The sequence below is a fragment of the Arachis hypogaea genome, chromosome 15 (genome assembly GCF_003086295.3).
Source record: "Arachis hypogaea cultivar Tifrunner chromosome 15, arahy.Tifrunner.gnm2.J5K5, whole genome shotgun sequence".
Classification (NCBI taxonomy): domain Eukaryota; kingdom Viridiplantae; phylum Streptophyta; class Magnoliopsida; order Fabales; family Fabaceae; genus Arachis; species Arachis hypogaea.
Window position 1 is genome coordinate 151068309 of NC_092050.1, and position 70261 is coordinate 151138569.

The following is a 70261-nucleotide window of genomic DNA, read 5'->3' on the forward strand; positions in this document are numbered from 1 at the left end:
CATTTAACCGATAATATGTTGCTCGAACTAGTGCCAACACAGGTAGATTACGGGCACCCTTCAACACTGAGTTAATGCACTCGACAAGGTTCGTCGTCATATGGCCCCAACGATGTCCCTCGTCGAATGCCAATACCCAATGTCTAAGCCCAATGGCATCGCACCACCTGGCATATGCCTCACCTCGCTCTTCCAACCTCTTATAGTTGATGTTATACTCCTCCACCGTTCTTGAATACCCAATATTGACCACAAGCTTCTGCAAGTGAGGGACTTTGAATGCGCGTAGAAAGTTGCTGCCGATGTGCCTTATACAAAACATCCACCATGCTCTTGGAGGTTGCCAGTCACTTCCGGAACGATTTACCGCTGCCCGAATTGACTCATGCCGGTCCGAGATCATACCCACACCATCTTTTCTAACAACATGCATTCGCAGATTCCTTAGAAAGAAGTGCCACGCATCAGCTGTCTCCCCCTCCACTAAAGCAAAAGCAATAGGCACAATGTTCTGGTTCCCATCTTGTGCAACAGCTACCAGAAGTGTACCTTTGTACTTTCCATATAGGTGTGTTCCGTCAACCTGTACTAGGGGTTTGCAATGCCTGAATGCCCTAACGCATGGATTGAAACTCCAAAATACGCGATGAAGTATTTTTACCCCTTGAGCCTCTTCATTCCCATTGTAGAGTGGGCGTGTTTCTATCTGCACAACTGACCCAGGAATCTTCTGAACCATAACCGAGAGCCACCACGGCAAGGCTTGGTAACTCTCCTCCCAATCACCGAAAACATTCGCTATGGACTTCTGTTTTGCCAACCAAGCCTTTCGGTAACTGATGGTATAGTTGAACCTTGACTGGACTTCGGCTATTATAGTTTTCACCTTTATGGACGGGTCAGTCTCGACCAATGGCCTTATAGCCTCAGCAACTGTGTCCGAGTCCAACTTGGAATGATCCTGTGAAATCACTCCAGTTGTGCACGTGTGCCTACCGTTGTATCTGCGTATCTCCCAACAACCTTTTTTCCGTATCAAGCTGGCTCGGATAAGCCAGTCGCACCCACGCCCGTACATCTTGCACTTTGCATAGAACGTTTGTGGCTCAGACTCATACACTTCGTAGTCAACTCCTCTAGCGATAGTGTAACTTCTAATTGCTGCCACGACCGACTTTCTAGAACTGTATTCCACTCCAATCCGGAACTCTCCGTCCTCGGGATCAGGAATGCCTACAGAAAGTGCCCATCATCGTTTACTAATCAATCCAAAGTATATATTAAAGATAACATATTATTTGGTCATCACGTACCTATGTTTGAATATTCCGGAAACTCCGGTGCATGCATGGCGTCGAGATCCAACTCACGCATAAAAGGTGGCACGTTCATCGGTTGACTAATCGATGGGTGAACCACTACATTATGAGCTGCTTTCTCAACTCCCACATCACCATCCTCGTCTTCGTCGCCGGCTTCATAAGTAGCTTCGAAGTCCTCTTCGCTGTCACTATTCATTCCCTCGTACACTGCTGCTCTATCATCCTCCACCTCTAATTCATTTTGAATCCCTTCCGCCTCTACGGTTTCAAACTCAACATACAGCTCAATATGTGGCTGTCGCATCTGCGTCTGCCGGTGAATTTGAAACATATTATGCATAGTCACTTCGTCAGTAATTGGCATGGTATCAAACTGTATTAGACCACCAAAAACTACAACCGGATTCCGGTACAGAATTCTGCTCACTCTCATTAACGTTCCGTTCTCCATGCTTTGGCAGAGACCATTCTGAAGTTCCATAAACGTCATGGTGCATGGAACCACAAACGAAAACGGATTCTGGCTCACAAACCTCACTCCCTCATGAGTATTACGTATTATCTCACCGTCGCGATACACTACCAAGTTTGTAGTACCCTCCATTACACCAAAAACACACTCAAAGAACACTCACACACTTCCTCAGAATGAAAATGAAGCTGTGCACTGCCTTATATAGAGGCTAGCATTCACTACGCCCCCACGTTTTGATTGCCTCAGGCGAATCACGTACTGCCACGTGTCATCACGCCCCCACGTGCCACGTCATCACGCCCCCACGTGATGCACCCCACCACGCCCCCACGTGCTTGCGTGGCCAAATCCTGGTGCGCCACATCATCATCACGCCCCCACGTGATGCCAGCGTGGCTAGTTCTTCCTCCGCCTCATCATCATCACGCCCCCACGTGATGAGGTAGCACGCCTCTGCGTTTTGCCACCGTGTCTCACTCATCCGGCGCCACGTCATCTCACCTGCCACTCCACGCAGCCACCACGCCCCTGCGTGTTAAAGATAGGTCCACCATCGCGTAAATCACACTATTCCTCTATTACTAAGCAAAACACTAATCTAATTCCCATATACAAATTATTGAGCCGATCTACATTGTCAAGCATTAAAATTAAACTACTATACACATAGAGAGACAAATCAAGTAAGCCAAGTGGTTATATACAAGAATAAAAAAAATTATTTTGAGTATCCTCATTTTATATTATATTAATTAAAATGTTACATGTTACTTAAAAAAATTGCATGCATTTATGTTTTAAATCTGACCATTAATGTAAAATTTAACTAATAATTACTCTCACTTAGCTTGAACAATTCTCTTCTTAGAAAATGAAAGATTATCATTATTAATTACAATTCAATCATATTGTGTGATGAAAATATTTTAAAACGCATCGTTAGTTCCCATCATGCATATGGTAATCTATGGGTTTGATGAGACCCTTTCCTTCTTTAATACCGTTACGCAACTCAAAACACCAACCCAAGAGCTAAAAACAAGTGACTTTTCTTTATTCTAGAATTGATAAATAAATTATCATCACGAGACATTTCAAGCATGGATGAGTTGTGATTTTGTCTTTTAGTTTTTCTTGGTCCTCTGGCCCCTCTTATTAATTCGTTTTCTTGTCTACTTGAGTGATTTGTATATCATCGGCAGCCATGCAATTAACATCTTAGGAACATAATTATGTACATTTTGTACTCTCTCTACAATAATAAGGCATTAGAATACTCGTTATCAATCGCAATGAGAAAGATTAGACTACTCATGCATAAGTTTGATGTGACCTAATATATTTGTCGGATAAGTAAATATTAATTAATTCATATGCAATGCAAAAGTTAGTGGCAAAATGTGATTGGCACCCTTGCAAACACATATTTGATCTTTGCGATATTTTTTCAATTATTGATGTTAGGATGTAGAGGTGATAACACTACCCAAATCTACATATATTTAACTTCGAAAATGTTTGGTAATTAAAGAAAATCAACAAAAAACAATCATAACTTGTCTTATTTAACATTCATTAATTATTGCGACAATTAATTAATGTTAAATAAGGTAAGTTCTGGCTATTTTTTTTTGTATACCTAGCATTACCCATTTAACTCGGTGCAGAAGAGAATTGTTGATAAGGTAAGATGGGATTATATTTAGGAAATATTTGTCTTTTATCTATGTCTCAGTATATATATAATTAATTAGTGAACAAAAAATATACAATTATATAATCTTGTATTGTATCAAACAAAAGTAATCGATGTAAATTGTAATCACTTCATAGCTCAAAAATCATATAAACATAAGCATATAAACTCTTCGTATTATTACCAGATTACTAGATTGCATCTTAACTTTGTATAGATTTTAAGTATTTTCAAAAAGTCAATAAATTATAATGATATTATATGTTAATTATTAATTAATAGCTTTGTTAATAAAGATTACACGAATAAGAAGAAACAATGGTAAAGGAATACCTAGTTTTTCTTTTGAGAATGACAAAGGAAACTTCAAAACAAGTAGCATCGTCTTCTTCCACACACCCTTAGTCATTTGATAATCACCTTCATATCGTTAGATAATTTTTTAAATAATAGTTAATTTTATTATTTGACAATATATAATTTTTTTTTTTTTTACCAAAGATATGAGATTTGAACCCGCAACCTCTTAATTGAGTATGGGGAGATTATGACATTTGAGCTATTACTCATTGGCGACCATATATAATTAATTATAAATAAAAAATGTGTTTTAATGGTATTAAGAAGATATGCATAGGTATATATTGATCATGAAACCCATAAAAAAATAAAAAAAGGAAAAAGGAAATGACAAAAGACACCTTGACTCTATACTATAAGTTGCCGTCATCGTCCACAATGCTTCTTCCCCCACTCCTCTCTCTCCATTCTCTCACCCATTTTCTGGAACAAACAAAATCCTTCTCAATCCTCATTCATTCCTTCACACAACCACAATCCTCTCATTGCTTTTAAAAAACAAAAAAACAAAAACTCTTAATGGACCAGCCTAGATTCGTGATCCCGGCAACGGAGGCCCAACTCCTGGCCCAATCCTCCGGCCTCCCCTCCGTCAACGAGGTCCTCCCAACCATCGTCCCTACAGCCCAATCCCTAGCCCGTCCTCCGATCTCGAAATTCCATGTCGCCGCCGTAGGACTCGGAAAATCCGGCCGCATCTTCATCGGCGTCAACCTCGAGTTCCCTGGGCTCCCCTTCCACCACACCATCCACGCCGAGCAGTTCCTCGTCGCCAACCTCCTCCTCAACTCGGAGCCCTCCCTCGTCTCATTCGCCGTCTCCGCCGCGCCGTGCGGACACTGCCGCCAGTTCCTCCAGGAGCTTCCAAACGCCACCGACCTCAAAATCGTAATCACAAACCAAAGAAACCCAAACTTCTCCCCTCTCTCCCAATTCCTCAACCACCGCTTCGGTCCCCGCGATCTTCTCCCTGATTCCGTTCCATTACTCTTGGAGCCTCACAACCATGGCTTGTCGCTGCCAAACAAATTCAACTCAAACGATTTCGATCTGAAACTTGCGTTTGCGGCTTTGGAAGCCGCGAATGCATCTCACGCGCCGTACAGCGCGTCGCCTTCGGGCGCGGCGGTTATGGATTGCGAGGGGAAGGTGTATAGAGGATCTTATATTGAGTCAGCGGCGTATAATCCGAGCCTGGGGCCGCTTCAGGCTGCTATTGTGGCTTACGTGGCGGGTGGAGGCGGCGATTACGAGAGGATAGTGGCAGCGGTTTTGGTGGAGAAAGATGGCGCGGTGGTGAAACAGGAACACACGGCGAGGTTGCTCCTTCGGGCTATCTCGCCCAAGTGCGACTTCAAGGCATTGATTTGTAGTCCCAAAAATGAAGACTGAATTCTCAAATTTGCCCCGTTGCAATAATAATATTGGATAATTATGGAGAGTAAAAATTTTTTTTTTCCCAAAAAAAGAAAATAAAAATTGAAGATATTAGCGTAATTCTATATACGGGCCTGCTACACATACAAGTATCCAAGCATCCAAGTTGGCCCAGCCCAAATCGAAGACACGCGCATAAGGAAGCATAACATGGCGCGTCAAAATCACGCGCTCAACACAAACGGTTACGTATGGCAGACTCTTCCACTTCCTCCACTTCTTCCACTTCTCAAAACGCTTCGAAACCAAGGAAACGCTCCCAATTTCGAGCAAAAATCAAAGTTCAAAATATACAAATCGTTGTTCGAAACCTCCATCAAAACAACATCAAACTCTCCGTGAAGAATCTGAAGAGAAAACGAAGCAAATACACTCAACGTAAGTTCATCAAGAAAACCTCCCAATTTTAGTTTTCTTCTACGTCGTTCTTCTCTAGGGTTTACTGTGCTATTATTCTTGCTTCTTTGTCACACTGTTCTAAGTTCTACGTCATTCTTCTAAGTTCTACGTCGTTCTACATTCTTGTTCTAAGTTCTCTTGCTACTGTTGTTGATTTTTGGGGCTTTATTCCGTAGATTGGGGGTTGTATACTGTTTGAACTTGTAATGTGACTTGATATTGATGCATGTTTGAGTGATATCTCACTGATATATATGAATGTATCTGAATAATTTCAATGGGTGTATCTCACTGTTATCAATGGGTGTATCTGATTCTTACATATGGGTGTATCTTACTCTTATCAATGGGTGTATCTGACTCATATATGCGTGTATCTTACTGATATCTGAATTAATTTGATATTGAAGCATGTTTGAGTGATAACTGACTGATATATATGGATTTATATGAATAATATCTATGGGTGTATCTCCCTGTTAACAATGAGTGTATCGGATTCTTACATATGGGTGTATCTTACTGTTATTAGACCTTGTAATGTTGCTTGATATTGAAACATGTTTGACTGATATCTGACTGATATATATGAATGTATCTGAATAATTTTAATGGGTGTATCTCACTGTTATCAATGGGTGTATCTGATTCTTACATATGGGTGTATCTTACTGTTACTAATGGGAGTATATTTGTGTGTATTTTTTGTTTCAGACAAAATGGCAGCAAGAAACCAAACGAAAGACCTTAAGTGTGCCACACATCTCCTGAGTGATAAGTTCAGAAACATGGCTGAGGAGAAGAAGGCAATTGTCAGGGATCTCGGATTTGGTGGGTTGATGCACGTCCCACCTCTAAGGGTGGATCACCAACTCTTAAGGGAACTGGCAAACAACTTCAAACTTGGGGAGAACAAACTGAAGACAGGATATGGTTCTTTCCAAATAACACCAAAGACAATAGGTGATGCACTTGGCATCAATGCAACAGGTAACTAGCTCAAAATTATAGGTGTATATTAAGTTCATGCTTGGGTGTATTTAAGGTTGATGCTTGGGTGTTTTTGAACCGATTTTGATACTTTGTTGTTTTCTTTTTTGTAGGAAATCTGTTTCCTGAGAAAGTTGAGTATAAGCAACTTTATAAGCAACTTTCTGATGATGACAAAATAATTTATAGAAGATTCCAGGGTAAGACCCTCAAAAGTCTTACCGATGAAATGATGGAAATCGGCGTTGGCAGCGAAGAGGAACGCCTGATGTTCAAGAGGATATTCATCCTCTACATACAGATGGCGTTCCTTTTGCCAACGACGATAAACAAAATATCGCCCGTGCACCTCGCCCCAATTTTTAAGATGGACGGCATATCGGAGAGAAACTGGGGGGCGCATGTTTTGACCTTCTTGATCAAAGGCATCACAGACTACCAGGATAAGAAGAAGAAGGCAATTGATGGCTGCCTCTTTGCCCTCATGATAATATACTTTCATCTTTCTGAAAACAAAGGCAAGAAGAGGGCCGAAAGACCACCAAAGCCTTGGATTGCCAACTGGACTAAGGAGAAGTTGGTGGAAAGAATGACTGCAGAAAAAGAAGAAATTTTGGTAAGTAAACATAATATGTTGCTTGTATTTTATTTACCTGAATGCTGTTAGCTAAAATATCTCATGTTTCAGGGGATTGTGAAGATGGCGGAGACAAGAGCAAGAGAAAAAATGAAAGAAAAAGAAAAAAAAGAAAAAAAACAAGAAATCAAAAAAACAAAAAAAAGGAAGGCGAGTCCAACATCGTCTTCGGAGACAGAAACAGCTACTGACAGTGACACTTCTACCTCTGAGTCTGAGAGTCAACAAGACTCGGAGGATTCAGCAAGAAAACACCCCATCAAAAAGGGGAAAAAGTAAGTACCATACTTGGGTGTAATTTCTTTTTCGAGTTGGGTGTATCTTGTTGATCACGTTGGGTGTATTTTAATATGTTCTAAATAATCACTGTTTGCCTTCCAGAATGGACTCCAGAAAAAGAAAGCAGAGGCAAGAGGAGCCAGATTCTGATTCAGAATCTGAATCTAAACAAAGTGATGAGTAATGTCCTGAAATTATCACTCCTTTCTTTTGGCTTCATTATAAAGATTTCGTGTATTAACTGAAGTGTCTGTTATTAACTTATAGGAGTGAAGAATCATCACCTGCAGAGAAGGAGAAGGAAAAGAAAAAAACAAAAACAACACCAAAAAAGTAAGCACTTCTTTGCATAATATTCTGTGATAAAATTAATTTTTTATTTCTGATTGGTACTCTTTTTTTTCCACCCAGAACACAACCAAAAAAGAAAAAAGTTCTCGTGGAGGATTCACCTCCTAAAGAAGACCAATACTTTGACGGGTACAGTACCTCGTAAGCTATATTACCGTCTATCGTCGTAATTATTTTTGTTAACATCTTCCTTTATGAATGTAGTGAGACATATGAAATATCAAGTGACGAACTGGATGAATGGCTAGGGCAAAACGTTGATAAATCTGCTGCAGAGGGGTATGTCTTGATGGGCTGTCTATTTCATATTTTATTGTGTTTTGCATGCTAATAATTGTTTCTTGTTTTGCAGGGAGAACCAACCTGACCTGCGATCGACAGAAGGTCGCTATGTGTCGTCTGAAACGTAAGAAGCTTTATTATTTAATAAAATCTTGTTATCATGAATTGGGTGTGTCTTGTGGTACCATTTGGGTGTATTGAGTGGATCAAGTTGGGTGTATGTTGTCTAATAAGTTGGAATATTAACTTTGTTGTGTTGCTTGGATCAAATCTGTCTTAGAATACCGGCTGTGAACTTGGGAACTGATGCTCCTTCCTCTCAAGGAAACACAGAACAGAGTAGTGTAAACCAGCCGTCACAGAGCATGTAATTTCTCTTTCAAATAACCGTTACTTTTGTTCTTCTATTACCCTTCTACTTCTAATTCTGTATATATTTTTTTTAGAAAAAAAAGCCCTTTATTATTTTATTCAAGAAAAAAAAGGCAGGAAAAAAAAAGCAAAAACTGCAAGTATGTAAGTTCTCAAAAAAACAAAGCCTGTCTTCTTTTTGAATTGTTCGGGTGTATTTCTTGAATTTATTTGGGTGTATTTTAGGTTGAGTCCGTCTGATTCGAATATGATGGTTGTGAGGGAACAGACACCGTCCAAAGCGCTTGCAATGTGAGTTTTACAATAATATTCAACCTTATAACCTTATTATTTTCAAAGGCGTTGTTAACCTTTCATTTTTCTTCTTGTTTAGAGTCCCAATTCAGGTTTTTGTGCCGGCATCCCAAACAACCACAGAGACAGATTTTGAACCAACCCCTATGCTACAGATTGAAGGGACTACAGAAACGTAAGAAATAGTATTGAGTGTATATTTGTTTGGAGTTTGGGTGTATATTAGCTAACAGTTTGGGTGTATATTGTTCCTGATTAGTTTCTTTTACGCCGTGATTAATTTTTTGTAACTGTGCAGCACTCCTGAAACCCCCAAACAACTTCAAGAGACCACACCCACGGTTCCCCCAGCTCCAACTAAAGTGTAAGTTCATCAGACTAAAATCAATCTTTGCTTATCATCTGTATATTCTTATTCTTATTCTTATTCTTATACATGATGACGCAGTCATCCAGACGCAGAAGACGCTGCTGCCCTGTTGATGATGGCACGGACAGCTTCCTATGTTCCGAAAACAGATCCAGGGGTGCCATCATTCAGCCTTGGATTGACTGATTCAAGCCAGGAGGGGGCGTCAACGCAGGAGACAGAAAGGGAAAAATCTCCAGAAGCTGCGAATTTGATAGAACAATTGGACAGTTTGGTCCAAAGAATAGCAAGCAGCGCGACGAAGGGAAAAAACACAAGTCCACAAATTCAGAGGGAGACTGGGGGAGAAAGTTCTGCAAAGTTTGAAACTCCTCGGGGATTATATCAGATTACGGATGATATGAAACAAAAGTGCTACATCTGGGGGACGAGACTGAAGGAAGATGCAGATGGCAATACTAACGAGTATGAGGAGATGTCCACTCTGATTGGCCAAGGAGAATACATTTTGATGAGAATGCACCTTGCTTCCCTCCAGGCAAAAAGTGATATAGAATCTCAGGTAATATTAGAATAAGATTACTGTTTTTACACCAAAGTCAATTACAATGCTTATTAATGTAAAATTGATTTCGGCATATATTTCTAGATTGTATCTGCCATCTGCCTCATCCTCAACAACAAAAATGAAAAGAGATTTCAAGAACAAATATACTGTCTCCCCCCCGATATTGTGGTAAGTGTTACTTCTACGATCTTCGGGTGTATTTTCTGTATTGATTTGGGTGTATTTGTCACGTTCCATTGGGTGTAAGTTTAGTATTTCATTTCTCGTTTCCCATTCTTGCAGTGCATGGCGCTTTCGGATCACCCAAACGGGGAATTCGTATCACCAAAAACGAAAAAGGAATTCAGGGTGGAAGCCTACCCGAGTTTCATTCCCTTCATAGATAGAAAAAAATTGACTTCGCACCCATATGTAAGTTTTCGTTTGCTAAATTTGTTACTACGCTTATTTACTTATTTGCAAAATAAAATAACACACTGTTCATGTGTGGGAATCCTTCAGATTTTTGCCCCTGTCTGCTACGCCGGGCATTGGTGGTTATGGCTGATAAATACAAGAAAGCGGAAATGTCAAATACTTGACCCGCTACACAAAATAGCTCCCACTGATGAGAGAAAGACCATTAATAAATTCACTGTAAGTTGCCTCTGTCTTCTTTACTTTAATAGATAGGTCTATTTCGTTAGTTGTGATGGGTGTATATTGTCCATTCAGTTGGGTGTATCTTGTCCATTCATTCGGGTGTATTACTGATTTGTTTTCGTATTTAAGGGATACGTATTTTCAAGATTGATAACATATGCCGGCGGGGGACCTCTTCAGAAAGGGGAGAGGGAGAAGGAAATTAAATCACCATATGTTAAAATATCAGGCCAAAAAATAAGGTATAAATTTGTGAGTCTGAACATTAAACTTTTGTAAATGAGATTTGTAATTTATTTTCGTCGTTTTCAGCTATGACTGCGCTGTGTACGTTATGAAGTGGATGGAGATAATTGAGCCGGAAAACATCAAAAAGGGGAAGTATCAATGGGATAATTGGCCACAGGTAACTGTCTTTAAAACCATATAACTCTGTATTACTTTACTGAATTAATATTGCTGTTTAAACAGAATATACTTTTTTATTGTAGGAGGAGGTGGACCACTATAGAGTGGAGTACGCATCCCGGATACTATTCAGTGAGATGAATACACAGAGAGATCAGGCAATTAGAGAGAGTAGTGCTATAAGGCTGTCGAAGCCATCCTCTATATTATTAAGTCCATTTTGTCAGATTAATTCTGCTGATATAAAAACTGGGTAGTTTGTAAATTGAACAAATGATGTAAATATTTGCCATTTATCAACAACTTCTATTCCATGTATATTTTTTCCCATAGTTAAACTATCTGTGCTGGTAAACTGTCTGTGATGTATTCAAAAGCTGTATTACAGGTGGTAAAATATGAAGGAAAAAATCAAGGCATATATAAACACAAACTATAAACTGCTACACCCAACGCAAGTCTAATAATACACCCAAGGTTGTATAAAATATACACCCAAACTGTCTGCGCTGTATTCAAAATGTATGAATTACATGTACTAAAATATGAAGAAAAACATCAAATCAAATATAAACCCATAACCTGAGAATTTTTACAGCTTTTGTTTTATATATATCTATATATGTGTCTATATCTAAATTGTGAATTAACGAAAATACACCCAAAATAACGGTGCTTTTACACCCATATTCTGTAAAACTATACACCCAACCAGTTATCCCCTGCTGCTGGTACCCTGAACTGATAACTCATAACGTGTCCTTGATATTGGCTGCAATTTGAATGCGTCGCTGATGCAGCATCAAACAGGTTTATCTGAAATATAACACACACACATTACCTAAACTATTAACGAGAAAAATAAACTCAATCGCCACAAATTTAAAGAACATTACTTTTACCTCGCTTAAAACTTTCGTCTTCTTCTTCTTTGTGGCATTTGCGATCTGTTTCTCCAGCTTTGAACCTAGCCTGTTTTTTGGACGTCCTCTTGTTCGAATCCTTGGCGGGCTTTGAAGCTCGTTAACGGATTCCAAGTTGGCGTCTTCGTGGGATAAAGAAGATGTCCCCTTCCTTTTGGCTTTTAATGCTTCCATCTCGGCCATGATGTTATCGTACGCGCGGTGCAGAATTGCAGTCAGCTCCTCCGATTCGGAGGCAAATTCGCATATATTTTGCGAACGAAAAACCAATTGGTCGAACCTCTTGCTTCTTGGCTCCATTAGTGGCTCGTCGTGGCTGCTCTTGATGTGTGTGTGTCGCCTCTTTACCTTCTTGCTCCATCGTTCCAGTATGTATCTCGGTGATACTTGGCTTACTTGTTCGAAGCTTAACACGCTTAGTGCGTAACGGCACAGTATCCCTCTCGACTCGAATAATAAGCAATGGCATTTTACCTCGGCTGCAACCGAGTCGTAAGTAACCACGAACTTGTTGAATATTGAGCTGGAAACTTGTTCTCCGACTTCGTATACTGAATAGCCTAGAGCGGAATTCTTCAGTCTGGTGATGCAATTCGCCTTTCCTCTGAATTGCGCTTGGACTTCCCTAAACTTTGCGTGAGTGTATGCATCTTGAAACTGAGCTTCAATGCAGGATTTCGTTGCACACGGTATGACCGTATGAAAATCTGCAGCATCTGATTCTCTCTCTGCTTGCTCCCTGCTTCCGAGGCAATTATCGTATTGTTTGACGAACTGAATAAGCGAGCTGTTCCGGGTGATATACTTGTTAAAAAATGAATGCATGCTCTCGCTCCTTTGTGTGCTTCTCATCCCTGCCCAGAAATGGTGATCCAGATAGATAGGAACCCATATGTGACGGTCTTCGTACAGATCTGCATAATACACCCAAAGACAGTCTATAAATACACCCGAGAAAACATGCAACTTACACCTCTGATGCAGATTTTAAAAAGACATTACCTGAAAGCCACTTGTTGTCCCCAAGACCAAAATTCAGCAGAAAATCGTTCCAATTCCTATCGAATGAGTCTTTGCTTTGAGAGTTCCAAACAACTTGGCTCATTTCTTGTTCGATATCGGCATGTCCCTTGTACCCGTTTAATTTGCTTGGAATCTTCTTCATGATGTGCCAAATGCACCAGCGGTGAACTGTTGTTGGCATACAGGCCTCTAAAGCCCTTTTCATGGATGCGCACTGATCGGTGAGAAACCCTTTCGGAGCGTTTCCTCCCATGCAACGAAGCCAGCTTTGAAATAACCATTTGAATGATTCAATTTCTTCGTTCTTCATCAAAGAGCATCCGAGAAGTGTTGATTGACCGTGGTGATTCACCCCGACAAAAGAACCACAGACCAAATTATACCTGAAACAAATTACCATGGTCCAGAATGCAAAATCATTAGCTACACCCTAACAAATGCTTCGCATACACCCAATGAAACAGCCAATATACACCTCTACTGCGGATTCGTAAAAATAAATTAATTTGGCATCATAAACAGGGACAGTTTGTTACCTGTTTGTATTGTAGGTGGTGTCGAATGAAATGACGTCTCCGAAATACTCAAAGGCGGCTCTGCTTCTTGCATCGGCCCAAAAAGCCAGCTTAATCGATTGATCCTCTTCGAGTTGGAGCTCAAAAAAGAAATTCGGATTCTTCTCTTTCATTCTTAAGAAATATTTCCCGAATTCCTTTGCATCTTCTTGTTCGGAAACATTCCGCACTTCCCTGGTAATGTAATTCCTCACGTCCTTTTCGATAAAATTTAACTCGCGGTGACCCCCGGCAGCCGCAACAAATGATTGGTAGGTTTTGCTTGGTCTGATACCGGCCTCCTCGTTATTCTCTATCGTACGACGAATGGACATGCTTAGTTCCCTGTGCTGTTTGAGCATCTCTGCTTTGCTTGGACAGCAGGGGTGTGAATGATCCAGCACAACCTTTGAAATGATCCAAGCACCGACATCCTTCAATGTGTGTATATAAATTCTTGAAGGACAGTTTAGACCGGCTGTCGGATTGGTCTTCTCGGTCGGAGATATTTTAGATTTCCATTTTCCCTCTCTGCTACATGTAATCAGTTGGTTCTTAATCTCGTTTCCCTTCCTATTTGTGCACCGAACCCTTGTAGAGAAACCTGCAGCCTTGGCGTAGTTCCTGTAAAATTTTCCAGCATCTTCAAGGGTAGTAAAGGTCATTCCAACCTTTGGAACAAGCTCGTCATCAACAACTGAGAGAGGCTGCAAAATACACCGTGTCAGAACTGTAAATACACCCATAGATATGATTCAAATACACCCAATCATGTCTAATACGATACACTCTAACCGCAACAACTCAACTACAGAATGACTTTTAAAGCCATAAACTGTAAATACACAGCATGCAGATATAATACAGTTCTAAAAACACACCTAATCATGTCTGTTATAATACAGCTGAACAACAACAAGTAAATTAAAATAACAAAAAACCAGTAAAGTGTAGATACACCCACACTTCTAGCTAAAGTACACCCAAACAAGAATTGATCTACACCCGAGCGTCTGCTACAAATTCCAGGTAATTAATCACAACTAATACATTGAATCGACAGATTCACGTAAACGTGTTACTTTCACAGTAATGTTCAGCAATTTTTCAACTACACAATGCTATACAAATTACTGAAAGAAATTTCATACTAATCCTATGTAAATCAAACCTCAGGGACTTCGTTAGATTCTGACTCATAATCCACTTCGCCTGCATTCAGATGACAATCTGAGGTTGAATGATCCATTATCTTCAAAACGAGATCAAACTTTGATTTCGAAAAACAACAAATCAAAAATAGAAAACGAAGATGGAGTTGCAGAGAGAGACAAAGGTAACCTAAACGAAGAAGATGCTAGTGAGAAAAGGAGAAGAAAAGAACAATGGAGAAGAAGGAGGGTAAACGCGGGAGAAGAAGAAGAACGAAATCTCAAAATAACGAAAACGAAAAGGGAAAGAAATATTTTAAATCTGGTAGTTAGATATACGGGCGATGTTATATAGCGCGTGTAATCAACGTACCTGAAGCAGCGCGTATTTTGATCTTATTGTTTAATGAACTTGTATGGCATACAAGCCATTAGGGCTTGTATGCAGAGCTTTTCCGTTCTATATATTACTATCTCTTGAGTCTGAAGATAATTATTAAACTGAATTGAGGATTTTAACTTTTAAGGTTAAAACCGGTACTCGTACGGAAATAGATTCTTTCCATTTTTTAATACTATAGATTTTTTCTATTTTTTTAATATTTAACAGAATTCAGTATCATCTCACTTTAATTTTATAAGTGGGATCAAAAATAAATAAAAATAAAATAATAAATTATTAGATTAAATATTACATATCATCTAATTTTTTTTATTAGAGAAGATCTCCTCCCTACTCATAGGAGACACGTTAGTCTTTGAAAATAAAATTTTAACGGCCAAATGATCAAATTAGTTCATTTATTTTTTAAATCATTTTTAAAATATTCTTTAAATTAAATTCATTCTTTAAAAAATTTAAATTAATTATTTTAATTATTTCGTCGTTTTCGTTGTTAACTATGTCAAAATTTGTTCATGTAAAAAATTAAGTGACACCATAATATATATTTTAATTGACCGTTAACATGATAAATTTATAAAATTAGACAAGTTCTCGGAGAATAGGACTAAAAACTGAGCTTTTTCGGGACCGCCTCCGCACATCGTCCCTGAGTCCCAGGGCTCTTGCAAGTCCTCTGCGGTTATCCTAGAAGAGGTACTTATCACGTCGGATATGTACCACACATAACGGTTCACGAAAAGTCGCATCGCCATATATACAGGAGAGACATCACTTACATTAATCACAAGGAGGAAGGAATATCCTAACCTTAAACTCATTCTACACTAAACCATTCTAGCCTAAAATTACCATAGCCTAAACCACGATAGTGACACTTATGGTACTCTTCTAAAAACTACTTAACAGACACCAGAGCAAGAAGCGGTAACAATAAAAGGAGATATAGTAACAATGACAAACAAGAGCAAAATTGGCACAAAAAATAGTCACTTAGCAATATTTTGATGAAGAAAAATGATAAAGAAAAATGGCAAGTTCCCTACAATAATAAAGCAAAATTCCCAAGCAGTACCAACAATAGTAGTCGTGGCAAAAAGGATGAGGAACTGCAAGAATGGTGGGGGCAATTGTGTGAAAGAAGGAGAAAGAGAAAAAAAATGATAGAATGAAGTGGGAAAAATAATTGTAACTGAAGGAGGAGAAGTACGAAAGATTAAGAATAAAATTGGTCTTTCCACACGCTTTTAAATCTCTTTTAAAAAACATTTAATGCTCCAGGCACAACGATTAAGGTGACGATCTCAAATCGAGCGTTGGGGCAACCCCCACATGCAAAGAAGTCTCTAGAAGTCCAAATTAAGGGAATGGATCCTCTCAATTTTTTTTAACAATTGAGAGAGTAAAGTGTAATCTCTCACCATTAATTTTTTAAGTGGGATCAATAATAAATATGAGAGAGAGAAGAATGAAAGGCTAGAGATCACACTTTACACCCTCAATTTTTTTTAACAATGAAGAGGATCCATTCCCCCAAATTAATGATGGCTTACTTGCGTTGAGTAGAGGCTGTGGTCCAGGGACCCGGAGTCACGCGTATCACATTCTAACGTATTAGGAGCACTGTTCTGGCCCAATTGAACGCGACCCCCGCACGACCCAACAAACGGACGCTTGCCCTTCCGCGTGACACGAACAATGAAAGACTCGATAGCTGGCAAAAGTTATGAAAGGAGTTGGGCCCTAAGGAGATAGGAGTCCACTCGGACGAATGAAGATAAGGGAGAGAGCTCCAGGTATGCCATTGTAATCCTAATTATTAGTCGCCTCATCGTATAGACACTGATTTTGACATTGGAATATCTTTGTAGGTGACTCTATCCGCTGATCAACCAACGATTTACAAGCTCATTTTCTCACCTCAGCTCTCGCATTCAGGTTCGAACCCTCATTCCCAACAACCTCTCCTCAACTGATCCAACAAACAACCGAACAGCTATATATCTGTGTTTAATACTTTAATCCAATCAAATGGTTCATAGTAGAATATTTACTTCAAAAGTTCTTGATATTGATCCATTTTCTAATATTTTCATTTTTTCAAAGTTTTGTGATTATTTTCTTTTGAAGCGTTAAGTTAGAGAAATAGCTTAGTTGCTATCCGTGTCATCCTATCAAAAGTAAAGCATGGTGTTTATTTATTTATTTTATTGTGATCTATAATGGTATTAAAGTATGGGAAATTAGTACTTTTTGGACCACGTCTCTTATTGCATTGCAATTGGTGGCTTGTGGAGTATGACGTGCCAGAGCTTCTAAATTATAATTTTGTTTGCAAGGCATCTTTTATATTATTCGAATTAGTATCATTATTATCCACTAACCGTAACTTGAGTGAATATGATTAGGTATATGTAAGTTTTTCGGATCCTCCTACAGTTCATTCCCATCTAATTAGCATTTTTCTTTCCTCCCTTAATAATCATTCAAAGTGTAAAGGGCATGGAGGCAATGATAAATGTTCCCTTTTTTGTATGATCACACACTTCTGGTGAAAAGCAGAGTGAAAATTAAAGGTTGAATTATCTAGAGGTGTTAATTTGGTCTTAAGATCTGAGACTTATTTTTTCTTTTTCCAAATGAATTAGACACATCTAATTTTAAACATTACAACATCACAAATACCTGCACACTCACACTTACACTTTCGCACACAACATTTTTAAAAGGGCAATTTACTTGATTAAAATGATTGTGAAAATTTTTTACTCAAATGCAACATTTTCAATTCGTTTACGTGAATGTCCTTTTTGGTTATTATGTAAATCGTGGTATGTAACCACAGTTTTCAATTTGTGCATAAACCGTGGGAGATTGTCACGGTTTACATTTAGGAAACTTTGAACATAAACAGCAGCTGCTTACCATGGATTATGAAGGAAAAATGCTAGTAGAAACCGTGCTTGGTCACCACAGTTTATGAAGAAAAGCTGTGAGCATAAAGACCTTAACCACTTGTTAGAGTCGAAGTCTCGTGGGGCTGATTCTATTCACAGCCGTGGAGTTATAGTTGGTAGGTTTGTTTCTGTAAAGGTGAGATAAATATGAGACAAGAATCGAGGAAGGTAATATTGATGAAATTTGATCTACATGTGAAGGGATCTATAGTCATGTCATCACAAGTTACATAAAGACAAGGCTAGAACTTGAGGGCACTTTATGAGAGAAATATAGACGTGTATATGAATCTCGTGCCTAAATGAATTGACTTCATACTATTGAATTGTATTTGAATACCATATCACATTTAAGTGTAAGTGTCCATTTGTACTTCTTAAAGAAGAATTATACTCGCATGCATATTCATATCATATATAGGATATAGAAATTCTATTGCGACACTCTTTTATTTTTGTATTCTTTCATTTTGTATGGGAATATTTTTTTTTAAAGAAATAGATTAAGAGTACTGCTAGGGAGTCAATGCTTATCCCAAAAGCTTAAGCTGATTTTGAGATTCACCAAGGATCAAACTTTTGACCTTTTAGATCTAGAACTCTAATACCATATCATGAAACCACTCATCTCAAAAGCGTAACCTGACAAGACAATGTAACACTAATGGTCATATCTCTAATACTTCCTAAACCTCCATTGTGCACATTGTACGTTTAGGTCATTGGCTCCCTTTACTTATTCATAGATTAAACAATTAGTTACCAAATCAACCAAGATAGAAACACAGGCAGATACAAACATAAAAACATTTTTTAAAATAAAATTTTTAATTATGTGATCATCCAAAAATATGAGGATAATGAAAGACATAAAAAAAAGGCATCTTTTCTATCTATCTCTCTATCTATAACCTAAGAAAGGCAAAGAATTTGTTGTTAATTTTGGTACTATGATGAAGTAAAAGAAGAGGAAGCAGCTTGTCTTAGAGGAACTTTAACACCTGGTTTTGTAGCTGTTACAATCCCTACCTCTTCATCCATTGTGAACAAATCCTCTGTGTCTCTCACCAAAGTATGAACCAAAACAAGAGATAGAGCAACACACATTCCAACAAGCACATTGTATGTCACATTTGTCAGAACAAGCAAACCAACTGTAACCGAAAACAAACAGATCACAACAAACCTCTCATCAACCTCGTACCTTAGAATCACCAAAGGTGTGTCTCGAAGGAAATACAAGAACAACCATGCAATCATCATGAAAATTAGTATGATCAGTGAGATGGGGTGTCCCAATAAGCTAAGAAAAAGCACAAACAATATGATTATCACGTAGTTTGCACGAAAATGCTTTGCGTTTGTGTTGACCCTTTGGATTGCTGAAAGCATTGAACGAGGAAGGTTCATGTGACGAGAGGATTGGATCATTTCCTTCCATGGTCTTGTTGTGCCTAAACCCGATTGAACTCGCTCTTTCGAATGTGAAAAGAATACTAAGCTTGAATGTGTTGATACATCAAGTTCTTCTGAGATTGTTCCATAAGTTGTTGTCATTTTTTGAAAGATATGATGGAGAATGAAAAATTTTGGTTAATTCAGGGAATAATGGTAATTATGATGGCATTGTATGAACTGTGAAAAATGATGTGATTGAGTATAAGGTTATGGATATTGAATCATAAGGTGCTTACTTTGTTTCTCACTTTTTTACATTTCCTTGTAAATATTCAATATTGAAGATTGAATAATGAGAAAATGAGGATGTATTTGATTTAGTGATTTACTTTTTCAAATTAGTTTATAACAAACCCAAATGTTTGGATCTCTACGTTTTTGTAGGAGAATATTATTACTAAGCTTTATTAAATTTAGATATTAAAATTTTTACAAAGAAAACAAGAAAATATAATCTTTCAAAAGAAATTTAAGGTTCAAAGTAAGAATAGTTTGTATAAAACTAATATTAATTATGCATTTCGTACATTCAATCGTATAATGTTATACGATTACATAACTGTATAAAACGTTTTACATTATCAAAAATCAAAATTAAACTCCTTAACTAAATTCCTTAGCACCACTACTAATTTATACGGTTTAATGTCCAATATGATTAATCACAACTAATATTGTAATATTCTTAAATAAATCAAAGAAAATACATGAGTAGAATAAGCTTTTTAAGTATATGGGTAATGGGATTTTATTGACACATAACATGGGTAGTAAATTTTAGTATATAGTTATAAAAAGCAATATGAAAATGTTATAATATAAACTAACATAAAATTAACCACTCAATTATAAGAAATATGTGTACGGATTCTATCTTGCCAAAAAAAACATACATACACCTCCACATTGAATCCCACATTCTTTCTAATAATAATAAATAAAAAGAATATGTCAACTTGAAGTATAAAACAAGAACAAATTCATAAAACACATCCTCTCATTGGCCAAAATTCAAGTAATGTTTTCTAAGCTAGGTAGAAAGCCAGCCTAAATAAATTAATTACCCATTTCTAAGCCTGAACAAGTGATGTTCAGTTTACATAAAAATAAATGTTTCAACTAAATACAGCTTAATCCTTAATTCATTTTCACTGAAGTTCTCAAGTATTTGATTACAATCAGCTAATGAATGGAAAAAAGAATGAAGTAGAGTTAAAACAACTCCTGAGTGCTATATTATCCTTCTAAAAAAAATAAGTGAAAAATATACAGAATACATTTATATAAATCCCTTCATATCAATAAGTTTTCTCTAGATCACAGCCTTCTTTTGAGGGGTTTTTTCTTTCCCTTTGTGAAACCACCTTATAAATTACAAAGATGCACCTATGCTTCAAACAGGTTCTGCTGGTCTATCCTTGGGAACAGGAACATTGGAAGGTTCAAGAAGCAGATCACCAATACCCTTTGGTGGACCAATGCTGCACCTAGCAGTGTTATGTGTCTCAATGGCCTCTTTTATCTTTTGAAACTGTAAAGTTCAAATAACCATTAGCTTTTTCTCAAAACTAAAAGCATTGTATTGTATTCACTATCACATATCAAATAACTATAAAGTCTATATCCATCATTTTATATTTGCCTCACTATATTCCTAGAAGGTTTGTAGACAATTCTTGTCCTTCATAAGGAAAACAGAGTGAGCATATATATATGTTTATGAATTTAATTCTGATGCACTGTCAGTGTAAAACAGTTTCACATGTGCATTCAATAACATAACGGCGTATCAGTTAAAAACTTAAAATAACTACTTTTCACATTGACTGCGTGAATGGTCATCCAAAAGAATGGATGTGATCGACCGACTGTGTAAAATGTTTGACACTGTTATTGCATCAAAATTAAACTCTATGCTTATATACCATGTATTTTTATTGTATTCTATGTGCTTATATAAACTTAATTATCATTCTTCAGAATTCATTCATTCCACCAGCTGAGCACTCTAATAGGCATTATTACTCCCTCCGTTCCCTTTTATCTATCACCGTCATTATCAACTGCGATACAATATCCAATGATGCACAAAAAGCGATTGCGACAAATAAAAGGGAACAGAAGAAATATTTTGCAGTTGGTCAATTATTGTTCGATTTACCCTAGGGTCTTTAGGCTTGAGCAAAACATGCACAAGGTTGAAAGAGAGAAATCCAAGTATCTTATAAACTACTACTCATTATTAGCAACTTGGAAGATGAGTTTAAGATATTCATTGTATAATGCAAATAAAATGACTATTTCTCCATATAGCACGAATCAAACGATTATGAACCTTCCTGGGTCCAGAACAGGAACCAATTGGTAACTGCTCCTTGATCCCTTGAAACAAACTATAAATGCAGAACATAACTAGAACTAAATGATAAGAATTACCTTGGCAAGTGAACAGGAAAATGACTCCAGCTGCCCCTCAGCCCCTCGATAAAAGTGGAAGTAAGGAAGTACTTTTACATTCAGGCTTTTGCACATCGGCTTATTCTCATCAAAGTTCACTTTTAGGAAAAGAATTTCAGGGTGTTCTTCAGCTGTTCTGCATAGCTGCCAGATCCATTTAAAAAAACATCAGGACTCAGGACATCCGAGACATATTTCAGCAGTTTGGAAATTCAAAAGTAACTTTGTTTTTTTTATAGAAGTAATTTAACAATATCAACCAAAAATGTTAAAAATTCTGATTACGTCGTGTACTGAATTTTTTCATCCAGACTTAAATAAATCAATATTTCCCTGCTATTCTGCAACAACTGGATGATATTTTGTTAAGCCCTCTCTTCCAGGAGTGCCGTGCAGTAAGCGTCAGCATGGATAGCCAAACTCTTTCTTGGGAGTTATAAAGATGAATCATCAAACAACTAGGAGCTATCTTTTTACATATAAGTTTTTATACACGATTCAAATGAGTATTGCAAAATGAAAATAGGAAGGCTTCATAAAGCAAGTCAATACATGGCTATAAAATCATGTATTCAGTAAGTTGGTAACAAATTCAAAGGTTTCAATTTGCCTGGAACCGAAACAAAGCATGTAATCCATGTTGATCATAATTGACATATGAATCAGCTATTCACATAACCTGTATTAATCCTTGTTTGATGGTAACAGACAATATCTCAGACACAGCCAGTTACAAGTCAGCGAGAACTCTAGACCCTATCTTATTTGTGTTCAAAGTAACAATCCACTAATTAAGATTTACAAGACCTGCTAATGCTCAATATAATTTTAAAAAATGCTCACATTTCTATGATTAATGAATAATTGGCCAATAATAATTTTACCACTTGTATAATTTCCATAATGTAATCCTAAGTGCTATGCTGCTTTTACCGAAAAGAGAAAATTATCTAGAAGCTAAAATATTAGAATGAAAAAAGGAGGCAAGGTTCAGGAAGTAGAGAGACCTTGGGGAATAATGCTCGGCACGATGCACACCAAGTTCCATAGAATTCAACAATAACTAGTCTATCCCCAGCTCCACTTAAAGCATTCAGAAATTCTTGCGTGGAGTGAATGTCAATCATATTTGGTGCATTCTTTTCCCACCATTTTGGTTGACCAGTTTCAGCAACACTTGCACATACCTGAAATAAAGAGTAGCAAATAACAAAAATTGTCAATATATATGTATATATATATAGTAGTAGTCAGTTCACAAAAAGGAGTTACTTTCTAAGCTATTGTACAAAATATTTAACTTATATTACACATAAACTCCCAGTCAATAAAAAAGCCAAAGGCGAATGAAAAGAAAAAAAGAAATAAACAAACAAAAAATTAGCATTGATTTCTGATAGTAAATGAAATGTTTTGAAAATTAGCATCGATGATCATATTACAGATAAACTCACAACATAAAGATGTGATAGTTTAGTTCATCATACTATAGAATTCATAGGCCATCTCTAATTCTTTACACAGAGTAAGATCATCACATAATAAAGTGAGAACACCATAACAGTTCAAAGAAGCCTTCTCTCAATACGCAACGCATGGTGCAGCATTTTTAAGCTTGGAGCATGCAAGATCATAGTAATGTGCAAAGATATACACTATGAACCAAAACCCAAAAAAAAAGGGAATTCTCCTAAACTTACTTGTGTTAACTTTTATCAATTAACTCCTGAGATTTCAACGTGGGAGCATAATTGAGCAAATTTACAACATGGGGTGCCATAAAGTTACTTAATTTGAATAACACAATTAACAAATTCATAAATCTACAACATGGGGTGAGATAAAGGTACTTAATTTCCCAGCAATTCAGTCACAAAATTCATAATTCTCCAATGCAGACAAAGCCAAGAGAAGGTTAAAAAAAGAGGGTATTCATAATTTGATTACCTTGAAAGAAAGCAAGTGCTTTCTGGGAGCTGCAGAGGCAAGAGAAGCAGAGGAAGAAGAAGCGATGGGAGAGAGTGAGAGTGAGAGTGCCCTATTGATGTTGGAAGAAGTGTTGAGGGTTGAAGGAAGGAGAAGAAGAGGTTGGAATTGCAATAACCGAATAGCATCAACAACATGTGCCATTTACACACACAAAATAATGAAGAAGAAGAAGAAAGGGAAGGAACTAAAAAGCTATAATAATATTTATAGGTTGAGATAACAGTGGAAAAGGTTGAATTGGGCACATGAGAATGAGATGAGACAGAGAAGATAGATTGAAATCGATCGTGGGAAGTGGGAAGTGGGAAGTGGGAATTGGAAAAGAAAGAAGTGAAGTTTGTTGATATTTTTGGGGTTTTTCTACCCACTTCCCCCAATCCAGAAGCACCTATTTTTTCTGATTTCTGATGATGCCGCCTATGTTTTCATGTTTTATAATACACTTTATTTTCATATAAATATTTTTTACATTTTTTCCTTTAATTAATAATAATCATATTTTGCCAATGAGTTATAGCTCAAATGACATAGTCTCCCTATACTCAATTAAGAGGTTGCGGATTCGAGTCTTCTATCTTTGGTAAAATAATATTATAATAATAATAATAATCATATTTTTTTTATCAGTGTAAAAAATATTTAATGTGTGAATACTATTATTAAAATAATGAAGAAATATAAGAGATTAATTTTGAAGTAATCAATATAAATTAACTTGTAGTTTTTTAATGAAATTATTTTTATAATTCTCATTTTATTAAGATTTAAACTTTAAAACTAAGATTTAAATTTTAAAAGTTATCTTATCTAATCCAAATGGGGCTCATCCTTAAATGCTCCTTGCTAAGTATGGAGTGCTGCACACCTTGTGAATTCCTATATCTGAACTCTTCATTTATTATATTTTATTTGAATGGTTTGGATTTAAAAAGGTAATCTGTTAATCAGGTTAATCATTTTTTGATAAGTTTTAGATTTTTTTTGTAAATCTCAGGTATTGGGCTGAAGTTCAAAATAAAAAAATAGTATATAAATATTAAAAACAAGTAAAAAAAATTATTGGACTTTAGAATTAAAATAAATAATACATAAAAAATAAGTTGAAAATTCATGTACTAAATCTAGAAAAAAAGATATATTAGAATCTTAAAAAAAATAATATTAAATATATATTATGTATATAATATTAAAATTTAAATAAATTTTGTTTTGTGTGAAATAAAATTATAATATTAAATATAAACACAATGCTAAAAAATTTTGTGTTATGTGAAATAAAATTATAATATTAAATATAAACACAATGATAAAAAATTTTGTGTTATATATATATAATTTTATTTTGTGAGAAACAAAATTAAAACATTAAATATGAACAAAATGATAAAAGATTTTGTATTATACTAATTTAATTAAGAAAACATATATACAACGTAAAAAGCAAACAAACATATAATAATTTTATTTTGTGCGAAACAAAAATTCATATAAGTTTTTATTAACAATTTTTTTATTGAAATATGTCATTTTACTATATTTATAATATATTATTTGGGATAATTATATTATTTTAGTTAATATATATTATTTAAAAAAATATTTAAAATTTATTATTTTGTATTAAGAATATTATTAAAATATATTATTAGTTTTTCTTAAAATAATACTTTTTTTTTTGTTCAAATACTATGACAATAATTTTTTTTACGTAACTGCCTCTACTCAATAAATATTATATTCATTTATTTCTATATTGTATGTAAAATAAATAATTAATGTTTAAAAAAGTTAATAAAAAAAAAGTATTTTTTTTTTTACCAACTCTTAGGTGAATATAGAGACTATGTCATTTGAACTATAACTCGTTGGCAAAGAAAGAAATACTCTTAATTATATATTAAATAAAATAATTATTTATTAGGCTCATTTTTATACAAATAAAAATTTTTCTTAGTTTTATATATGTAATATTTTATATCAATTAGCTTCAAAATTTAATTATTTTTTGAATAAATTAATAAAAATAATACAAATAATTGTTTAAATATAATTGTATTTTAATTTTTCATTCTATTACGTACACGTTGAGGATTATTTGAAATAAAAGATAATAGACTTGTTGTAACTGTCATGTATTTTGTGCTTTGATTGCGTTGTCATCTGAGAATCATGGCGCCTTCATAGAGGGTTCTTCTACAGAATCAGTTTTACGTTGGAGTTAGCCAACCAGCAGCGGCGATAGACAGCTTCTTCCTTTTCTATGGCAGCAATTTTTCGGGCTTTGAAGGTCCATTTATGGTAGATGTGAAATGTGGTGGGTTCAAGAGCGTCAAAATCTGTGGCTAGACAGAACAATAGTGAAAGCACCTGCTAGCAAACAAAACAGTGAAAATGCTTGAAGACATCACATCAACAATAACAGAATAACGGAGGAAGTCGATCAAATTTTTCTTAGTACTTTTCTGGTGTAAAGATAGTCCTGTGTTAAACTAGCGAATTAGTTTTTCTTGTTAGTGCCGATTTGTTTGTTCAGCCCATGACAAAAAAAAATAACAATAATAAATAAATTTAATTTACCTAATTACTTTTGATAGCAGGTTAACTTTTAAAGAGTGCTGCACTTTCTACTTTACCTAGAGTGCACTAGCTTTCGCCATCCAAATGGTAAATTGTTAAATCTATACTCTCTGGGATAATTATTTTAGTTACAACAGAATAAATTATGGAATCAATTTGAATCCATTTACTCTGTAAACTGGAATCATTCAAATTTAAATTATTGTTAATCCTTTTTATTCATTTGTTTTTTATAATAAAATAATGATTGAAACTTCAAAAAAAAAAAGTATTTTATCAAACAAAAACTAATGCAATCCAAGTATTAAAATTAGATCGGATTCAAAACTTAAATTTAACAAATCCACTTCAAATTTTAACTCGTTATTTAGATCAAATTCACTTTTTTACTCACAATTGATTCAAACTAAAATGTAAACACTAGACTTTTCAGCATATTCTTATCTTAATATATAAGAATATAAGATTTCAAAAAATATGTAAAATATATATTTATGAATTTAATTTTGATGCTAAAGCCGTTTTATAAAGTATATTAGTAAAAATAAAGTTTAATTATTTTGTTAGCTTTTATAATTTTATTAAATTTGTAATTAGATCTTTATAATTTTATTATTTTTAATTGGGTTCTTACATTACTTTTAATTTTATAATTAGATCATTCCTAATATAAAAAATATTAGAATTAATTGAATATTTTTTCGTAAATTAAAGGTATTCATAATTAAAAACCTAATTAGATCTTTGACCACGTGTTTGTTAGAATAAATATTCTATTAATTTTAACATTTTTGACATGAAAATGATCTAATTATAAAATTAAAAGTAGTATAAGAACACAATTGAAAAGAAAAAATATAGAAATTTAATTGTAAATTTGGTGAAACTATAAAACCAATAAAATAATTAAATCTAAAAATAACTATTTTTTATATTGATCACATGAATGATCATTTAAAAAAAGGATGTGATTGAAAGATTATTTAAAACGTTTTATAAGTACATTAAATTAAATAATATTTTTTTATCGTAAAAATTCATATATAATTGTCTTTATTTAAAGTTATTAATTGAAAATCATTAAATAATTTGATATATTTAATTAAATTATTATCTAATATGTCTCAACTATCAACTTCACATTAAGATGGTATATATGTGAGGTATTCACCATGTTTTATACCCTTTTTAAGGGTTGGTTTGGTAAAACTTTTCGAAGAGGTGCTTGTACTTTTTAAAGACCATATGCTTGTACTTGCAGTTTTTAAAAGATTAAGGTACTTTTGAAAGCACCTAAAGTAGAGCTTTTTAAAGTTGACTTGTACTTTTCAAAATTTAAAAGTCTAATATAACTTTGTATATGTTAACTAATTTTTAAATTTAACGCTTACATTTATGTGTATTATAGTATTTTTAAAATTTAAAAGCTATTTTACTAAACGCAATTATTGTTGCTTATATTAATATATTTATTGAAAGCTCTTTTTGTTGCGATAAGAATTCCTTATCACATCTTATGTGGATGTCCATTTTGAAAAAGTGAAGCTTTGCACATGTATAAATAAGAGCATAGGCTGAGGCTTTTGATACACAACAAAAACAATAAAATCATTCTCTCTTTTATATACTGTTCTCTTCTTTCTCTCTTACAAATAAGTTGCTATATATATTAGTAGATATATAAATTATCTTTATTATATTGAGTTAGTTATATTGGCTAATATTAATACTAGAGTCTTCTGTTTTTTTTATTTTATCTTCTTTATTTATTTTACAACACATTATCAACATGAGACTCCGATCAAATTTTTAAGAAGACTCAGGTAACAAATTTTCATTATGTCGAAGCTCTCTCATCTTGAATTCAATGCTCTTGATATATCTGGAAACAATTATTTATCATGGATATTAGATGCTGAAATCCATCTTGATTCAATGGATCTTAGAGATACCATTAAGGCTGAAAATAATGCATCCCAAAAGGATAAAGCCAAAGCCATGATTTTTCTTCATCGTCATCTTGACGAAGGATTGAAAAATGAATATCTCACATTAAAAGATCTTACAGATCTTTGGAAAAACCTTGAAGAAAGGTATAATCATAAAAAGATGGTGATACTTCCTCAAACCCGATATGAATGGACGCACTTGCGTCTACAAGATTTTAAATCCATAAATAAATATAATTCTGCAATGTTTTGAATCACCTCACGAATGAAATTATGTGGGGAAAAGATATCTTGGAGAAAACTTTTTCGACCTTCTATGCCTCGAATGTGCTCCTGCAGCAGCAGTATCGAGAAAAAGGATTTAAAAAATATTCTGAGTTAATTTCTTGCCTTCTTGTTGCTGAACGCAACAATGAGTTGCTCTTAAAGAATTACGAAGCGCGCCCTGCTGTCCCATTTCCTGAAGTAAATGCGGCAAACCATTACCCCCAGAAGAGGTAAATGGCAAGGTTTTAGTAATAAGAAAAATTATGGAAGGAAAATGAATTATGTTCAAAAGAAATGATCTCACCAGAAGTGGGATAAAGAAAGAAATATTGGGCAAAATAAATCAACAGACGATAAGTGTTCCCGTTGTGGTGGAAAGGGCCATTGGTCACGTACCTGTCGTACCCAAGACACTTAGTCGATCTTTATCAAGTATCTTTGAAAAAGGACGACAAAGGGAAGGAAACAAATTTTGTTTCAAATGATGCTGAAAATTCCACCACTCATTATGATGTATCTGATTTCTTTGAGGATCCTAAAGGAAATATTGGTCATTTGATCAATAATGGAATAATTTAATATGTGGGATTGTTAAGTATCCATGTAAATAAATAATGTAAAGAACTTATTGTTAAGTTTTATTTTCTATGTATTTAAGTTTTAAATGTGATGTATATAAATAATGAAATATTAATGGATTTTGAAATCATTAAATGTGTCAAGTTTTAAAATAAAATTTTAGTATATGACATTATTTTTATGTACACTATTTCTTAGAAAAATAATTCCGATCAAGTATTCAATTTAACTGTGCATACTACTCATTTTATTATTATTATTTGTCTTTGAAAAAAATGGCAAGGATATATAATGAAAATGTATGCGTTGCGGATAGTGCAAGTTCTCAAACTATTCTCAAAAGAGACATATATTTTACCCATTTTGTGCCAAAAGAAGAGTATGTTAATACTATTATTGGTTCAGGTAATGTGATAGAAGACTCCGAAAGAGCTATAATTTTGTTTTCCGGAGGAACAAAATTCATAATAAATAATGCACTATTGTCTACTAAGTCTTTGAGAAACTTATTGAGTTTCAAAGATATTCGCCGAAATGGATATCATGTTGAAACAATGAATGAGGAAAATCATGAGTATTTATGTATCACAACTCATGATTCAAATAAGAAAGTTATATTAGAAAAATTACCCTCACTTTCATCTGGGTTATATTATACCAAGATTAGTGCAATTGAATCACATGTCACTGTAAACTAGAAGTTTACTAGTCCAAATAAATTCATAACCTGGCACGACCGATTGGGTCATCCAGGAACAACCATGATGCGGAGAATTATTGAAAACTCCAATGGACATTCACTAAAGAACCAGAAGATTCTTAAATCTAGTGAATTTTGTTGTACTGCATGTTTTCAAGGGAAGTTAATATTAAGGCCATCACCAGTAAAGATTGGATTTGAGTCCCCTGAATTCCTAGAAAGGATTTAAGGCGATATATGTAGACCTATTCATCCACCAAGTGGATCTTTTAAATATTTTATGATCCTAATAGACGCATCTTCGATATGGTCACATGTGTGCTTATTGTCTTCTCACAACCTGCCCTTTGCGAGATTACTGGCTCAAATTATTCGATTAAAAGCACAATTTCCATAAAATCCAATCAAAGTAATTCGTCTTGATAATGCTGGTGAATTTACTTCCCAAGCTTTTGATGCTTATTATATGGCTAATGGAATAAGTGTTGAACATCCAGTAGCTTATGTTCACACACACAATGGGTTAGCAGAATCACTTATTAAACGCCTCCAATTGATTGCTAGACCCTTACTTATGAAAATAAATCTCCCAACCTCGGTTTGGGGCATGCTATTTTACATGTCGCAGCACTTATTCGTTTGAGGCCAACGAGTTACCATCAGTTCTCTCATATACAATTAGCTTTTGTCCAGCAGCCAAATATTTCCCATTTAAGAATATTTGGGTGTGCGATATATGTTCACATTGCACCACCTAATCGCACAAAAATGGGATCCCAAAGAAAATTGGGGATATATGTTGGATATGATTCTCCCTCTATAATGAGGTATCTTGAGATACAAACTAGAGGTGTATTTAAAGCCCGGTTTGCGGATTGTCATTTCGATGAATCAAAATTTTCAACATTATGGAGAGAGAATAAGCTTTCTAAAAAGGAAATTAATTGGAAAGTATCATCTTTGATGCATTTAGATTCTCGATCAAGGCAATGTGAACTAGAAGTTCAAAAGATTATACATTTGCAAAGAATAGCAAATGAATTGCCTGATACATTTTTCGATACAAAGAGGATAACCAAATCTTATATACCAGCGAAAAATGCCCCAATTCGAGTTGATGTCCCAGTAGGAAAAGTAGCCACTGAAGTAAATTCACGCCATAAGCGTGGCAGGCCTGTCGGTTCCAAAGACAAAAATCCTCGAAAAAGAAAAGAGGTAAATACTATTCCTATTGAAAAAGACATAGTAAAGACACCTGCAGTTGTCCAAAATTCTGATATAGTTTTAACGCCAGAAGACGTTCAGGTACCTGAAAATTGTGAAAATGACGAGATCTCGATAAATTATATCTTTACAGAAAGAAATGGGACCAAAATAAGACAATTGTCAATGAAATATTTGTATATAATGTGGCATTAAATATCATGCATGAAAAGTAAGGATCTTGAGCCAAGATCAGTCGAAAAATGTTGACAAAGGAATAATTGGCCAAAATGGAAAGAAGCCATAAAGGTTGAATTAGACTCACTTGCAAAACGTGAAGTCTTTGGACCTGTAGTCCGTACACCAGAAGATGTAAAACCTACTGGATACAGGTAGGTATTTGTGAGAAAACGAAATGAGAAAAATGAAGTTGTGCGCTACAAAGCCCGACTTGTGACACAAGATTTTTCACAAAGGCCCGGTATAGATTATGAAGAAATGTATTCCCCTGTAGTGGATGCGATAACATTGCGTTATTTGGTCAGTTTATCTGCATATCATAAATTGCATATGCATTTAATGGATGTGGTAACAGCCTACTTATACGGCTCATTAGATCGGGATATCTATATGAAAGTCCCTGAAGGACTAAAGATATCTAAACCATCCAATGAATATTCGCAAGGGTTATACTCAGTCAAATTGCAAAGATCTTTATATGGTCTAAAGCAATCTGGACGAATGTGGTATAATCGTCTTACTGAGTATCTTGCCAAAAATGGATTCAAGAATGATGATCTATGTCCATGTATTTTCATAAAGAAATCTGCATCTGGATTCATTATAATTGCTGTGTACGTTGATGATTTAAATATCATTAAAACTCTTGAAGAGATTCCAACAATTATAAAAACTCTAAAAGAGGAGTTTGAGATAAAAGATCTTGGAAATACTAAATTTTGTCTCGGTCTGCAGATCGAGCATACAAAAAATGAGATCTTTATTCATCAAACGACATACACAGAAAAGATCTTAAAAAGATTTTATATGGATAAGTCACATCCCTTGAGTTCCCCAATGATCGTAAGATCTTTGGATGTGGAGAAGGATCAATTCCGTCCTAAAGAAGAGAATGAAGATATCATTGGTCCTAAAGTATCATATCTTAGTGCCATTGGAGCGCTAATGTATCTTGCTAATAATACACGACCTGATATATCATTTGCTGTGAATTTACTAGCAAGGTATAGTTCCTCTCCAACCAGAAGACATTGGAGTAGAATCAAGCAAATATGTCGATATCTTCATGGAACAGTTGATATGGAATTGTTTTATCCCTATGGATCCAAGTCACAACTAGTTGGCTATGCAGATACTGGCTGCTTGTCTGATCCACATAAAGGGAAATCTCAAACAGAATACCTATTCACATATGGTGGTACAGTTATATCATGGAGGTCCACGAAACAGACAATTGCAGCAACATCCTCTAATCATGCTGAAATACTAGTGATTCATAAAGCAAGTCGTGAGTGTTTTTGACTCAAGAGTTTGATCCAATATATTCTGTCATCATGTGAACTGATTAATCATAAGATAGCTCCAACTGTCCTGTTTGAAGATAATACAGCATGCATTGCTCAACTTAAAGGCGAATATATCAAAGGTGATAGAACAAAGCATATTTCTCCCAAATTCTTCTTCACTCATGATCTTCAAAATTAAAGGACAATTGATGTCCAACAGATCCGCTCAAATGACAATCTGGCAGATTTATTCACAAAGTTACTCCCAAAATCCTCCTTTGAAAGATTGGTACATGAGATTGGGATGCGCCGATTTCGAGACATTAAATGATGTCGACAAGAGGGGACTGTACTCTTTTTTCCTTAGTCAGGTTTTTTTTCCATTGGGTTTTTTTTTATAAGGTTTTTAATGAGGCAGTCCCATCATTAAAGGATATTGTGCTCTTTTTTCTTCATTAAGAGTTTTTCTCACTGAGTTTTTCTTTAGTAAGGTTTTAACGAGGCAATAATCCTAAATGATCATCTAAGGGGAGTGTTGTGATAAGAATTTCTTATCACATCTTATGTGGATGCCCATTTTTCATAAGATATATTTTCTCAAGAATGACTGTATTTAATATAGTTTGAAAAAGTGAAGCTTTGTACATGTATAAATAGGAGCATAGGTTGAGACTTTTGATACACAACAAAAACAATAAAATCATTCTCTCTTTTATATATTGTTCTCTTCTTTCTCTCTTACAAATAAGTTACTATATATATTAGTAGATATATAAATTATCTTTATTATATTAAGTTAATTATATTGACTAATATTAATACTAAAGTCTTCTACTTCTTTATTTTATCTTCTTTATTTATTTTACAATACTTTTTAATTTAATTTATCAAACATAAATATTACAATTTTTAAAAAATCATCTTTTAAAAATTAGTTTTTATAAACTATTTTTAAAAATTAAAAACTTTATTAAACTAAACCTAAGTCTTTTACTCTTTTTAATTACTTGTCTTTTTAAATGTACTTCTTCAGGTTTTAAATTATTATTTGCCAATTATCTTCTTCATCTCTATCTCATTTAAATTAAGATGGGTAATGGGATGAGAACTTGTCATTTACGGTGAAGACATCAAAGTGATACGAGTGTAATGTGATGATAGTAATGTAACATGTAAATTAATAGCACCCAAAAGAAAGTTACTATTTTTTCTCACATACTTTTGTAGAGATAACTTCAATAAGAGATATTTACTTCTATTAAATGTTTGGTAACAATAAAAAAATTAGACAAAAACAGCCATAACTTACCTTATTTAATATTTATTAATTGTTGCAATAATTAATAAATACTAAATAAGATAAGTTTTTATTGTATTTTTTATCTTCCTAGCATTATCTTTTCCTTTTAGGCTTTCACCAATATCATTTTTGTTACATTGGTAAATAAGGAAAGTGAAATGCGCAAATTGACGGGCACTAATGCACTATCAATTGTAATTTGAAAATAGTTTATAACAAAAAAAAAAGTCAAAATAGTTAAAATTTATTTTATTTAATATTTATTAATTATTTTTAAAATTAATAAATATTAAATAAAGATGAATTTAAACTTTTTATTGTTTCTTTAGCACTATCGTTTGCAATTCGTACAAGGTTTTGTTAGGAAATGAGTTGGAACTTTTTTGTTGTTACTAGGCGACAAGTATACAAGAAGATGTTGCAACTAGACAAAAGAGTAACATGAATAGTTTCAATTCTTTATAGGCACGTGTGGTGAATGCTGATACAGTTGTGGCCATGGTTAAGGTATTCGTCACATCAAAACAGATTGGTTAAAAGGGCATGTCCACATGTTATGATATGTGTAGATGCATGCTTTAAAATAGTCAACTTACTTTTCTTCCACCGTTAAATAATACATGAACTTAAATTTAAGCGAGATTAAAATCATATTCATTATTGAATATGATAGAATGGAGTATGAGTTTAAACGGGGTTATTAGGAAATGAATGACCAGAAGATAGTTGGCATGTTGCCGCTGCAAGTTGATTTTGGTTGTATATTCCTTGGTTAAACAACCATAGCAATCAAAAGTCAAAACATTCTCATGGTATGTATACGGGTTAATGGTCAAATTTATCCATTAAATATAATTTGTTTTTAAAATTAATTCTCAAAAAAGCTTGTTAGTCATATTAAACATTAAAAAATATAATCGTAAATTAAATCAGTCGTTCTGTTAGATAGTAATGTGTTATATTAAAGGGTAATGCTAAGTACAAAAAAAATAGTCAGAACTTGCTTTATTTAACATTAATTAATTGTCGCAACAATTAATGAATGTTAAATAAGGCAAGTTATGGCTATTTTTTTGTTGATTTATTTGGTTACCAAACATTTATGTATATTAAATATAGCACGACATTATGATATATCAAATTAATATCACATGTCAAAAATTAGTAATCGCAAGAATTTTAAGACATGATATGTCAACCAATAATTTGATCATACGTAATATTGATCCGTTTGTTTTTTTTTTTTTAAATAAAAAGCTCAACACAGTAAGGTGGGGCATCAACGTCTCAACAGAAAAGTATTAAACAGATAAAATAAACTAATTCTTAATTATCTTCGACAAAAGCCATTAACAACCCAAAAAATCAAATATCACTCTACTCTTTGTAACTCTTAATCGACTTGTTAACTACTCCTGCAACACTTGATTCTTAATTTCTGAAAATTTTGTCATTCCTTTTCAACCAAGTGCTCCAAATGATAACAATGAAACAAAACTCACTAATATTCTATTAATTTGACTGCACGATTGACCCCCTGAACCACGTAAACTTACGATCATTCAGCTCTATATCCAGCAGTTCGATAAAGCTGTTAACACACTAGCACATTTTCTTTCTTCCAACTGCACAACCTCATTGAAGACACCCATGTAGCAAAGAGGAACCTGACATATTTTAGATAAAAAAACTCAACTCTTCCCACACAGCAAGCTTCTCTTCCCTTGTATGCGCACCATACACCAAGCAAACAGCACAAATAAAATTATTGTTTGTCAATTCCTCTTCTATACACAACCATCTCTCCCCTTTATAACAATTAATCAACCTAAACATCATAACATCCCATATTATTAATAAACCTCTAGAAGTACCTTCCGATCCCACAAATTCCAAACTCACCGCATCATTACCCTAAAATTGCACTACATCAAACTTAGAAATCACCTCCTTCTTTGTCTCTATCAATTCTAATTTATTCACATTATTTTTACTCTTAAATTTTTTTACCATTTTCCACTTTCCAACATCCCCTAAACCCCTCATATTCCACAAACTAAAATCATTTAAAAACTTTATTATACACCTTATTTCGATTTTTAGGGCGGCACCTTCTTGTTTTCTCTTTCTGTTTTGTTTGCCTTCTTTTTTGTGCCAATACTTCATTCTGAATTTGGAGAATAGCCATAATATCCTCATCCTCATCATATATTGATCTGTTATATCATTAAAATATTAAAAATGTGACTAATTTGATTTGTAGTTATATTTTTTAAGAACTAATATTCTTATAAAAATTTTTTGGAGACTAATTTATAGAATAAGTTATTTTTAAGAAACGAATTTGAATATTAACTATATGTATAATTATAGAAAGAGTAAATATCCAAATGTATCTTAAATAATTCAAATCAAATACCTTGTTTATCAACAAATTTTATTTTCTAAAAGATTTGAAAAATTACTCTCTTTAAACATATTAGTTCGTTTGTCGTTTCGAGGAAAAACTGGTTTATCTTATAATAATATTTTTAAGACTTAATTATTTTATAATAGAATCTATATTAGAAATTTGTTTGTCCAATATCCATATTTAAAATTTGATTGAAACCGACGAAAAAATCAATTTGTTTAATAGGAGTAAAACCAGAAGACTTTTATACAAAAAAAAAAAAACATCTGTTGAAAAACAAGGTGTCTAATCTAAAATTTATTAGAGACCAATTTTAATGTTTACTCTCGTAGAAATTGAAGTATTGGATCACATGTGTGCTGTGAACAATATTTCTGATGGTAACTTGGCCCCCAACTGATTGAAAATTTCTTAAAAGAATTGGTCAATTCCATTTAACCAAAGACAGATGTCTAAATTCCTTATATGATTATCCTGAATTTAATCTAAGGACTCCCATGTTATATGTTATTGATTTCAATACATGAGATTTGTGAAGACAGCCATTTATTCACTGAATTAGACTAAACTAAACTACAATCATGTGCAATTAAAGATGGTTTAACTAAAGCAACTTGAAGAATCAAAGTACATGATGATGCCAATTATTTCAGCAACATCTCATAATTCACAGTCTCTATCCTTTCTAGAGAGTACAATTATGAAAAGGACTAAGCAATTTAAACAATGTAACAGTTCAATCCCAGAAGAATGAAAGTACATCATACACATTCTTTCTGCTACAACATCTGATGTGGTGTTCATGATTCTGATCAAACACTCACATGGCAGCCGGAGCAGGAGGTAGAAGAACAGACTCAGGAAATGAAGCAGAACCATTGTTGGAAGCACCCTTTATGTTGAGTATAGAAGTAACCAAATTGTAAATCTGAACATTCTCAAAAGATGGTATTAACCTTCCTCTCTCAAACTGAGGACCATGAGCAATGAAAATAGTCCTCATTGACAGGAAGGAATTGTCATAGCCATGCGCCCCGGCGCACTCCTTGGCACTGCTCCTCTTCATCTCGATCGTAAAACCTTCCTCAAGCAACCCAATTATCGGTGGAATCCGGTCGCTTGCCGCATAATGCAACCTCTTAGGCAAGTCCTCTTTCAAGTATACCTTGAGAAACTCACCATTCTCAACCTTCCCAGAACTCAACCCTTCGTTCATCTTGGCGACAACCCCTGCCGGATCAACCCCTTCCGGCGGCTTAATCGCGAGCAAAGGCGTCAGCGAATGCACCCAATTGGCCGGAATCTCAACCCAGGGACTCAAATCCGCCAAAGCTACAATCTTTTTATCACATGTTCCAACCATGCCATGATCACCAACCAAAACAAGACTAACATCATCAAAAACCCCTCTTTTCTCCAACCCCTTCACCAACCTCCCCAAAACCCTATCAATATTCTCAACAGCCCTAGTAATTCTAGGATCATCAGGACCAACCTGGTGACCCTGATGATCAGGATCCTCAAAATACAATGTAATAAAAGAAGGAATCTCATCAATTGGTAAATCAAAATACCCTAAAACCGTATCAACCCTATCATCAAAAGGAACAGATTCATTATAGTGCGCACAAAAATTCACAGGACAATTCCACTGACCTTTAACAACTTCAGAACCTGGCCAGAAATACGTGGCAGCTTTCAAACCGTTGGAGACGACGGTTTCCCATAACGGATGACCTAACCACCATTTAGGTTCGTGGCTTGTCATGGTGAATTTCTCGTTGGTGATTGGATCGTAGAAGTAGTTGTTGATGATGCCATGGTAGGGAGGGTAGAGGCCGGTGACGATGGAGTAGTGGTTGGGAAAGGTGAGGGATGGGAACACCGGGACGAGGCCGGCGGAGGCGGAGGTGCCGTTGGAGATTAGGCGGCGGAGGGTAGGGAGGTTTGGGGACTTGAGGTGGTAACCGAAGCGGAAACCGTCGGAGGAGATGAGGATGACGGTGGGGTGGTGGAGCTTTTTGAGAGGGCGGGAGTGTGGATGTGGTGGTGGAGTGGCGGAGGAGGTGGCGGAGGTGAAGAAGAGGAAGGCGAAGGCGAGGGCGGCGGAGATGGAGATGCAGGTGGTGGTTAAGAGGGAGGTGAAGACGAGAGGTCGGAGGCAAGCGGTGGTGGAGGAGAAGGAGCGAGGAGAGAGCGGGAGGAGCGGTGCCGTTGACGGCGGCGGTGTTGGGTCTACTTGCATTGTTTGTTACAGTGTGGATGCAGTTTCGGTTACCGTTACCGTTAGTGTTACTGTCGGTGGGTACCGTGAGCTGGTTCAGCTGAACAGTTCAACTGGTTGGTTTTGTTTCTGAGATTTAGAGTGAGTTTGCTACTTTGCTAAGTCAACGGTCCTCCTTTATCCAAGAGGAGGAGTCTAAAATACGGAAATGGATCCTCTCCATTCTTTTATAATACAGTGTAATCTCCCACTTTCAATTCTTTAAGTGGGACCAAAAATAAATAAGAGAGAGAATACAATGAAGGGTGAGATCTTCTACTGGATACCATCCAATTTTTATTCCACTGGAGAGGATCCACTCCCCTAAAATACTAAGTGAGCGAGTGAAGGTGGTCGAGAGATCTCACTTGGTGTTGGTGGTCACTGAAAAGGGGAAAAAAAAAAAAGATAAATATAAAGTTCAGAAGAGATTTTAAAAAATAAATATTAAATGAAGAGCGAAGACTACTTAGTACTTTCAGAACAATTCGTATAAAAGTACGTAGATCCACTGGAATAGTTCAAAATCTAATTTCAAAATTTTAAAATTAAAAATGGAAACTTCTATCTAAATCTTTAATCAGAATCCAATAAATCTATAAATCAAATAGTAACGAACTCACAAATTAAACTCTTAAAAAAAATCACTATCAAACTCATAATTTGCTAATTAAATCCAATAAAGCCTTCAAATAACACTCAAATCAAATTCCGAAGAATCTTAAATTTTGAATTCTAAATCATTTAAAAAATTAAAAAATTTTGAATGTACCTCCGTGTTTTTTGTGTCTAGGGTTTTTTTGTACCTCTGCTAAGGTTTCTTGTAAATCCTAATTTGCTAATTCTATTCTATTCTTTTTCTTGTGAATCTTAATTACTAAGAGTTCAGACTTTTTTTTTTTTTGTGAATCTTAATCACTAAGAGTTCAGACCTTCTCCAAATAATCTGAGTGAACAGTGAGATTTTATCCTTCTTTAATGTTATAATTCTCTTTCATAATCCATCTTATGGCATCACCTGAAGTGAGAGTTACGCAGAATCCAGAATTACTTGAAACAGAAGAGGAGGAGATTGTAGCATTGGAGGTGGAGGATGTGAAGGAAGGAGTCGAAATATGCTCTAAAAGCTTAATAGGGAGACTAATGGCGGATAGAGGGGTTAGCGGCGGAACAATGGAGGGTGGACTCAGAGCTATCTAGAATCAACTTGAAGGATTTAGAGTCAAAGTGCATGGAGAAAATATATTCCAATTTTTCTTTTCTAAGGAAGCAGATGTGATAAGGGTAGAAAGGGGATCTCCATGGCTGTTTAAGAATTATATGATCTACCTTAGAAGATGGCAGCCAGGTATGAAAGTGGAACAGGAGGACTTTACTCGAATTCCAGTATGGATCCAAATGTGAAAAATGCCTGAATTTTGCAAAACAATAACGGCGGCTCGGAGGATAGGTCAAAAACTAGGGGAGGTAATGGAGGCTGATAAATTTGCCATGAGAGGCAAGGAGGACCGGATTATGAAAATAAGGGTTAATATGGATGTGACCAAGACACTACGTCAATCAATAAAAGTAGCTAGTCCGGATAATACAGTTTTCGAAATTATGCTGAAGTATGAAAAATTGGGGATCTATTGTAGTTTCTGTGGTCACATCGGGCATGAAACAAGGAACTGCGAAGAGTACCTGGAATTGTCTGCAAATCAGCAGGAGATTAAAGAGAGATGGAATAGAGTGTTGAAAGCAGATCAGATCGGGTGGAGAGTGGAAGAGTAAAAGGAGAACTCACACCCAAACCCAGGTGGAAAGGAGACTGGATTCTCTCAACCTCATAATAAACCTACACCAGTAAGTCTTCTAAAAAACCTTTCTAACCTATCATTCAATGACCATAATCCCAACTGTATCCATAAACCCCCATATTCTCAAATACACCTGAACCAAACCAACATTCTAAAGCCATCAGCTCAATATCACATCTCAAATCCGCAGAAAAACCAAAACATTATTCCATACACTAGAACAGAACTGGTGCCAGGAGGTATGGAAGGTTCGATATGGATAGAAGAAGTAGGGGTGTTTCACGTAGGCAGCACGGAGAGAGGTATTAAAAGAAGTAGTAAACGACCAAAAATCAAACATTTGGTGAGAAATATGGAGGTGACGGAGGTAGGGAGCAAGATTGTTGGTGTTAAGCGGAATTCGGAGCAACAAGATGAGTCCTTGATCGAAGAAGACTCTATTTTATCTACTGAATTTTATTCTAAAGGGCTTCAGGGTGTCATCCCAAAAGCGGCACCCCAAGGTTCATGAAGATGATCATGTGGAACTGTCGGAATTTGGGAAAACCCCTAACAGTTCACAGCATCAAAGGGTTATGCAGGACCCATTCCCCCGAAGTGGTATTCTTATGCGAGACCAAAAATACTATTTCGTTTGTGGAGAAACAAGGCAGAAAAGTAGGTTTTCAGAAGTTCTATTATGTTGAACCAAGAGGAATAGCAGGAGGGCTGGTATTAATGTGGAAGGAAGGTGAAGATATTAATATTATTCAGCATGATGATTTTTTTTATTCAATTCACTTGGAGAGACAATGTGCAGAACAGAATTTGGGAGATTTTTGGAGTACATTTGCATAATGAGGAGGCCCAACGAAACGTTCAATACAATCAAATCTTAAGTATATTGGATACAGCTGGAGAAAATATTTTGATTACTGGTGATTTTAATGCTATCTCAGCCTTTAGTGAAAAAGAAGGAGGAAGAATGAAAACTATATCTTCTATTCAAGCTTTTCGAGACTTTATTAATGGAGGCAGCCTGGTTGATATTGGATATGAAGGTAGTATGTTCACTTGGAGTAATAAACAGGCAGGAATTAACCTTATTCGAGAAAGATTGGATAGATGTTTGGCCTCTATTTAGTGGAAACAGAATTACCCAAATGGCTCGGTGGTGCACTTAGATGACACAGGATCTGACCATAGACCGCTTCTAATTTCCTCGGATAGAGGAGGTTTTAAAACAAAGAGAAGGTTTAGATTTCAGGAAAGATGGTGTGATAGCGAAGAAGCTAGGCATGTGGTGGTAAATTCATGGAATATGGAGGTTGAAGGATCGCCGATGTTTGTATTATTCAGCAAGCTTAAACAATGTAGACACAATTTGGTGGCATGGCAGAAAAATTCGTCTACTAACTCAAAAAAAAATATTGCTGAATTGAACTCAAAGCTGAATGCAGAGAAGGATAAAGGTGGAGGGGCTGACACTACTATGATCCGGGTCTTAGAGGCGAAACTAGAAGATGAATATGAGAGGGAGGAAAGATTCTGGAAAGAAAAAGCCAGGGTGCAATGGTTGCAGTGGGGTGATAAGAACACAAAATTCTTTCATGCCAAAGTCCGTATGCAGAGAAGCAAAAATAAGTTGCACAGGCTGAAAAGTGATTCGGGTGAGGTTGGTACTAATCCAGAACAAATAGCTAGTATTGCGCAGTAATATTTTGAAAACCTATTTACTACTTCTAAACCAAAGGAACCGATTGAGGAGCTGGAGGGGTTGACTAGAAGGGTAGATAACAATACCAATCGAAGGCTAACTAGACCAGTCTCGGATCAAGAAATCAAAGATGGAGTTTTTTCTATTAATCCTCTCGTAGCACCTGAAGATGATGGATTCACTGCAAAATTTTATCAGTTTTTCTAGGACACTATTAAAAGGGATGTTCTTAATGCTGTTCTTAGCTTCTTTGAGGGAGGGAAGATGCTCAGAGCCTTCAATCATACACACATATGCTTAATTCCTAAAGATCCCAACATTAGAAAAATGAACCAGGTGAGGCCAATCACTCTTAGTACTATTTTTTATAAAAGGGTAAAGTACTAAATTGGTCCCCTAGGTTTTGGCGTAATTCTGTTTTGGTCCTTAAGGTTTAAAGTGTTCTATTTGAATCCAAAAAAGTTTCATTTAGCATCAATTTAGTCCCACAGTGAGGTCAAAATTAAATAATTAACAAAATGTCCTACATAACAACAGTACAAGAACAAAATCGATAATCTGGAGAACAAGTACAAGCTCCAGAGGCATAAAATAAACCATTGATAGATCAATACATTTATTTATTATTTTTTTTATAATATAAATAAAATATTTTCTATAAAACTAAAGAAAATGATAAATAAATGTATTGATGCATCAATGGTTGATTTTGTGCCTCTAGAGCTTGTACTTGTTCTCCAGATTGTTGATTTTGTTCTTGAACTGTTGTTATGTAGGACATTTTGTTAATTATTTAATTTTAACCTCACTGTGGGACTAAATTGATGCTAAATGAAACTTTTTTGGATTCAAATAGAACACTTTAAACTTTAAGGACCAAAATAGAATTACGCCCAAACCTAGGGGACCAATTTAGTATTTTACCCTTTATAAAATTATCTCTAAAATTCTTGTGCATAGATTACAACATACTATGAACAGAATTATTAGCGATAATTAAAGTGCGTTTATAAAGGGCCGACTCATTAGTGATAATGTATTGATTGCTCACGAATTTATGCACTTCTTGAAGAATAAGAGGTTTGGGGATGAACAACTAGCGTTGAAAGTAGATATGAGCAAAGCCTACGACCGAGTTGAATGAAAATTCGTTTGGGCTATTATGGAGAAATTGGGTTTTTGTAGAAGGTGGGTGGAGTGGATGAAGGAATGTGTAACGACCGTTTCCTACTCTGTTGCTGTGGAAGGACAACCTCATAGTTATTTTAAGCCATGTAGGGGATTGCGACAATGCGACCCCCTTTTCCCCTATCTATTCTTATTTTGTGCAGAGGGACTCTCCCATCTGCTCCACAGAGGAGAACAGAGGAATGAGATCACTGGAATTCGTTTGAACTACAGATGTCCTTACATTACTCATCTATTCTTTACAGATGACTCAATTATATTCGGTAAGGCAACACCCCAAGTATGTGCTAACATAGCCAAGATCCTACAATCTTATAGTGAGGTGAGTGGACAAATGGTTAATCTACAAAAGTCATCCTTATTTTTCAGCAAAAATACCAATCCTGAAACTCGAGAGACTTTATCTGATATCCTCAACATTTCCCATGTTGGGAACCAAGATAAATATTTGGGTCTGCCCTCAGTGATACAGAGATCGAGGAAAGCAACCTTCAATTATATTAAGGATCGGGTGGCGAAGAAATTACAGCATTGGAAAAAATCCCTCTTATCAGCCAGCGGCAGAGAAACATTGATAAAAGTTGTAGCCACTGCCATTCTGATATATACGTTGGGGTGTTTCAAGCTGCCTGAGACTCTTATTGAGGAAATACAACGTATGATAATGAGATTCTGGTGGGGACAAAAGGAGAATGAAAGAAGACAACATTGGATTGGTTGGGATATAATCTGTAGACCTCATACTCAAGGGGAATTGAATTTCAAGGATTTAAAAGCCTTTAATCTAGCTATGCTAGGAAAACAAGGCTGGAGAATCATTTCTCGACCTCACTCTCTATTGAGCAAAGTTCTAAAAAGCAGATACTTTAAATACACTTCCTTTCTAAGGGCAGAGACAGGCTACAATCCGTCATGGGGGTGGCGCAGTATTTTGGAAGGGCGAAAAATTCTCGAAGAAGGCTGTCTATGGAGGATAGGACAAGGTGAAAAGTCAGGGTCTTTGAGGATAGATGGTTAAAACAGGTGGATCCTAGCTCAATTCACAACAATACTACTGCCAACAATCAAATTGAATGGGTCTCACAGCTAATAGATCACAACAAACAATGGCGAAGAGATATTATAGAAGCAACATTTCAACCAGACATTGCACAGATTATTCTACAAACTCTAATAAACGAAGGGGAAGATTTGCTAACCTGGCCAGCAGAGCGAAATGGACAGTACTCGCCTTTAGAATGCTCCACGATCCACCGGAACTGCTACCTGAAGTTTGTCAGCAGAAACAAATGTGGCGAGCTCTTTGGAGGATCCAATGCCCTCCCAAAGTAAAAAATTTCCTCTGGCGTGCTTTTCACAATGGTCTTCCAGTGAGGTAGAATTTGAACCACCGATTCCCAACAGTTCTGTCACAATGCCCTAGATGCCCAAATCCTTCGGAATCGGTGACCCACTGCTTGGCCTCTTGCTCTCACTCAAGACAGATATGGTGTTTGGCAAAGATCCAACCATCAGAAATGGCTGGAGATGACGACATACTTTGGAAATTGTGGGTGCATGTGAGTGGAAGGATGATGGGAGAAGATGGAGGAAACAGAAAAATAGCAAAGATGGCTTTCACCCTCTGGCAAATATGAAAAGTGCGTAATATGAAGATCTTCGAAGATAATAGCTTCTCACCTTTTGAAGTTGTCTCCATAGCAGATAAGATGGAAGAGGAATTTGCTACAAGGACATTACATGGATGAAGTATGTAACACCCTAACTACCAAAGCTCACGCTTCCGACTGCGCGACTCTGATAGCTCGGACATTACGACGACTTTTATATTATTTAATACTAAAATATGAGCCTGTTTAAAACTTTAAACCGCAATACCGCTCCCAAAAATACTTTCGTTTGATAACATACATCCATAGATACCATACAACTTACAAAAACTCATAAAGGGTACATCCATATATATACGTATACATATATAATATTACAAGCATTAACCAATACAATTCCTATCCCTCTTACAGGATATATCAAGATAAAGGCGAGGATTCATTAAACCATAACTAAAACAATACAAAGTATCAGAGCAACAACTAAATAAACTCTTCGTAACTTCTACGCCCATATCCTGAAAGGGGAAAAATGTAGGGGGGTGAGAACATCATCCTCGAAAGGGTTCTCAGTAGAGGGTTTTTGGGAATTACTGTAATAGGATACGTGAAGATAAACCGTACTAGTGATTAATAACCGTCTTATGCCTCCTTTTCAAAAATAACGGTTTACAATAAAAGTAAAGTCTGAAAATCTTTTCTGAAAGAAGAACCGTTCAATTCTCAAAAACTCAAAAGCCTTCAAAACGGTTTATCTATGCGGAACCAAAATAGCCTTTCATATTTTATTCCAAACCAGAAACACAAAACCGAAATCAACTATCGATTCATCTCATTCCAACCACGGCCCTAGGCCCAAACAAATCCAACCAACAACCAATCACCACAGTCCAACAGAGTCCCAGTAGCAAACACAAATAGGAAGATGCAAGCACAAACAAACAGTTATTGCAAGTAGAACAATTAGCAGTTAATCACAAGTAGTCACAAAGGCAAACCAAGTACAATATGCACACCCAAACAATGTCACATAGATGCATATGATGCATGCCTGTCCCTAGTGGCTGATGATATCATCTGTCGGTTATAAAGCCAACCCGACAAGTCCTGGTAGCTAACCATTGGATTGTCCCTCTGTCGCACATCCCCAACTCGAGTTATACTCATCATAAACTTGATCATAATCATGATCCATATCCATCACCCTCACTGGTGAATATTTACGGGGGCGAGCTCATCCGGGACTTTCACAGTGCCCGGCCACACTTACGACATAGGGTCAAAAGAGCTTCGAGTCTCAACCTGTAGCACGTGGTGGCTAGCCACTGCTTCCTCCCAGGGAAACTCTCATCTCCGATAGTGGAAGTGCAACATTCACATTTATCAATATCTCAGCATATATGCATTCATTCTTAGCCATGGATCAACATCCATCTCAGCCATCCGGCTCACGGTTCAATCCAGAACCAGCCAATATTGATAATCATACACAGCCATTCCGGCTTACGGTTCAATCCAGAACCAGCCAATATTCATAATCATACACAGCCATTCCGGCCCATAATAAAAACAGCACTTCCACCATTCAAAATCATCAAATTCATAAAACCGGCTTTTAGGCCATAAATCACTTTTCTCAAGTCATTTCACTTTGAAATCAAATTTCAACTCTTTTCAGCCTTGGCTTTAAAGATCTCATTTCTCAAATCATCTCAGGCTCATAAGCCACTTTCACTCAAGGTAAATTTCCCTTTTAAAAACAATGCCACTCTCGACACCCTCTTTCCAAAACTTCCATAATCATGGCAAGTTAAAAATCTCTGAGATATTCAAAATCACCCATCCAACAATGGGATTTTATAACAAAAGTTTCTCGGCAGAGTCCCAAGTCTTTAGGGGAGAATAACATAACTCATTTCACCAAATTCATTTAAAATCATTAAAACATTGGCTTTCCGATTTGAGTAAGAAAATAGGATCTAAGCCAAACCGAGTCGTGTAATCATCTACTTCTTTCAAAGCCGTTTCCTTTACTTAGGCAAAACCAACTTCAACCCCCATGATAAATTCTAGAACGTTTTAACTGTTCAAAATTGTTTTAGTCTTGCAAGAATTCAGAATTCAAAGAGTACTTAAAACCTTTCTCAAAACATTTCAAAATGAAACTTGTCAATAGACATTCGGGTTCTTTCAAAGTCATTGAAACTCCTCTAATTGAAACCCTCAAGTCAAATTCAAAGGCATTGCCCTCGTCACATTTTAAAACAGCTTTAAAACATAAGTTTCATCTAAATAACTTTCTCCTGAAAGAGATACAATGCCTTTCTTAAGAAGCAAGACTAAATCACAATTTCTTCTTTAATAATTCATTTCAAAAGCATGAATCATCCTTTTCTTGATAATTCGAATAAATAGTAGAAGTCTTTAACTCATCATTTGTCAGACAACATTTCAATAAAGACTCGGATTTTATAGAAATTTCGGCAGCATCTCCCCTAAAACTTGAACTTTGCCACCCGGTTCGGGTCCCAACTAAACCGTTTCACAATCCTTTTCAACAACCCAAATTTCAAAATCAGTCCAAGGCAAGCCAAAATCCAACAGTCATCTCAATTCCATATTTCAAGAAAACCGTTTCAACATCAAATCATTATCAGCCGAATAAACTCATTTCTAAAGCTTTAAAGAAACGGTTCAACAACAATCATTTATCAAAAATCAGATCATTTAAAGCCAGCCAGGCTGAAATCAAGAGTGTATTCTATTTTACACATTCTCAAGAAAATCCATTCAATTCAAATCAATTTCCAACGGATTCAACTCGATCTCAAAGCTTTAAAAGAGTCAATTTCAAAAGTATTTCGTTTCACAAAGCCACACAACAGTCGAGTCAAACAAACACCCATAATTTATACAAAACAACCAAACAATACATAAGACTGATACAATCACCAAATACACATCCTCACATCAGTACCCATATGTAATAATTCCAATATACAAAATATAGTTTTCGGAAAGCGCCCCTACCTCAAAACGCAATTCCATAACCCAAACGCCTCATCAAGTCCTTTCCGCCTCAACCCGAATTGACGGCAACCAAAACCTCAGCTCCCAGCCACTTTCGCAACAATCTCAACAACTCTAATCGCAACATACAATAACCGAAACTCAATCGTATAGCAATTAACGCCACAACCTCAGCGTATGATAACAGAACAGCAACTAAAGGGCTTTAAAATCGAAAACGCTTACCGAGCCGAAGGAGGAACGGCTGAACCGGAACAGTGGCGGCCTCCGAACCGGTTCGGCGGCAGCCACCTCAAGCGGCAGCGGCGACGACTTCCGATAACGATAACCGTGACTGCACAACAACGTCATGACCATGAGAACCAGGAATAGGAAGGATTGAGAACCAACTGCAAAGACCCTTACCGGCGGTGGTTTCAGCGGCCAAGGCGGTTTTCTCCGGCGGCCATACAGTGGACCACAACCACTGAGGCAGCGAGGTCTTTCCGGCGGCCAGAACTCTGGCGACGCAGCAGCAGTGACATTTTCCAGCGGCAGAGGCTTACCGGCACACCCCATGAGTGGCGACAAGGTTCCCAACAACAGCTGGGCTTCACGGCGGTTGAGTAAGCACGACTGGCAACGGCGCAGCTGCAGGTCACGGCGCGTACGGCGGCGACGCGGAAGGACTCCGACGCGGTGGTTGGACCTCAGCTCGGCCTCAGATCCGTTCTCTCCTTCGCGCGTCTCCCTTTCTCTCAGCCGGGTTCGGCGACTTGCGGATGGACCGAATGACGGCGGCACGGGGACGGTGGCGCAACGGCGAGACGTGGGTCGATGGCAGGACGCGTCGGCACGCTCTCTTCTCTCTTCCCTTGCGTGACATCCCTCAAGGTGTGGCACGATGGCGTGGCAAGATGGGACGGCAGCGTTGAGCAGGACGGCGGCGCGATGGCGGCAGTGAGACCAGCACGCCGGCGCGAGTCTTCCTCTCCTTCTCCCTTATTCTGCGGCCCCTTCCCCTTACCCCCATTCTTCTTTCTTTTTTGTTCTTTCAGAGAAAAAGGAAACTTTGTGTGTGTGTGCTGCCGCTGCTGGGTGTTTGGGGGGAAAGGCTCGGTGGCTATTAGGGTTAGAGATTAGGGTTTCATGTTTTTGAAACTTAGGGTTAAGGGTAGTTTGGTAATTTCAAATAAAATTGGGAATAATGTAGTAATTGAAACCCAAACTAAATCCAACACTAATTGTATATAGAAAATACTATTTGCTCATTACTTTTACAAATTATTTTCAATAAAATGTCTAACTCAAATGATTAGAAATAATATAATTAAATCCTTTATTTTCTCAAAACAGTAGTATTAATATTTAAAATATTAATTATTTAATCCAAATTATATAGAAATCCTTATTATTTCACAACTACCAACTTTATAATTTGAATATAGAAAATAATCCAAAAATTGTAAAGTTGGATAATAATCTCAATTTATTTCAAATTCAATAAATCAAAACTTGCTTTAATTTTCTTTAATAGAGAAATTTCCGAAATTAAAGCTACAGAAACACTGAATTTGAAATTAGCTAATGATGGCCCTTTTTCAAAGGTTTTGGGTCTTACATTCTACCCACCTTATAAAAATTTTCGCCCTCGAAAATTGATGCAAAACGAAAGGAATTTCATAATAGTTTACCCTTGAACTCATTTAAGGAAGAAGCAAAAATATCTCATCATATAAACAGATATACGATTTTCAAATACTTTGATTGTCATATGCATAAGGGTGCAAAGATAGGAGTGTGATTGCAAGGCAAACGTTACAAGGTAGGCTCAAAGCAAAAGTTAACATGGGTCAATCATGTGATAGTAGGGCAAAGCATCAAAGGCTATAAAACAGGATGGGGCTAAAATGACGTGCTTAACATCCACACACTAATCTCATATTAACCTCAAAGTTTCAACCTTCCAACTCCATCAAGCACTTTACAATCCCCATAACCGATCATAAGCCTAATGACCACAAACCCGTTCGCAAGGAACAAAACACCCACAACTCTTAACGTTGCACACCTACCGCCTCAACTTTCGTATGCACACATCACGTCTTAAAGAACTAACGCATCGCGTTACTACATATACATATCGCACGTGATATCAAAACAATTCTCGAGTTTACTCAGAAGGATACGAGATCTTAGAAAGGAGAGACAAATGTCAAAGACAATACTCATAGATTTGAAAGAATATATCCAATTCTAGATAAACAAGGATGCTCAAGCAATGAAGTTTGCTAAACACAATTCAATTGACAACTTCAAAGATAACCCTTGGATCAAAGAAATTCAATAGGATCAACAAGGAGACAATCAATGCATTAGTTTGAACAAATTCAAGCTGAGTCGAAGAAGTATGAGGTTTACAGAAAAGAATATCTCAAACCCAAGACAAAACTCACAGAACTTAAGAGCATGATTAAAAATACTTCCAAATACATTGTTCATAAAAGAATTGAAAACTTGCAAAGAAAACCACTTTGCAGTCTAGAAGAAAAGTTGAGCAACAAACATTCTTCAAGAGAGTAGCAAAAGCATAAATGTGGCTTTACTTCAATACAATTTCATGTTGAAGTAGATCATGTAGAGTTTTTTTTTTAAAAAAAAAACAAAATGCACACAAGTTTGGCCAAGTGCTAAAATATTTCCTCAAATATTTTAGAAGGATAGTTAAGTGCACAACCTAACCAAAAGCAGTTCATAGAAACTCAGAAGTAATCAAATACTTGTTCAAAATTCTCAAAATTTCATATTCAAACAAGCGTGTATAACATTTATAGCAAGTACGAAAGAGAAAGTTAAACTCTACTTGGAAGAGAAAATCCGAGGTAAAAGTTTACTTATAAATTGGTAAAGGAAACAAGTGGTGCATTACAATTGAACAGATTTCCACTAGACAAGGAAGTTCTTCAAAACTTTATTTAAAATAGCGCATGCCAACTTTAAAACAACTTTGCCAAAATTTGAACAATGATTTCAATCATAACCAGGCAACAGAAAATAAATTCCGTTTAGTATTCCTTCAAAGAGAATTCAAAACTTCTTTAGAAAAATTCAAGACAAGACTCCAAAGTGTTCTTGAAATCACCATCTCAGAAGGATATTCAAGGAGATTAGAATGTACTTAAAAGGAGTCAAGCCATACAAGAAAGGATCTTAAATTAAAGTAGTTCAAACAAGATCCACTAGACATGAAACATCAAACAAGTCTTAAATTGATCCAAAAGAATACAAAAGTCATAGAAAACGATAACTCAATCATTTGTAATTTCTCAAGGATAAATTTTTGACTAAAAACTCTTGTGGATATAATGAGAGAATAAACAATGCACTAACTTGAAACGAATCAAACTGACTCATGTAAGGATGAGATTCACAAGAGAGGACAAACCAAGATCAATGGTAATGTTCACAAGATGTAAAAGATTAGTTAAGAACAGGGTCGCGTATGACATTCATAGAGGTGAAAAGCTTAAGAAGGAACGAGTCTGTTCATAAGAAGAAAGCTATGAGTCCAATATTTTCAAAAGAACAACAATGGCATAAACCATGTAGTATGCTAAATCAGGCTCAAATCAAAATAAATTAAGTAAGGTTTATCAAATGAAACTCAACCGGGATAAAAGCGAGAAATCCCCTTTCTTTCCAGAATTTTGAAAAATACCCCAAATACATAATCAAATGAAGATGTGCATTGGAACTATAGTAAAATTACTAGAAAGTCAAATTGTATTTGAAGTAAATGCAGTTCCGCAAACCAGTAAAAGTACAGGTGATGTATTAGAAATAAATAGTTGTTAAACTGTATAAGAAATCTTCAAAGTTCCACATATAGATAAGCGTATATCTAGTCAACAACAATTTTTTATAAAAATCTCAAAATTAGCTGTAATCACTGTCAAATAAGAGGAAAACTGAATCAACAAGTTCTCTAAGAATGAACTTGGAATCCGGAGTTAAAAAGGTACAGCGCATTAAGACAAGTTCAAAGCTATATCAAAGATTATTTGAATCAGAAAGAACTCAAACAGAGACAGTTAGATACAACAAGGATTCCAACCGAGCGTACGCATTTAAGAACAAACAAGAATGCATATGGATAGAGGAATAGAGTTGAAAAATCAAACTACTTTTCAAAAGGACTAGCAAACAAGAACTTCAAGTTAGGATATGAAAGAACAGGTCGACTCGAACAGAATTCAAGACACACAACTGAATAGCCTTGAGAAATAGTTTCCAGCGTTCCCAAAACCCGCAATTCAATTTACTCAAAACTCGTATATCATCTATGATAACCCATCAGTGCTTTCATATACATAATTCACTAGTATTAAGCCGGCCAAACTTATTACCAAGAATTTTGCAATGCAAGACTAACAGCGTTAATCAATAGACCGTCATGTGCATAAAGCTCTAATTCTCGTCATTCGACAAGACCTAATACATGACAAATGCTCAGAGTATGCAACTGAAGCATAGTCGGTCCATTCCTCAAGCTCTACAGGAAGGACTGCTCTGATACCATAATGTAACACCCTAACTACCAAAGCTCACGCTTCCGGCTGCGCGACTCTGATAGCTCGGACATTACGACGACTTTTATATTATTTAATACTAAAATATGAGCCTGTTTAAAACTTTAAACCGCAATACCGCTCCCAAAAATACTTTCGTTTGATAACATACATCCATAGATACCATACAACTTACAAAAACTCATAAAGGGTACATCCATATATATACGTATACATATATAATATTACAAGCATTAACCAATACAATTCCTATCTCTCTTACAGGATATATCAAGATAAAGGCGAGGGTTCATTAAACCATAACTAAAACAATACAGAGTATCAGAGCAACAACTAAATAAACTCTTCGTAACTTCTGCGCACATATCCTGAAAGGGGAAAAATGTAGGGGGGTGAGAACATCATCCTCGAAAGGGTTCTCAGTAGAGGGTTTTTGGGAATTACTGTAATAGGATATGTGAAGATAAATCGTACTAGTGATTAATAACCGTCTTATGCCTCCTTTTCAAAAACAACGGTTTACAATAAAAGTAAAGTCTGAAAATCTTTTCTGAAAGAAGAACCGTTCAATTCTCAAAAATTCAAAAGCCTTTCAAAACGGTTTATCTATGCGGAACCAAAATAGCCTTTCATATTTTATTCCAAACCAGAAACACAAAACCGAAATCAACCATCGATTCATCTCATTCCAACCACGGCCCTAGGCCCAAACAAATCCAACCAACAACCAATCAAAGTAACTATATTGAGTTCTTAGTCTCGGTTGTTTTAAAGTAAGTTAAGTGGGAGTACCTTAGTAAAGTAAGTTAAGTGGGAGTACCTTAGTCTCGGTTGTTTTAAAGTAAGTTAAGTGGGAGTACCCTGTTTTGTTTTTTTTATTGTGCTGTCCAAAGTTGGACCAATTCTATTTGTTGCTTAATCTTCCAATTAATAATATTATATTCTATCTTTGGGAAAAAAAAAGTTCTGAAGAATCTTTTATAAAATTCTCTAATCAAGTTTCAACTAAATCTTCAATTAAAAATTTAAAATTCAATAAACTAAAATAAAATCATAACAAGCCAATGAGTTATAAGGTTTTGAAAACCGAACCGGTCATTGAACCGCTTTAGTTATTAATTCATTGATTTATAGGTTCAACCGTTTCGACCGTGGTTAAACCGAAAAAACCGTTTTATAATAAAATAATAAATAAAATATAAATAAACATATTAAAACATAATTATATTCTAACATAAACTTTAAAATATCATGCAAATTAAAAGTACTACATAAACTATAATGTTATGATCTCATTCAAATACAAACTCAAAAATCAAATAACAAAAACAATCAACCAAACATAAAATGCCAACATCCAATTGATCCAAGTTTGTCATTCAATCTTATTAGTCATTTGGAATTTTCATGAGATCAGCTTGACTTATTCCGTTGGACAACTTTTAGTAAGGTATAAATCCAAGTCAATATATAGAAATACAAACCAAAAACTGAATGTTTGCAAAATATTTCATTGATCAAATGCTGAAATGCGATGAGATCAAATAACAACTGGCAAGCATCGCAAAGCAAAAGTGCAAAACAATCATATTCATCTTGGAACGACACAACACAACCCTATCCTAATCAATTAATCAATCAATGCTTCAAAAATTAATCATGCTTCAAGCAATCAACAACAAGGTTTAGAACCAACAATTAATCAATGTTTCAACAATTATTATTACAAAAAATCCGAATAGAAAATTCAGCAACCCAATAACAAAAAATAAAGACAATCTCAATCTCAAGAATCATAATAACACCAGTAATTTAGCAAATTAACAATTTGATAAGAACAAAGCAACCCAATAATCTCAATTTCAACTTTCAAGAATCACAATAATTTAACGAACCAACAAGTACAAAATCCAAATAGAAAATCCAGCAACCCAATAACAAAAAACAAAGATAATTTCAATCTCAAGAATGAAGAATCACAATAACAACAACAAGTTAGCAAATTAACAATTTGAGAAGAGCAAAACAACTCAATAATCTCAATTGCAAGAATCACAACAACTATTTAATGAATTAACAAGTACAAAATCACAGGTTCACAAGAACTCACAGCAAATCACTCCAACCCAATAATCTCATAAGTCAAAATTATTCGATAATAATTCAACCTAGTAACAAGTTACAACAACAAAATTCACAACTTAACTAACAATAATTATTCAACAATCATTCAACAAAGTTCACAGTTCACAGAAAAATAAAAAATCTAAATCATAGACATAGCTCACAGTTCATGGTTCACAATTCACAGAACTTCACACTAACAACAAATTATTCAATTATAGTTAAAAAAAATTACCTAGAAGCTAGAAACCTTGAACAGAGCACGCAAGAGGGAGACACCACGACAAGTTTCACCTTCGAATGGGCTTCGAACGGCCTTCGAACAGGCAGTGGCTGCGCGACTGAGGCTTCCACGTTCGCACGGTGGCTGCGAGATGGAGAGGAAGGAAGGTTGCAACGGCTGCTGCGCGATGGAGGGGAAGTGAGGGAGCAGGCGGTGGCTGGACGGAAGTAAGGGAGGATCAGGAGCTGTGGACTGAGTGTGAGAGACAGAGAGAGGCTAGCGCGTTTTGGTTCTGGAGGCTAGGGCTATGGAGACTGGACTAATGGAGTAGACGAGTAGTGGAGGAGTTAGCGTTCATTGATTCATAATCAATGAAATGGCGCCGTTTGCTTCCCAATTCAAAAAACCGGCCGAATCACGGTTGGGTTCGACCGACCGATTCCTGGCCGATTCGACAATTCAATAGCGGTTTTCGAAATTTGCGGTTTTCGCATTTAATCGATTCATTTTTTGTAACGGTTCATGGTTACAAAAAAAAGTTTTCAGAATTATAACTCAAATGGCATAGTCTTTCTATACTCATTCAAAAAATCGCGAATTTAAATCTCTCTATCTTTAATAAAAAAAATCGTAACAAATTCACAAATCAAATTCTAACTATTGTAAATACATATTATAAAATAGATATTCTAACTAAACAACAATTGTTAAAAAACTAAAATTACTAAATCTATATTAAAATTTGGGCAAAAAACCCAAATAAACCAAGGAGACTTCGAAATTACCTAAATCCGCCAAATCAAAAATCTTCACCTGTATCCACCAGGACCAATTATTATGTAATTCGAATCAATAAGATTCGAATTATGCTCTCAAGTAATTCGAATTGATTTCATTCGAATTATGTGCATGCAACGAGTTAAAGTAATTCGAATCAATATGATTCGAATTACTATGAAGGTAACAACATAAGGTAATTCGAAACAATTTGTCTCGAAATATATATAAAGAATTCGAGTCTAATTAATTCGAATTACTAGGTTAGCTTGTGTTTCAACATAATTCGAAACAAATTGTTTCGAATTATAAGTAAGGAATTCGAGTTTAGTTAGTTCGAATTACTAGGTTAGGTTGTGATAATTCGAAACAAATTGTTTCGAATTATATATATATAGCACGAACCAGGGCTATATATATATGCTGTGAACTCATGATGCTGTGAACAAAGTGGGGAGATGGCTAGTGAGGAGAGTTTCCTAGTGTTGGTACATTATAGAGGGTCGATTAAGAGAAAAACTCGATCCGGCGTGAAGTTCACTGATAAGGATCCACCAATAACATCTCCGGCGACAAAAACCTCTTTCCGTGCTGATACCACCATGTCAAGAAATCGTGTGACGGACCGGGGTCGGGGACGATGTCAAACTGTAGAATGTGCTCCGCACGCTCCTGCCAGTGAACATGCCAGTCAGCGTACTGTGCCGGGAACCAACGGTCACCTCCTCTCCCATCCTTCGACATCAAGAAGTCGATGTTCAAGGCGGGAGACGGTATGGGCTGAACGCCGCCAAACTGAGGTAAAACTCTATCAACCTGATGCCACTCCACAACCGCAAAGTAAATCAGGGACGTCCTGCACCGCCATAACATCGTATGCCGAGGCTCCAAGACCTCTGGATGTACAACCTGGATGACGTCTAGTGCGCTATAGGGCATCCATATGAACTGGAAAAATAAAAATTAAAAGGGTTGGACAATATAAACTGAAACAATGACTTGAAATACACATATGTTCTGCGTACTTACCTGCCGAGGCTGTAACAAGTCGATCTTCAGGCGAGCCATCTGTACCCGAGGTCCCTTGTTGCTAATCTCAGGATTGTAACCAGACCATCTGCGTACGAGAAACATTAAAATTGGTTTCATAATCGAAAATAAATACGAGAAGAATATATAATACAAAACAATAACGGTACCTCGAGGCAAGGGGCCAGCTAATCTCATCATACCCAGATGGTCTAAGAGTGGGAAACCTCCAGAATATCCAAGACTGTAGTAACTGTAAAGGGCCAGCTAACTTCACCACATGTCTGTTGGCGACTCAGCACATGCACCTGTACAACCATGCAAGTGCCGCCGACCCCCAACTGTAGCGACCCATCTCCTCAAGCCGAGCAACATAAGGTAGCCATCTGATGTGTATACGATTGCCGGACTTGTCGGCAAAGAGCTGCGTACCCAATAACATCATGATATAGGCCCGGACAAAGCGCCTAACTGTCTCCTCATCAGCCCCGTCTGGACACTCTGCAAATGTCTCCTGAAACCAGGTGCAGTTGACTGCGAATTTCTGCACCTGGTTCTCGGGAGGTAAAACACCGAGCAACTCATGGAACCACTGCCAAGCAGGTCTCCCACCCTCAATGTAAAGGTGGAAGTCTATCAGGCAACCACTAACGTAATTTCCGTCCACTGGCAACCCCAGCTGGTATGCGACGTCCTGAAGCGTGATGGTGCACTCTCCGAACGGCATGTGGAAGGTGTGCGTCTCAGGCCGCCACCTCTCGACGAATGCGCTGACTAGGGGCTCGTCTAGTCGGAACCATCTGTCATTCAGTCTCGCAAGATGGTACAATCCGGCCATCTGCAGGTACGGAACGTACCTCTCATCAAGACGCATCCCCTGCTGCCGCCTAACGCTGGATATGCAACGACGAGGCTGGCCAGTACATAAACCGCATAATTAGAACAGATGCACAACCCACTAACATATACAATATGTTTCATAAGGAACCAGAAAATAAATCGTGATGTGTAAAAGATATATGAAACAAACGACCAACATTTTATACACAAACCGCTCACTCAAACCTAGTGCAAATACCATTAACAAAAACAGATGCATGATCACATTTATCATAAACCACTACCGTTAACCGCTAAACCGCTAAACCGCTTAGTTAAACCGCTAACACTAAAATAAACCGCTATAAAAAACCATTAACAAAACCCACTACCATACACCACCAACTCAAACCACCCCCCTAAACCGCTAACCATCACTAAAACCACTATCCAAAACAATTAGCACAAACCGCTTACAAAAACCAATTTCAAATACCACTAACAATAACCACTGGCCTAAACCGCTTGCTTAAACCGCTAACACTAAAATAAACCGCTATAAAAAACCATTAACAATAAACCACTAGCCTGCACCACTATCCTAAACCACTAACAGTAACATAAACCATTATCAAAAACCATTAACAAATACCGTTATCATAAAACGCTTTCATAAACCACTAACCTCGTCGTTGATCACACCGGCGATATGAGCAACTCCATCCAAACGATAAAGCCTTCCCGGATCGTCCCCCATCAACAAAAAAAGGCGCTCTGCTCTTACTCGTACGAAAGGTTGGTCGTTTTCTCTGGGATTTGGTGGGGTTAGAGAAAGAGAAACTGATTCGAATGAACTTGGTTCGAACTCCTTTTATAGCCGAAACAGTTGTAATTCGAATCAACTTGATTCGAATTACCATGGAAATCCGTTTTAACCCTAATTCGAATCAACTAGATTCGAACCTCTCTAAAGTGAACTTCTCCTAGTAATTCGAGTTAACTAAATTCGAAATAGGTTATTTTAATTCGAAACGTATTGATTCGAATTACATGATTTTTTGGATATCTATAATTCGAATCATATTGATTCGAATTACGTTCATTTGTTGCATGGAGATAATTCGAATTATATAAATTCGAATTACTTGAGAGTATAATTCGAATCTTATTGATTCGAATTATATAATAATTCGTCCTGGTTGATTCAGGTATGGATTTCTGGTTTGGCTGATTTTGGTAATTTTGAGCTCTCCTTGGTATATTTGGGTTTTTTACCCCTTAAAATTTCGTATACACGCCTATATTTATTTAATTAAAAATTAGTGGAAAATATACGATTTAAGATTTGAAAATAATACATTAATATGCTTGATGTATTAATACTATTATTGTTTTCCTAATTATCTCTTTTTTTAAGTACAAATCTATTATTAAAAATGATAATGAATAGGATGGAGTGGAATTTGAATTTAATCTTATCAAATTAAATTTATTATTAAAATTTAATTCTATTTTACTCGCGAGTTTAGAATAATTCAATCCTAATCTTATCTGACATCCATGGTATCCGACCATATCTGTGAATTTTTATAAATATACAATATTATTATATAATTTAATGAACATACAAATTAAAAATTCAATATAAGTAATAAAATTATCCGATAAACAACATAACAACTTGAGTTCTATTTAAAGATCTGTTATTACATAAGATAAAATTCAAACCTTATACTTATTTAAGCATATAAATAAACCGAAGAACTCAGACCCACACATATTAGTTATTTTTTATCTTCTCTAATAAATAAATACTTACCACAAAAAATCCGGCCCAGACCTGTCCAAAGTTAATCTGAGCTTTCTTACGAAGGAAAAGGGGTTTAGACCCAAAAAAAAATAGGGCAGAGGAAAATTGCAGACTCAGAGAGGGTTTTAGCTTTAGACACTCTTTTTCTTTCACATTCTTAGCTCCGAAATGAATTCTCTGCGGCGAGCGTTGCGATTGTTCGCTGCGCCCGCGGATTCAACGGCTCTGATCCTTCGATCATACTCCTCCTCCTCCACTACTCGTCGGCGATCCAAATCCATCCCTCCGCCGCCTACTGACACCGCTGAGATTCCAAGGCCGAAGGAGATCCCGTTCCAGCCGAAGGTAGCGAATGCCGTGAACCTAATCGGTCAGGTTCGGATGCCGGTTCAGTTCCAAACCTTTCCCGACGGCAGAACCTACGCCGCCACCGTTATCACTCGCCAAGAGTCACACTCTTCTCCTTTCCTTTGGTATGCTACGCACTTTTACTTTCTGTTTATTTGCAGAGAAATTAAATGAAGCTGTTTAACTACTCTAATCATACTTCACGTAAAGAAAGTGTTGTAGTTAGTTACAAAGTTAAGCTATGAATTAGTACAGTTACTGTTATGACAGTTACTAACAACTTTGCGTTTAGTAGCTTCGTATGAATGTTTAGCTCAATTTTAGGTATATCACCAGCTAGTAAATTGATCAATCATGTGATTTTTTTAATTACTTCGAATTAAATGGATTTTTTTTTCTCTTTTGATTCTTGATACAAGGATTCCAGTTATATTTGAGGGTGATTTGGCTCATTCTGCGGCTTGCCATCTCAAGGAAGACGATTTCATATATGTGGCTGGTCAACTCACTGCTGATCCACCGCGTTTAGGTGAAAACCAAATTCAAAGTAATAGCAATATTCAGGTATGGTTTCATATGTAAATGAAATTAGTAGTTTAAGTGAAGCAAAATTCTGCTTCTTTATTTGTAGTTTCTTCTTGTTAAGACTATGTTTCGACATTTCATGGTTAGTGGAATGATATGGAGAGAAATGAAATATATGTTCCTTTTCAGTGTTTAGATATATATCACTTAATCGAATAAATAGAAGTTTTGATTTAATTATTTGAAGCTGCATTGCAATGATACGGCATTGAAGTTATTTCCTTCAGGTCCATTTTATTTCTCATGAATTTGAGGTTAACAGAAATAAAAAAGAACATTGGAAGGAATTGATTATGTAGTCTGTACAGTACTGTTTGTTCCAGCACAATTTTGAAGTATCCAACCAATGGCTTCCAATACCATCGTCCCCTCTTATTATAGTAAAGATAAAAAATTATTTAGCTACAGACATGACTAGCATGTTTCCTTTCGCTCTTATGCCCGTCTTATAGGGTGGTTCCTTGTTGATTATTCAGTGGGAAAAGATGTAAGGTTTGGGATTCACATCTTTGCTTTAATCATTTAAGGTTGTTGTACAAAGCCTCAACTTTGTCCAAGGATATCCTCAACTGGAGAAAATATCTGCAACTTCAAAGCAAGAATGTACAGGTAGTTTGTTTGGTGTATGCTCTTCTCTATTTATTAGCATGTTGTTCTTAATATCTTAGAATGTGAAGATGAGGGAATGAGATTAGCAAATAAACAATGCTGTGTATGGCATGCATGATAGGCCGCAATGGTGTCATTTGATCCATGTAGCCGACCCCACCTAATGGGATAAGTCGTTGTGGTTGTATGGTATGCATGCATAGTAAGTTGCAGTTAATGGACATGAAGAAACTTTTTTTTTTGCTAATCTGTGTTTTAGACTTTCAGTTCATTTTTCTTTCATGATAATATCTTCCAATTTTCAATGTATATGTATACGGTAGATTTTTTTTTTTCAGTAGTAAATAAGGTATTAATCTGCCAATGAGCTATAGCTTAAATGGCATAGTCTTCCTATACTCACCTAGAGGTCGCAGGTTCAAGTCTCACTCCTATCTTTGGGGGAAAAAAAAAAGGTATTAATCTGTGACAGTTTTAGCTGTTGGTGGTATGATGTGGATGCCATTGTTGTCCATTACATAATGCAAAGTTTCTGAATAAAAATAAGTTTTATGCTGAACTTAAAGTTTAATACCGGGGAAAAATTTGATCCATATAAGACTAAATTCTTTAAACTAACAGTAGGAATTATGGGTTCTGAATATTGTGCATTATATATGTTATGCTGCTTTGGCTTTAACCACAATGCCCTTGAGAACTTTTTAGTGATATGTTGTTTCTATCATATTAGCAAGTGAGGAGCATGTCATAGACAACACTTGGAACGATCTCCTTTCTAACCCTTTTGAATGGTGGGATGTCCGATATCTAAAGGTTATTGAATTTCCTCTTTGACTCATCATCTTTGTTTTGCCCATCTAGTATCGGCAATGATGATGTTTCCTTCAAACTTATTTTCTAAATATTGCTGCAAATTAATGTAGGAGAATCCAAAGGGGGCAGCTTTTGAAAGAAAAACGGATGGTGAGTTACTCTTTATTAATAGTTCAACTCCCAAATGGCTGCAAGATAAACTGGATTCCATGTCAATTGATTTGAAACCTGAATTGAAGCACTCAACAAGTAAGTCTTGATGCAGTATATATATATATATATATATGTAACTTTTATTTCATGGTAATTGCTAAGTGGTTCATTCGAAACATTCCAAAAGTTTTCCATTCTAATTTGCTTATAGATGATTTAAAGAAAGTTAGAGACTCTTCACTTGCTCCTTGGACTGATCTTTTGGAGGACCCAAAGCAGTGGACTGATTACCGTGACAGCAAACGTGATGGGCAGGTAGTTATTGCTGTCTCATACCTTTTGGTTTTTCCCCTGCTGACTAATTTATTTGGAAGAACTTATAATTATGCTTACTTTGCAGGTGAATCCTAGGTTCCCTGACTTCAAACGCAAGGATGGGAACGGTGCCCTATGGCTTAACAACGCTCCAAAGTGGGTTTTATCTAGACTTGAAGAACTGAAATTTGATGTTCCAGCTGTAAAATCAAAACAAGCAAAGGACTTTAAAGGTATATTACATATGAAGACCTTCATACACATACTTAGAATTGTGATTCTTGTGCTTTTTGGGTTCGCCAACTTGAGATTCCTCCTCATTTCCATTTTGTTTGTTTTATAAACGTATGTTTGATTGAACCTGTGTCCTTGGTTTAGGTGATGAGCCCTGGAATGATTTGGTCAATAACCCTACTAAATGGTGGGATAACAGAATAGATAAGGTAAGTATAGTCTACTTCCACAGGTTCTTTACCAGGCTTAACTAGATATTGTTGATCGAGTTTTTCTTTTTCTATTTTAATCATCAGAGGAATCCAAAAGCTCCTGACTTTAAGCACAAAGAAACTGGTGAAGTGCTCTGGCTTAATGATTCTCCTAGTTGGGTGTTATCAAAGTTGCCACCCATGAAGCCAAAAGAAAGCGCAGAATTTGGTAGGAAGAAACTAGTTTCATGAGCTTGGAAACAGAAACAGAGGATGAAGATTCATTCAACCTAGTTGTATGTAATTAATTACCTTATGCTTTCTTAAAGTTCCTGTTATTCTGCTTCGCGTTGAATGGTAATTCTGATGAGGCAGATATATTTGTTGTTCTTATTATGTGCAAAAGCAATTTTCATCAGATTTTTTTTAGACTTCTTTCTATCCACTACTCAGTGCGAATCATGCCTCAATTTATCATAGAAATTTTGACTGTGTAGAGTTCAGGATTTAAGGTAATTTCAATCATTTTTCATCAAGCATATAATATTGCCTTGCAGTATGCACTAAAGAGAATACATTTTTTGTTAAGTAAAAAATTAAACCGATAAAAAGCTATGACCTGCTGTTTTCTAACATGTTTGATAAAATCATATTACGTGTTAATAAGTCAGATATAGATGTCTTAGGATTAATAACTTTTCTTTTATTATGACTGATGATTTATGAAGGAATCAAGCTTTTATATTTTTATTCTCACTTTGAAGATGGAATTAGCTAACACAGATGAATGTTGTGAATTCAGAATTTGAAGGTCTTATCATACAACACATTGGGAACGAAGGACCAATGGAAATGTTTGTTTAGAGTGTGCAGTTTACATAATTCGTGATAGTTAGGAGATCACAGAAGTGATCAAACATACTTCAAACGAAACCAATGACTATATTAAACACTGTTGTTTGATTAATTTTGTAAATATAACCAAAAACAATAAGAGAAACCAGAGAATGTCTCTTGTTTCTTGAGACTTGAAATGCATGTAACTTTACTTGCTAGTTGCTACCTAGGGCTTGTGAAAAACTCTTCCAGCCAACAAAGCAGCTTCCATGACAACATGAATAACTTCAATAACATCATCAACTTGGCATGTGTTTCCTTTGAATGTTGGCGCATTTGTGTCCTTAAACTTGTTCATGCAGTCTATGAATGTTTGACTGCACTCTTGGCTTAGGTAGTCATCTGCATAGCATCACCATTGATCACAAAAGGATTAATTTTGATACATTATAGTGTAAAATTAATTAATTTATTGAACAGCAGTACGTGCTTCAACCTTTATATAATTATTGCAAAAGAAAGCTTTTATTATATTCACATACTATCAAAATTGATTTTTAATATAAAAGAAATTTGGACACATTGTATAAAGGACCTTTTTAAGACAAAAACAGAACCGGAGACAAACAATTAATGGCTTTTTAATTTTGTCATGAAAGTAAATAGATAAACAAAATAACATGTCCTGTAAGGCTGTAATGCATATTATTTGAGTGAAGTTAAAGAAACAGAAGAAGGGTCATAATCAACCCAATAACTTAGGTAGGGAGGTTTTCTACAATCTTCAAAATGAAGTAATTAGAGGGTGCATTAGTTTCTGTTTTATGTGGATAAACTCATGACAAATAGAAGACAAGAAGATCCATTAATATATAATGGCCGAAAGCAATTAAGTAAAGAACATCAATCAGCCAACTACCATCTCTATTTCTTTTTTCAATTCAAGAATAAACCAAAATGGATTCCATTCAAATTTCTGTTTTAACTTTGGTTTGTACTTAATTAATTAATTAAAACACCATCAACATCGAAAAATTAATGGTGAGAGATCACACTTTACTCCCTCAATTGTTAAAAAAAATTGAGAGCATCCATTTCTCCAACATTGCAAATACATATTTGTTTTTGCTTCTTAATAACCACATATATCTCCATTAATTATTACCACCTCCAACCTATTAATATTTTAAAAAATAAAGGATCAAGTATACTTTTGTCTTTAAAATTTTCAAAAAAATCTCTATATTATATATATAAAAAAATAAACCTATTGGTTTGCAATTGCAGCCTTGAGTGACATTAGTTCTATTTCTTGCTATAATTTTGCAACAATCATATTGATACAACCTCTTTGAATCCATTGCTATTTCCAATAAAAAGTTCCTATAAATTTGCAAATTACAAATTCACAATCTAATAAATTTGTCTTGATAAATTAATTCCTTTTAATAAACCTAAAAAATGAAATAACCAATTAATTTGAGTATGGTGAATACAATGGATGATTTGCCCTTACTGAAATTTCAAACATTTAACTTGAACTAATCATTTTTTCAACCGACTCATCTTAAAGGCCTCCTTGGATACTTAAAAAGTGACTTAACCACTCCAAGCACTAATCACTTTTAACATCCAATTTGCTGGGCAATCACTCAAATAGCTTTACTCAATGTTTTCTCTTAAAAGTTGATTTTAGAGCAAGAAAAAATAGAAAAGTTTAGAGGGCGATTGATTTGTATTTTTATTTTTAGTATTTTTTATTTTTAAAATAAAAAAAAATAAAAATATTAAAAACATTAGAATTTTGTTTTCTGGTTTCACCTCCAATTTTCATCTTTTTCTTTTTATAAAATCTAAAAGACAGAGAACATTAAAAATAAAAATAAAAAATAAAAACGCAAACTCCATTAATCTAAACGCAGCCTTGGCTTTATAAGGTTAATAAAGACAAATTAGTATCCGGAAATACCCTTTAGAAAAAAAATTAATAATAAAAGAACATGAATATCTAGTGGTCTTTTTCTTTTTCTTTAATTTTGTTGTTTTAAATTTGGGATTTGATAACTCCCACATACGGTGTCAGATCCAAATCTAACATTGGAACTAGCAATTCAATTAAATCTAGTAGAAAAACCAATCCATAGTGCAACTAATAAGACACTATTAAGAAGTTATGTATGTATATGTGAATAGCAAACTCACTGTTTTTGAATTGAACACATTGATCATGCTTCATGCAACAAGCATCAAGTCCATCACAAGGTCTCTCCCCAGGGCATCCACTGTATAATAGTCCACAGTACTTTCCATACCTCAACAATGGTGGCACTGCCATCAAATTTCAAATATCACATATAATATTCATATTCATTTAAGAGAAATTCTTGAGTGTTAGCAATTTTTAGTATTTTAATCATAATTTAATCAGTACAAATACTAAATTATCTTTAATAAATAAATTTTACTAATTTATGTGTATAAATTCTGAAAAAATATAAGTACAAACTGTATTGATTCATGTGCGCAAAACTTTAGTAAATATAAGTGCAAATTATATGCTTTTTATATGCAAATGTCGATAAATATGAGTGCAAATTATTACTAAAAAAATATTGTACAAAAATGATAATATTTGTTGGCAACGAAGCATTTCTCATTCATTTAATCTTTAATAACGTTCCAATCTTTAAATAAATGAATATAAATTATATAAAAGAAATTGAATTGGAAAAGTACCTGAACAAAAGCTTGACTCACATTGCCTACTACACTCTTTGCTCTACACATGAATGAAATAAAACAATACTTAGGAGGTTAATTGGGGAAATATTGTTCTTCTTTAATGGTAATATAGTAAATTAATGTGTATTGGAAATGGACTTACATGAAAATTAATTAAGAAAACTTACCACGGAGACTGCAACTCCAGTGTTTTGAGCTCCAATGTTGAGGGCAGAAACGGGAATGTATAAGAAGTTAAGGGCAAGGGTGCAACCAAAGATTATACCATAACAATACCTGAGTGAAAGGGTAGCAACCATTTTTTGTATTAAGGAAAGAAAAAAAAAAAGAGAAGACAAAAAGTGTGAGAATTTGGTTGAAGATTGGATTTGCTTAAAGGCTCTGATTTATATAAAAGGAAAATATAGAAGGTACAGAGTGAGGGAGTGAGTGAATGAATGAAAAAGAGTCTGAAAGGGTTGGCAGAGATAAACACATAACTCAGAAAGGAAAAGAAAAGAGTGTCTTTGGTTTGTTTTGTAGTGTCTCGTGACTATATTATTGTCATTATTTTAAATTATCCCTCTTTTCTTGCGTTTTTCATGCCTTATTATGGCGTAATTAAATAGGTAATAATAAAAATAACATGAAACTATTTAAGGTTGTAAACAATTAAACAAGAATAAATATGAAAAACTGTTTAAATGAGATATGAATAAAAATAAACATGAAACTATATAACTCATTATATTTTGCATTTTTTCTATAGGCGTTGACTATATTAACCAAACTGGTTTTTTTTTTTTCTAAAGATAATATGTTATATTTCATTAATTATTAAAAAATAGAATACAAAGATGTCCAAAAACAGGATAACATAATAAAAGGTGGGGATTTCCCAAAAACACTACACTGAAGGTATTCATCCAACGGTGCGTAGTCGAAAAAAAAGAAAAATATTAAAAAAAAGAATGATAAATCAAATTGAATGCAACTAAGAGCTTGCTTCGTGGAGATGACGATGTAACCAAACTATTGGTCATGTAAGAAATTATTATTATTATAGAATAAGATAAGACGCTTAGAAGATAACACAAATGACAAAAATATAAAATTAGTGTTTTAGTATTTTATTTAATAATAAATTAAATATAAAATAAAATAAATTATAAAAATTTTAATTTATCTTTTTTTAATAAAAATAAAAAATATAATTATAAAAAAATAATAAAAATAACAAAAAATAAATTGTGTTTTTTTTACAGTTGTGTCTTTAGATTTTTTTATTAAAAGAAATATAAAATATATTAATTCAATATTTCAAATACAATATTTATATTTATATCTCATTTGTCAAATATAATTTTATATTTCTGTATCTTTATTTTAGTGTTTCATACTTATAAACAAACACAACGAAAAAATAAAAATAACTAAGTGGTAAATTTGCCAGGTGGGATTAATTGGATATTTTAATAATAAAATTCATTAGAATAAAAATTTGCATATTTTAAAAAAATATGGAAGAAAATAAATCCTTCTTCTGGTGAAGGTTTATGTTCACTCTCTATTTGTCTTCAGCTCGTGAACAATTTGGTTGGAACCTATTGTCCCTAGGAAGCAAATTGGCTATTAATTTAGCCTCGAACCAATTGTGTATTGTGCTTTTGTGTATTAACCTGTAATTATTCTATTATATTTTAAATTTTGTTTTATGTGTAGTTGTATACTCCCAAAAAATAAAAAGAAGTAAATCCAAGCCTATTTATTTTATGGAATTATCTCAACAAAGTGCGTGCCATCCTTGCTAACGCAATAATTATAGCAACTGATTAAAAAATAAATTTGAGTGAGAAGATTACTAACATGTTTCCCCATTGCAAATATTTTCTTCTCTAATTCATATCCAAATTGCTGTGCATATATGTTAAGTGAGTAATTAGCTCTTCACATAATAATAGTTTAGCATTACCCAATATTAATTTAAATAAGTAAATAAAACTTTTTGTTAATAAATAATAAAAAATCAGTTTAAAATTATTTTATTTTATATTTTTTAATGAAAAAATCTAGGGGCCAGCAATTTTGTTAAATTCTGGCCAGCATGTAACCAGTAAAGAAAAGTGAGCCATTGGATGAAATCTCACACCAATCTCACACCATTAAAACCATCATTGATGGCTATTTGATGGCTACAAATCACAAAAGTTGCTGCCCCCTAGCATTCTGGAAGGTACTTAGTAACGCAAAGGAAAAAGTAATGTTGTATTGATGAATCAGAATGTAATTACAAGGAGTTTGTAGCTATATGAATTGAAAGTATTACTTGAAGACAAGAAAAAAAGAACAATGAACAGTGATTGGGACTAAGAAGAATTAAGTGAAGCCAGGAAAAGGGACGCAGCAATTTCTGATCTTGCGTGAGAACCTGGGTGAGAAGAAGAATTGATTAGAACAGAACAATGAGTATTATGTAACCAGAATAGGGAGGAACAGAAGATAGAATAGCACCATACCAGGCTCTAACTATCTTGCATAATCCTTCTATTTGGTATTTATGATGCGTCCTCTCATGCTTCTACGCACTTCTGCAGAAGGTGGGTCAGCAGCCACGTGTCTCTGCTCTGTAACTAACTTCCCCTTGGCAGCATGGTTTGCATTAGAGTGCTCACTCTCACCCAATTCTGTTATTCTCTTTCTTACATTACCCTCTCCATTTAGACCAACCTTGTCCTCAAGGTTGAGAGTAGGGTATAGTCTAATCATGTTTGCAACTGGTTTCCAAGATGTCTGTGCAGTGTCTCCAATTTCCCACTGCAAATGGACCTGGTCTTCTGGTTTACCATGTTTGAGAATCGTGCAAACTCCTATAACTCGAGAAGGCTCAAGTATAGGACCTTTGGCACTAGTTTGTAGAGGCAATGGCAAGTACTGATCAGTGTTATCCCTGCGGAATCTTTTTAACACTGAAATGTGAAACACATTATGAATCTTGGCCTCTGAAGGAAGTTCCAGTCTATATGCCACCGAGCTAAGTTTATTGACAATGCGAAATGGGCCAAAGTATCTTAAACCTAACTTTTGATTTTTTCTCAAAGCCACTGAGTGTTGGCGGTAGGGTTGTAAACGAACCAGTACCATATCATTCTCTTGAAATCCAACATCTCGACGATTTTTATCAGCAAACGTCTTCATATATTGTTGGGCACGATTGAGGTTGGCCTTAAGTTGTTCCAGCAGTGTGTCCCGCTTGGTTAGCAACTCTTGCAACGAGGGTTCATCATCATGAGAGAACTCATATCTAATGAGATTTAGGGGAGCACGACCATATAAAGACATGTAAGGAGACATTTTGATGCTTCTGTGATAAGAAGTGTTATACCAATACTGGGCCCAAGATAGAATATCAAACCATAACCTAGGATTTTCGAAACAGAAGCAATGAAGGTACATCTCCAATGTCTTGTTCAAGACCTCACTTTGCACGTCCGTTTGTGGATGGTATGCTGAGCTCATGGATAAAGTAGTGCCTTGCGACTTAAATAATTGCTGCAAAAAATGACTCATAAAGACCCGGTCCTTGTCTGAGACAATGGATCTAGGAAAGCCATGGAGTTTGACAACATTCCTGATGAATGTCTCTGCCACGGAGCGGCTATCAAAGTCATGTTTCAATAGTATAAAATGAGCAAATTTTGTCAATCTATCAATGACCACCATAATGACTGTGTACCCATGAGACTGTGGGAGAGCAGTGATGAAATCCATGCAGACAGCCTCCCAAACCTGTGATGGTATTGGGAGAGGTTGAAGCAAGCCTGCAGGTAGTTGAGCCTCTGTTTTGGCGCGCTGGCAGGTGGAGCAGGAAAGAACATAAGCTCTTATATCTCGTTGCATATTTGGCCAATAAAAAGCAAAACAAATCCGTTCCACAGTATTGGCGATGCCAGAATGACCTCCAATCACGCTATCATGGTATTCGTGCAAAATTGCTTGCATCAATGAACTCCCTTTCGGAATCACCAACCTCTTCCTCCATAATAGCACCCCATTCTGAACAGAATAGTTGGGGTCTTTCGGTGAGCCTTTCTCACAATTCTCCCAAAGCTCCCTCAGTACGTTGTCAGCCTCTATTTCGCTCTTCAATGTATTGAACCATTCCGGTTTTGGGCAAGACCAAGCAGCCATGAAGCTGCGAGAAAGGGCAT

At 35.4% G+C, this 70261-nt stretch overlaps 9 protein-coding genes across 11 annotated transcripts; 3 read left to right on the top strand and 6 right to left on the bottom strand.

The window, feature by feature from the left end:
* Nucleotides 1-4372: 4372 nt before the first annotated feature.
* On the top strand, nucleotides 4373-6009 carry LOC112751344 (cytidine deaminase 1-like). The gene has a single exon (XM_025800443.3). It carries the CDS (start codon nucleotides 4373-4375, stop codon nucleotides 5243-5245), a length of 873 nt encoding a protein of 290 aa, XP_025656228.1. The 3' UTR covers nucleotides 5246-6009.
* Nucleotides 5482-11200, top strand: LOC112751343 (uncharacterized). 2 transcript variants are annotated; one of them, XM_072217235.1, is made up of 20 exons: nucleotides 5482-5668; nucleotides 6404-6679; nucleotides 6793-7295; nucleotides 7368-7591; nucleotides 7698-7775; nucleotides 7863-7928; nucleotides 8007-8075; nucleotides 8151-8225; nucleotides 8299-8352; nucleotides 8509-8595; nucleotides 8826-8891; nucleotides 8974-9069; nucleotides 9193-9258; nucleotides 9343-9826; nucleotides 9914-10000; nucleotides 10115-10243; nucleotides 10334-10468; nucleotides 10604-10716; nucleotides 10787-10880; nucleotides 10966-11200. In XM_072217235.1, the coding sequence occupies exons 1-20, from the start codon at nucleotides 5482-5484 to the stop codon at nucleotides 11137-11139; spliced, it is 3063 nt and encodes a 1020-aa protein (XP_072073336.1). In that variant the 3' UTR covers nucleotides 11140-11200. The 2 variants fall into 2 exon arrangements, 1 of the variants encoding a protein (XP_072073336.1); XR_011872551.1 differs by lacking the exon at nucleotides 10604-10716.
* Nucleotides 11201-11719: 519 nt separating this feature from the next.
* LOC140179422 (protein FAR-RED IMPAIRED RESPONSE 1-like) lies at nucleotides 11720-13516 on the bottom strand. Its single transcript, XM_072218302.1, has 4 exons — nucleotides 13365-13516; nucleotides 12808-13211; nucleotides 12202-12719; nucleotides 11720-11728 (listed from the first exon to the last, which is right to left on the bottom strand). The coding sequence occupies exons 1-4, from the start codon at nucleotides 13514-13516 to the stop codon at nucleotides 11720-11722; spliced, it is 1083 nt and encodes a 360-aa protein (XP_072074403.1).
* Nucleotides 13517-18841: 5325 nt separating this feature from the next.
* Nucleotides 18842-19450, bottom strand: LOC112751346 (PRA1 family protein F2-like). The gene has a single exon (XM_029293011.1). The coding sequence runs from the start codon at nucleotides 19448-19450 to the stop codon at nucleotides 18842-18844; it is 609 nt and encodes a 202-aa protein (XP_029148844.1).
* An 880-nt stretch (nucleotides 19451-20330) lies between these two features.
* Nucleotides 20331-24226, bottom strand: LOC112751347 (thioredoxin-like 2, chloroplastic). The gene is made up of 4 exons (XM_025800445.3): nucleotides 23756-24226; nucleotides 22816-22995; nucleotides 21788-21952; nucleotides 20331-20882 (listed from the first exon to the last, which is right to left on the bottom strand). The coding sequence occupies exons 1-4, from the start codon at nucleotides 23936-23938 to the stop codon at nucleotides 20745-20747; spliced, it is 666 nt and encodes a 221-aa protein (XP_025656230.1). The 5' UTR covers nucleotides 23939-24226; the 3' UTR covers nucleotides 20331-20744.
* Nucleotides 24227-36840: 12614 nt separating this feature from the next.
* LOC112751348 (uncharacterized) lies at nucleotides 36841-38819 on the bottom strand. Its single transcript, XM_025800446.3, has one exon. The coding sequence runs from the start codon at nucleotides 38554-38556 to the stop codon at nucleotides 37132-37134; it is 1425 nt and encodes a 474-aa protein (XP_025656231.1). The 5' UTR covers nucleotides 38557-38819; the 3' UTR covers nucleotides 36841-37131.
* Nucleotides 38820-56126: 17307 nt separating this feature from the next.
* LOC112749257 (protein MAIN-LIKE 1-like) lies at nucleotides 56127-58194 on the bottom strand. Its single transcript, XM_025797518.1, has 5 exons — nucleotides 58123-58194; nucleotides 56927-57531; nucleotides 56789-56845; nucleotides 56619-56706; nucleotides 56127-56537 (listed from the first exon to the last, which is right to left on the bottom strand). The coding sequence occupies exons 1-5, from the start codon at nucleotides 58192-58194 to the stop codon at nucleotides 56127-56129; spliced, it is 1233 nt and encodes a 410-aa protein (XP_025653303.1).
* A 984-nt stretch (nucleotides 58195-59178) lies between these two features.
* LOC112751349 (protein OSB2, chloroplastic) lies at nucleotides 59179-63657 on the top strand. Of its 2 annotated transcripts, XM_072217236.1 has the most exons (10): nucleotides 59179-59720; nucleotides 60015-60159; nucleotides 60708-60789; nucleotides 61520-61602; nucleotides 61713-61851; nucleotides 61967-62070; nucleotides 62156-62303; nucleotides 62449-62513; nucleotides 62601-62791; nucleotides 63298-63657. In XM_072217236.1, exons 1-9 carry the CDS (start codon nucleotides 59416-59418, stop codon nucleotides 62745-62747), a joined length of 1218 nt encoding a protein of 405 aa, XP_072073337.1. In that variant the 5' UTR covers nucleotides 59179-59415; the 3' UTR covers nucleotides 62748-62791; nucleotides 63298-63657. The 2 variants fall into 2 exon arrangements, with proteins under 2 accessions (XP_072073337.1, XP_025656233.1); XM_025800448.2 differs by lacking the exon at nucleotides 63298-63657 and having other exon boundaries at nucleotides 62601-62924.
* LOC112751350 (phospholipase A2-alpha) lies at nucleotides 63284-66582 on the bottom strand. The gene is made up of 4 exons (XM_025800450.2): nucleotides 66242-66582; nucleotides 66069-66111; nucleotides 65535-65660; nucleotides 63284-63734 (listed from the first exon to the last, which is right to left on the bottom strand). The coding sequence occupies exons 1-4, from the start codon at nucleotides 66371-66373 to the stop codon at nucleotides 63559-63561; spliced, it is 477 nt and encodes a 158-aa protein (XP_025656235.1). The 5' UTR covers nucleotides 66374-66582; the 3' UTR covers nucleotides 63284-63558.
* Between the last annotated feature and the right edge of the window lie 3679 nt (nucleotides 66583-70261).

What these genes read in the sequence shown, in the direction of transcription:
- LOC112749257 (XM_025797518.1), bottom strand. Translation starts at nt 58,194, where the DNA reads ATGGGGGACGATCCGGGAAGGCTTTATCGTTTGGATGGAGTTGCTCAT. An exon ending in CCGGTGTGATCAACGACGAG is followed by an intron (nt 57,532 to 58,122) that starts GTTAGTGGTTTA and finishes TGTACTGGCCAG; the next exon opens with CCTCGTCGTTGCATATCCAG. An exon ending in ACTTGTTACAGCCTCGGCAG is followed by an intron (nt 56,538 to 56,618) that starts GTAAGTACGCAG and finishes TTATTTTTCCAG; the next exon opens with TTCATATGGATGCCCTATAG.
- LOC140179422 (XM_072218302.1), bottom strand. Translation starts at nt 13,516, where the DNA reads ATGAAAGAGAAGAATCCGAATTTCTTTTTTGAGCTCCAACTCGAAGAG. An exon ending in ACCACCTACAATACAAACAG is followed by an intron (nt 13,212 to 13,364) that starts GTAACAAACTGT and finishes AATTTGTTTCAG; the next exon opens with GTATAATTTGGTCTGTGGTT. An exon ending in GGACAACAAGTGGCTTTCAG is followed by an intron (nt 12,720 to 12,807) that starts GTAATGTCTTTT and finishes TGTATTATGCAG; the next exon opens with ATCTGTACGAAGACCGTCAC.
- LOC112751349 (XM_072217236.1), top strand. Translation starts at nt 59,416, where the DNA reads ATGAATTCTCTGCGGCGAGCGTTGCGATTGTTCGCTGCGCCCGCGGAT. An exon ending in AAAGTAATAGCAATATTCAG is followed by an intron (nt 60,160 to 60,707) that starts GTATGGTTTCAT and finishes TAATCATTTAAG; the next exon opens with GTTGTTGTACAAAGCCTCAA. An exon ending in ACAAGCAAAGGACTTTAAAG is followed by an intron (nt 62,304 to 62,448) that starts GTATATTACATA and finishes TCCTTGGTTTAG; the next exon opens with GTGATGAGCCCTGGAATGAT.
- LOC112751344 (XM_025800443.3), top strand. Translation starts at nt 4,373, where the DNA reads ATGGACCAGCCTAGATTCGTGATCCCGGCAACGGAGGCCCAACTCCTG.
- LOC112751350 (XM_025800450.2), bottom strand. Translation starts at nt 66,373, where the DNA reads ATGGTTGCTACCCTTTCACTCAGGTATTGTTATGGTATAATCTTTGGT. An exon ending in CTGGAGTTGCAGTCTCCGTG is followed by an intron (nt 66,112 to 66,241) that starts GTAAGTTTTCTT and finishes ATTCATGTGTAG; the next exon opens with AGCAAAGAGTGTAGTAGGCA. An exon ending in TGAGTCAAGCTTTTGTTCAG is followed by an intron (nt 65,661 to 66,068) that starts GTACTTTTCCAA and finishes ATTTGATGGCAG; the next exon opens with TGCCACCATTGTTGAGGTAT.
- LOC112751346 (XM_029293011.1), bottom strand. Translation starts at nt 19,450, where the DNA reads ATGACAACAACTTATGGAACAATCTCAGAAGAACTTGATGTATCAACA.
- LOC112751347 (XM_025800445.3), bottom strand. Translation starts at nt 23,938, where the DNA reads ATGGCACATGTTGTTGATGCTATTCGGTTATTGCAATTCCAACCTCTT. An exon ending in GCCGAGCATTATTCCCCAAG is followed by an intron (nt 21,953 to 22,815) that starts GTCTCTCTACTT and finishes TGGATCTGGCAG; the next exon opens with CTATGCAGAACAGCTGAAGA. An exon ending in TTTCCTGTTCACTTGCCAAG is followed by an intron (nt 20,883 to 21,787) that starts GTAATTCTTATC and finishes TGAACTTTACAG; the next exon opens with TTTCAAAAGATAAAAGAGGC.
- LOC112751343 (XM_072217235.1), top strand. Translation starts at nt 5,482, where the DNA reads ATGGCAGACTCTTCCACTTCCTCCACTTCTTCCACTTCTCAAAACGCT. An exon ending in ACGAAGCAAATACACTCAAC is followed by an intron (nt 5,669 to 6,403) that starts GTAAGTTCATCA and finishes TTTTTGTTTCAG; the next exon opens with ACAAAATGGCAGCAAGAAAC. An exon ending in GATAAATCTGCTGCAGAGGG is followed by an intron (nt 8,226 to 8,298) that starts GTATGTCTTGAT and finishes CTTGTTTTGCAG; the next exon opens with GGAGAACCAACCTGACCTGC.
- LOC112751348 (XM_025800446.3), bottom strand. Translation starts at nt 38,556, where the DNA reads ATGCAAGTAGACCCAACACCGCCGCCGTCAACGGCACCGCTCCTCCCG.